We start from the raw sequence: 72,089 nt of genomic DNA on the forward strand, positions 1-72,089 counted from the left end.
GTGTTCCCACATGAGTACAATCCAGGTCTCTTTAAAGCAAGAGTAAATAGGTATCTCATAGGTAAGCGTGATCCACCGTAGACCGCATCATCACTTACCATCAGGTGTGATCGTGGTCAAACGTCTGCCTATTCATACAAAAAAAATAAAAAAATAAAAGTAGTTATGGACACCAGTATAATAAAGATTACTATCGTACAGTTTGGCCACTCCCGCTCCCCGCTGAAAGTGCCTCCCACCCCTTCTCGGTTACCGGTTGCACTGACCTAGAAAATGAACCACGATCCAGCCGGGCTATTTATGATACCGTATCTTATACCTGGGGGGCAAATAGAGCCTCCATATGGAGAAAGTAGTTATGGACACCAGTATAATAAAGAGTGCTATCGTAATGAAAAGAAATGAAATATTTATTTTCCAAGTAGGCATATTACAATGCGCTTATGAACGTCAAATAAAACTACGCCGGCTCTAACCCTACGCCTCAGCCTCGAGAAGATTTCAGTCCCCCCTCAGTTGGAGGAGGGTATCCACTATGGGACCGGCAAGAAACTCGGCGGGCCACTTCTTTTCAAAACATTACATCTTATAATTAACATGCTTAAAAAAAAACAAGATACAATTGAATAAGCAAAAGTATTCATAAAAAAAAATTATTAACACAAGAAATTATACAAAGTACAAAGCTATTATGATTATTAATAAGAGATGTTAGAGATGTATAGAGGCTCTAAGTGTCAAAGTACATCTAAAAAAAAAATTATACATGAAGAAAAAAAAACGAATAACTAAAATAACTTTAGAGTTGTAAAAGACTCTTGTTGTCTTAAGCAAAGGAAATATATATATATATATATATATATATATATATATATATATATATATATGCCGTGCCGTGTGGTGACGGGTTAAGAATTTCATCACCCCCTTTCTTCCCGTGGGTGTCGTAGAAGGCGACTGTGGGATATGGGTTAAATTGTGGCGTAGGCGAGAGGCTGGCAACCTGTCACTGCAATGTCACAATTTCGTTTTCATTCAACCCCTTATTTGCCAAAAGTGGCACTGGAACTTGAGTAGTTTCATGTGCTCTGCCTACCCCTTCATGGGATACAGGCGTGATTGTATGTATGTATATATATATATATATATATACTTAATCTACTTTTTTCCTTGGAGATGTATATGGTCTCCAAGAGTCAGAAAGAAAATAAACAAACAAGGACCGAACAGAGTGCCTCAACGTAATTTCATTCAAAATTAATGTTACATAGAATAACATAGCATAGCAGTACAGTTTGGCCACTCCCGCTCCCCGCTGAAAGTGCCTCCCATCCCCTCTCGGTTACCGTTTGCACTGACCTAGAAAATGAACCACGATCCAGGGCTATTTATGATGCAGTATTTTATAGCTGCAGGGGGTGGTGATCAATTAATGTATAAGCATAATCAAGAACGATTTATTACTGGACTGACAAAGTCCATACAATAAAGCGTACTCCCAAAATGCACTGAGAGAAAATACAACCAGTTTTCATGTTCGTTCAACTAGTTTTTTGGTTAAAATAGCGCCTACGTGCTCTTTGGTTCAAACAACAAGCTACTTGTCATTTGAATTGGCAATATATTTGAATCAACAAGTCGATTTTATAAAAACAACCTGACACATATTGTTTTAAACATACGTTTGGCTGATTCAAACGGATAAACCGCAACAAGTCGAACTTGTTAAATTCACAATGCAAATTTCTCTCAGTGTAGGCTTTTTATTAGGCTAGATGGCGCTGTTTCGCAGCCTGAAAACGGCCGGAATCATATTTTTCCCAAAAGATTTTTACTTGCAACGTCACATCACGATCCAGCCAGGCTATTTATGATACCTAGTAGACCAATTTATTATGTTGCGATATCGGAATGATGTAAAAGCGTGATTAAAGTCTATTTTACAGATTTTTTATTTTATAATTAATCGCAATCGATGTTGATTTTAATGAAAAACTTTAATTTAAAAAATTGTACATTGTGTATTGTTGTTAAGTGTAATTGTACAGAGCGGAAAGTGAAGGATTACGAACGAGAGGCCATTTGAAGCCCGACGCCGAAGGCGAAGGAACTTCGATTCTACGATTCACCAATTATAGATAAATTTATATTAACAATTAAAAGAAAAAAATACATACATACATACAATCACGCCTGTATTCCATAAAGGGGTAGGCAGAGCACATGAAACTACTAAAGCTTCAGGGCCTCTCTTTGGCAAATAAGGGGTTAAAAGAAAACGAAACTGTGGCATTGCAGTGACAGGTTGCCAGCCTCTCGCCTACACCACAGTTTAACCCATATCCCCTAGTCGCCTTCTACGACACCCACGGGAAGAAAGGGGGTGGTGAAATTCTTAACCCGTCACCACATAGGCAAGAAAAAAATAATAATATATAATTATTTCATAAAAGAGTTTTTAATCTTTCAGCCGCCCGTGATATAGGTACGCAATGTTTTCACTTGGCTTAGGAATTTTTATCACGTACCGTGGAGTCGCCATGTGAAAAATTTTCGAAGTCAAAGTCAAAATCCGACAGTATGACGTCATATTAAATATAAATATTTATACATACTGTCACATCGTTACTACAAATATTAGAACCACGGTATGCGATAAAAAGTCCTAAGCCTATTCATCATACTTCGCGAAGTAACAACTATAAACTATTTCAAACATTTCGAACATCCGTCCACTTGTAATTCTTAAGAGGTCGTGGAATGCCCCGTCCCCGCTCAGGTATTCATCACTTACCCTAGTAAAAAATATCACGACAAAAATTGGAGTAACAGTGTACATTTGAAATTTATATCACGGATGAAATCACGGCTCTATAATAGGTAAACAATAAACATTCCAATACCCTGTGGTCACCGCCAAGGTAAACAAGGCAAAATTTAATGTTACAATATCGAGGTTACGAGCCGTCCCGGATGGGTTAATCTGAAGAATTTACGATCTAACTTTATGTGCGTATAAACGATATAATAGGGGAAGGTTGCTAACATTGGACCACTTAACTTCGCTGCGTCAATAAAATTTTACTTGGACGCGTCACTCTTTTCCGGGAAGCGAGGCGCGCCTGAGGTTACGGGGTGGCCCAAGGTGAGGCCTAAGGTCACCTTGTACCTTACTGGATTTTGATTTTGAAATATTGAAGTGGTCCAATCAAAGCGCTGGTCCAATGATCGCAATCTTCCCCTACTAAGAACTACAACATCGTGAGGAAACCGGACTAATTCCAATAAGGCCGTTACCCTTCGGGTTGGAAGGTCAGATGGCAGTCGCTTTCGTAAAAACTAGTGTCTACGCCAAATCTTGGGATTAGTTGTCAAAGCGGACCTCAGGCTCCCATGAGCCGTGACAAATGCAGAGATAACGCAAGGAGTATGATGATGACTAAGAACCATCTAAGAACACAGTTCTGACTTAACGATTTTGTGTAGATTTGAAGTGATTTTGATATGAACTACCAGCATAAAGACTGTATCGTTAAGTATGAAGACAACTTTGAGTAGCCGTATTTAAATGCTATTTTTTTTTTCTTATAACAAGACATGGGCTTAATAAGGCACATAATAAGGTACACATTTTGTCCTAGAAACTCGACGTAAAGCATATGGTTTAGACAGTATTGACTTAATCCTCCCGAGTACCAATTACGATTCCGGACAAATGCTACTAGAAAATTCACAAAGTGCGTAAAAGACGATACGATTGTGAAAAAAAATTGTACGGTGCGAACCTCAACGACACATGATCCACAAAGCAGAATATCTGGACATAGTCTAGCCACTGTTATTTTAAAAATATAAAGTTCAGGATCTGTGTATGGCGGTCATTTAGAGAATGTGGCATGGTGCTTACTCTAACTCCGACTTTGATGTCGAATTTGACTATCATACACTGTTTATATCGATCTGGTTTAGGCACTGTTCAAACACCACGAATATCAATTAGACTTTGGCCTATGGCTAATTTTTTTATCTGTTTCTCTTATCCTGCTCTCATTAAAAATTTACGGCAATCCGGAACGTTGCTCAAAAATGCGTTTTTTTAAATTATATAAATTCACCGCATTCATTCTGCAAGTACCCAATTGAAAAACCACGAAGAGGACTCTTAAAGAATATATTTTAGCAGCATATTAACCTTTGTTTGTTGAAATCGTACAAAGAGTCATTGGAATATTCTCAAATTAAGCCAGATAGGGGTTGTCCGAAATTTATTTGCTAGACCTTAATGAAAGTACCATAAAGTCCCTAAAATAAAAAAAATATCAGACCTTCTTATATTAAATAGTGCTTACCAATACCTTCAGATCATACTCTCGGAACATAATAATACAAAATTATGCACATGTCAACATTTAGACGAGGTTTGTTTTGTCCTTATACTTAACGATACAGTCCTTAGGTGAAGTGACAATGGTTGACGCTAGGTGGCGATTGAAACGCAGTCTGGCTCTGCGCCACTACAGGGGCGCATTTCTGGAAAGATATTAGTCTAATAATTTTTATTTATTTATTGATTAAAAAAAAAACTTGTGGAAAAAACATGAAAACTGGTTGTTTTTTCTCTCACCTTATTGTGCAGACAACAAAGTTCTATATACATATTTTGGCACTTTGGCTGTATTCACAGCTGTATTGTTGACTGTACAATTATAATTAGCAGCACGAAAAAGCAAACAGCCTTTTCGCTGAATGGCATCGTCAACACAGAAAAGCTATGTTTTATGAAACGGTTCCGTAATGATGTATTATGCAACGCGGTTCAAAGAGGTAAGCTCCGTATGGCAAAGGTGGATGTGAATCCAAAGGTAACGTTAAAGCGTTTATAAACATACTAAGAACTTACTTAAACTTAGGTAGAGCGGGGCAAATGCCAACTGGGAGGCACTTATAACTGACTTACACTTATAACTGATCCATTTTTTTCCATTATTACTAGAGATGCGCCCAATATTCGGTTACTATTCGGTATCCGGCCTATTCGACCCTTGATTAAATATTCGGCAGGATACCGAATAGTGACGTACCATCAGGCCGAATACCGGATGCGCTATTTTTGATTGAATGATTTTGGGGTAAACAAATTAAATGTAAAAAAACAGTTATGGTTATAATACTTATAATCATAGATGTTTATTATTAAAAAAATAAACATTTAAACAAAAATTTAAATTTTTAAAATAACCCCGACCGCGACATACTTAGTAAGAAATTTCGTCGGGTACCACGGCGGGCGGGGTGGTCTACTGGTAAAGTCGTTAGCCGCGTAAGCTGAAGACCCGGGTTGGTTTCCCGGCTCGGCCACCAGTGGGCCTTGTCGTTTTTTCTGTCGTGTATGATATCTATTTCAATTTATAATGTATATTTATAGTAGTGTGACTACTTGAAAGAGAACAAATCAAAAAATATTCAATAAAATAAGTAAGTAAGTAAGTAAACACTTTATTGTACAGGAAAATAATACAGCACATAATATTTAAAATAAAAAGTTTCAGTACAAAGGCGAACTTATCCCTTTAAGGGATCTCTTCCAGTTAACCTTTGAGCATTTGAGGGAGAGTTTGAGACGGTAGACATCCACATAATACAAAAACTACAAAATAATAACAATACATTTTTCATTCCTTAGTCTAACACGCAGTATATATTAATAAATATATAAATAATCAATAAATATTTAATATATATTTAGTATATATATATATATAATTATATATACTACTTACAAAACCGCATACAATCCCTGTCTCAGTTTTCGTTCGATAGCCACAGTTTCTTTAGATTCACCTTCAGTGATGCGACCGATTGGCACTGTCGAAGAGGAGGTGGTAAAGTATTCCACAGTTTGACCGAAATAACTTGATTTGTTCCCTAGTAGTACCCATACTTTTGCCTCTGGGACGAAATAAAAACGTGTTATCATTTTAAGCACATGAAAATCTGCTTCACCTAGGTGGTAATACCTATTTCTAAGCTGTAACTAAACTAGAAACCTGTTTTCCTTAACCCCTGTCTAATTTTCTAAGTAAGTACAAGTTTTGTAACAACTTAGAAAAGCAAGAACATTTTCAGCTATACCAGTGTACGAGACATCTATTCGAATCTGCATTGTAAGTCAAAATGATATAATATTGACTTCATTATTTCTAGCACAAAAACACTGGCGGGCTAATAGCATAGCTTGCGTTGTCGCGCGCGAGTTCATAAATCTGGCGCGACTTGAAGTATGGTATCCTTTGGCTAGGTAGATATAAAAGTTCTGATCACAACTGGATGAAACTATCTCAGGACCGGGACAAATGGCGTACTGGAAAAGAAGCCTATGCTCAGCAGTGCCTAATTGACCGATCTGGTTTAGTCGGTAGTGACCCTGCCTGCTGAGCCGCGGTCCTGGGTTCTAATCCCGGTAAGGGCATTTATTTGTGTGATAAGCACAAATATTTTTTCCTGAGTCATGGATTTTTTCTATGTATATAAGTATGTATTTATCTATTTAAGTATGTATATCGTCGCCTAGTACCCATAGTACACGCTTTGCTTAGTTTGGGGCTAAGTTGATCTGTGTAAGGTGTCCCCCAATATGTATTTATTATTATTTATAATTAAGAACTTTTTCTGTCTTCCGGTAGTTTCCTTAAGTTTCTAATTTCAGGCCACTGCGCTAAACGAAGTTACCGCATCCCGGCTCCGTGGAACAGAAAAATAGTATGCCAGTAAATGAGACAGCCTCAGATCATAATTACGAGTATGTTTCTTGATTCGGCTACGCTTGCATGTTTGTTTGTAATCTACTACTTCGATGAACATGACTAACATGTACTACAAACTTGCACGAAAAAGCGAACGATAGCAATATATCATTTACACGTGAAAATGTTGGTTCAAATGGCACCCTGATTCAGCCACAGGTTAAAAGCATTCAGAATGTATGAGTTCCATACGCTTCGCAGCCTTTTCTGCAGTGCAATGCAATCTTGAGTACTGCAATTAGTGCCTTTTTATAGCTAGCATATTTAGCTTTAGATTCATAAATACACTCAGTATTCTCAAAAGAAGTTGTCCGAGCACTTTCAGTTTCAGTGAAAAAAAAAATGATTCTACGACACCCTCGGGAAGAAAAGAGTTACTGAAATTCTGACACCACACTATTATTACCCCGTGGAACGCCGATGTCAAAAAGTTGCTACTGAATCAATAACCTTATTAAATTTGCTAATTACAGTTTAAATTATCTGTGACGGATCTGGAACAAGGCGTTCAAGGGGTTAAGTTAAAAAAATTAAAACCCCTTTTCTGCACTCTATTTCGTAAAACTTCAAACACGTTGAAATTCCAACTTTTTCCGCGCGCTAATGGAATCAATTAAAATTCTGTTTGTAAGGATCTTCAGATCCGGAGTTCTGGACGAGTAAGAAGTTCCGAGGGAGATATTATTAATTTATCATTGGGGGGTGTTTGCGTTACACTTACAGCTCAATCAAAGGCGTCTGATTGGAGAATCGATCGGTGTAAGTATAACTATTGGTATGGTATGGTATGGTTTGATAGAGAAGCACTGTTGGCCAAGCTAAAATACAGCCTTACCACAAAACATATAATAACAAGTACAGAAGGCTCACTCCTTTGATATTCACAAAATTCAACCTTTCATAATTCTTACCTACATCACAGAATAATATACAAGTACAGAAGTCTCACTCCTTTGATGTTCACAAAACACCGCCATTCTAAATTTTTATCTACATTAACAAACGGACCACACGCGAGCCTTACATTGTGGTAGATCGAGCAAAGAACATTTAACCTAGAAGATGTTGAATCCCGGTACCTATTTGTGCTGTTAGGGTAAACTCGCCTCATTCGGTGACACGCCTAATTCGGTGATACAAGCTTTGAAGCACTATTCCGTAAGACGATTTTTGTTTGTTTCACCGAATTAGGCGTGTCACCGAATGAGGCGATATTATATAATCATGTCTGAACCATAACCAATGTGGTGGGGAGACATAGGAATTAATAACGAATATTCACAGCACATATTTACTAAATCTTCAGGGTCACTCTTGGCAAATAAGGGGTTAAAAGAAAACGAAACTGTGGCATTGCAGTTACAGGTTGCCACAGCCTCTCGCCTACACCACAATTTAACCCATATCCCATAGTCGCCTTCTACGACACCCACGGGAAGAAAGGGGGTGGTGAAATTCTTAACCCGTCACCACACAGGCAGGCTTATTTGCCAAGAGTGGCCCTGAAGCTTTAGTAGTTTCATGTGGTCTGCCTACCCCTTTATGGGATACAGGCGTGAGTGTATGTATGTATGTATACCTATTTATCTTTTATGGGTCTTAAAAAATAATTATGGTCTCTTTCTCAAAATATTTACTTAGTTACAAAATGTTTACAATATCATTATTCAATAATTAAACGAGTTAAAACCGATGATAACATAATTAATTCATTATATAAACCATGGAATTAAATAAACCCAGATGAGTGTCAGCCCCGGCAGGTTTGATTGAGACCACGCCAATGTTTACCAAACTGTGGGCGAGCAGGGGGGAGGAGAAAGGGAGGAGGGTCACTTGATGGACCGGTTCATTCTCGATTGAGAGAATGGATTAATGAAATTGTATAATTATAGTTTATATGAGTGCTTCATAATAAAAGGTATTAAAATGCGAATAGCTGCTTAGGAAACGAACGAGGTAAGTGGGTGGGCACTTTCAGAATTTGGGACCCCCCAATTAGCGTAAGTTGTTAACAAAAAATAACTCGCTGTCAGTTTTGTGACGACAATTAAGCATACAATCTGTCTAAAAATTCACTTTTTTGACATTCTGAATGTAGATTATCGCTAAACTGAACCACATTCTCAGAAATAAATGATTATGATTATGATTAATGTTTATGTAATTAACACAAAAACAATATTTTTATAGTTTCATGCTTAATTATCATCACAATCTGACAGTGAGTTAATTTTTGTTAACAACTACGCTACTTGGGGGGTCCCTAATTCTAAAAATGCCCAGGTATTCAAATAACCTGTCTCAGACTGCGGGCACAATTGTCAAAATCAAACATACCGCCTGGTTTTGATTTATTTTGAAAAAAAAAAATATGCCTATAAAATAATGAAACTATATCTTGTAATTTGTTTTAATTGCTCAAAAATTTACTGCCATTTACATCTTGTCAGTGAAAATTGTTTACAATTTACTAGTAATACAATTGACGACCGGTCTGGCGCAGTCGGTAGTGACCCTGCATTTTGCGCCGCGTTCCCGGGTTCGAATCCCGGTAAGGGCATTTATTTGTGTGATGAGCACAGATATTTGTTCCTGATTCATGGATGTTTTCTATTATATATAAGTATTTATATATAGAAGATGGAATTTTTATTTTCATTTAAAAGTATGTCCTATAATTAAATACAGCATAATATTACAAAATAAAAACTAAACTAAAATTACACTAAAAATAAACGACGTACAAACTAATATTAAAAACAAACAACTCAAAAATATAAACAATTTAAACTAAAAAACCGCTCCCAGCCGTTCCTGATGCAAAAGTGCCCAAAACGCTCACTGCATTCCCGCGTTGGATTACAATGGAAAGCTTTTATACAGGGTGGCCAGAAATAAAGTGCATTCCCGTCGCCAGTGAGTTTTTGGGGATCAGAATAGGCCCCCTGGGTGGTTTTTTTTTTTTTCGCTCCAACTTTTGGAACGGTTAAAAAAGTAATAATTGCGTTAGGTTCAATGACCGAGCGTAAAAGTTCATTCATGAACAGGTTTAGAGTGAAGTTGGCTGCGAGTGTTTTGACATGAAAAGATAACCTCATAATTTAATGTTCTAGCAGCTCGAAACCTTGAATTATTTGGAAGGAAGACATGCGGATTAAGTTGTTTGTGAGATTTAAACGTAGCACATTGATTTGCGTAGGAAAACTGTCGCAAATAAGATAATAAAAACTACTTACGTGTGTTTGCTTCGTCCGCACTTTATTCACTCATCACCTTTAACACGCACTATCGACCAATTAAACACTCACAACTTTGCGAAAACATCAATACACAGCACTTTTCACAAAATAAAACACACTTTGGAACAGTTTTTTCTTAAAAAGTTTGTGTAACGTAAACACTTCGACGCAAATAAGAAACAATTTTACAAACCATAGACAACTGGCTCGCACGTTCGGATACGCAGTATACGGAAATACAATGCCCATGGAATATGAAAATACAAGTTGTTTTTAATAAATCAATAATTACAATCAATTATTTGTAAAATAATTATTCATAGGTCATCCCATTACTATCCTGTAAGTGGGAGCGAGAAAGAGTTATTTTTTGCTCGTTGTCACTTACCGGTGCGGTGCGGTCGTGCGTTAGTTAGTTAACACACGGCCGCTCCGTGAATTTTTTCACGTAAGTAAGAGCGAGCGTTCTCACTTACAGCGTTAGAACTATTACGCGCGTTATGCGAGATTCAGAACCTAATTGGCAATCGGATTGTCCCGTCTGAACTGGACTGACGAAGTGATGTAGGTACCCAGTTGAACTGCATGAAATGTAGTAGGTACGAACAGTATGTACGAGGAATGGGTGAAATAATAAATGAATACTCCTCTGAAACTGGTTTTCTTTATTATTTTTTCTACTGCCTTGTTGTTATTCGTTATTTACAGTGTCGTGCATAGATCGTTAAAACTCTACATAAAAGATGCCCGCCCCCGCCCGGCGGCCCGTGCACCCACGCATACGATATAGCTCTTAAAGCATTGTTAGGTAGCCTTTAAGGGATAAAGCGGGCCGCGGGGCGCCCAAATACAGGAAACAGTGCGAATTTCACGAAAGTTATTTTAGAAAACTATTAAAAAGTAAGTGCATGGTCGTAGAAAAAGTATTGTATGCAACGGTGTTTAACTGAGTCAAAAAATACTTCGCCTCAAATTGTTACCCACGCCACTTGTCTTTTTTGACCTCCTTTAAACGCCTGTTGCATAAGAAAAACAAACGGATGATTTATTTTTTATTTTTCTGATAACTAGCTACGGATATAAGGAAGGAGGAGATAGGTGCATCGGAGTACTAGTCGGCCTAGTACAAGAGAGGAGGAAACATTATCTAGCCTGCGAAACAGCCGTCCCTTTTTGATAAATACTTACATTTTGCACCTCGCACTCGCAGGACTGAGATTTTGGGGAAAGGTAGAAAGCATTGCACTTCGCTGCTACCAGCACGATTGGGGATAACAGGGAAATGGAATAGCACAGGTGAGTTTTGGTAAGTAATATGCTAAAATTGATTACATTTACAAATGCTTATGTTACGTTTAGTTAACACAATCATCATAAATCGCCGCAGATGTTTACAATTTTATGGGTCTTAATTTATGGTAAATTTTATGTTTTTAACCTTTTGAACGCCAAATACAGCAAATGACGTCAACGGAAAACCGTGCCACTGACGCCACGGGGGTAAATTAAGGATGGGTAAAGAAATTATGCTAACATAAAAGTGGCGTCGTGGTCACGATTTTCCGTTTAAGTCTCTGGCGGCCAAAAGGTTAAACTGTCTCACAAATACTTTGTTTGGTGTTACTTTACCCTAAATAAGGGTCATTGGAAAAAGGCATGACAATCCATAACTTTTATGAACAGAATATTCTGACATTTGCGATATGCATTCGAAAAACTTTAATAAACGTTGTTGATATTGCCAAATTGCGGGAGCATGTGTGCACAATTTCAATTAAATTAATTACCTAATACAACTAACTAACTGATAACTTATTTGTCAATCAAAAATTCAGTAGTTACATGACAACACACGTTACATTACGTTACAAGTTACATACTAGAAAAAAATACATTAACAATAATATTATGCTTTTGCTTTCAAAGGAGCGTGAGTGTGCTGATAAAGCGCGTTCTTCTCCCTGAATCGGTCCAAGTATTTTAATATTAGAAGTCAAATCTCATAGAGCAAAACTCTTGTCCGGGCAAAGCTATGGTGGCGCCATCTAATGCACACTTGCATTCAAGTTGCCAGCTTCTTCTTCGTTCTACTGCATCTGGAAAAAGTAAATATTGTATCAACAATTTACATTATCGTTATTAAAATTGCATTCCACTATTACTTATTAATAATACGTTCGGGTATGGAACATATTTCTACGCCGTTAATGAAGATGAAGACAGACAGAGGGCGCTGGGTTACCAAATGCATTTTTAACGACTACTGTGTTTATTTCATATCTCCTACAGACTATGTAGTACGGGTGCCGATTTGGGTGATTGCCAAATCAGACTTCTGTTATATCAACTGAAGTAGATAAATTACATACCTAGCGACCCTAGCGACCGCTCGGCTGAGTTACTGCGATTCTTCCTCATTCCACGCCTCAGTATTGACCCTGCAAACAAACAGTGATTAATTTATTACTTAACTAACGCCCATGGACGGCGTTTCTACCTACCTACCTACCTACTTACTATGTTACGAGTACTGTGTTTATTTCATATCTCCTACAGACTACACTGCTGGTGCAGATTAGAAACATAATGATTCGCGTCAACGGTGACAGACGGTTTGACGCATCATAGTAAAATCTAGTAATGACAAGGGTGTATTTACGATACCATGCGACGGGTTCTGTTTAGTTGAGTTGCAGCCGGTAGGCGCCACCCACGCGTCGTACTCAGCTAAAGTAGATATCAGATTTTTAGTTTTATCCTACGACTAAAAGTAAAGTACCTTTCTAACATTTCACTTCATTAGCTACCTGTAGGCCTAGCACATGATGGCCGCGAGAGTATGTCGCCGCGAGATAGACTACCTGTCCTTATGTCATTAATACAGTTAGAAGAAGACGTGTCATCTATCTCGCGGCGACATACTCTCGCGGCCATCATGTGCTAGGCCTACTGATCTGTAAATAGCACTGACACATGTTGTTCCGGCTGAGTAGGCACTTTTTTTGTCTGATTGTTCCCCAAGTAAATAAGTTTATCACCAAATCAGACTTCTGTTATATCAACTGAAGTAGATAAATTATGATTTAGCAATAAAGCCTTTCTTACTTTATGTCGGAACCACCTGGCAGGTGTTATGAATGACAACTGTGACTAAATAATAAATCAATGAAAATTAAGACAGACAGGGGGCGGTAGGTTACCAAATGCATTTTTAATAGATTACATACCTAGCGACCCTAGCGACCGCTCAGCTTGAGTTACTGCGATTCTTCCTCATTCCACGCCTCAGTATTGACCCTGCAAACAAACAGTGATTAATTTATTACTTAACTAACGCCCATGGACGGCGTTTCTACCTACCTACCTACCTACTTACTATGTTACGAGTACTGTGTTTATTTCATATCTCCTACAGACTACAGTGCTGGTGCAGATTAGAAACAATGATTCGCGTCAACGGTTACAGACGGTTTGACGCATCATAGTAAAATCTAGTAATGACAAGGGTGTATTTACGATACCATGCGACGGGTTCTGTTTAGTTGAGTTGCAGCCGGTAGGCGCCACCCACGCGTCGTACTCAGCTCGGTTTAGCGCCTGCGCCTGTGTGAAATGCGTAAGTAGATATCAGATTTTTAGTTTTATCCTACGACTAAAAGTAAAGTACCTTTCTAACATTTCACTTCATTAGCTACCTGTAGGCCTAGCACATGATGGCCGCGAGAGTATGTCGCCGCGAGATAGACTACCTGTCCTTATGTCATTATATCAATACAGTTAGAAGAAGACGTGTCATCTATCTCGCGGCGACATACTCTCGCGGCCATCATGTGCTAGGCCTACTGATCTGTAAATAGCACTGACACATGTTGTTCCGGCTGAGTAGGCACTTTTTTTTGTCTGATTGTTCCCCAAGTAAATAAGTTTATCACCAAATCAGACTTCTGTTATATTAACTGAAGTAGATAAATTATGATTTAGCAATAAAGCCTTTCTTACTTTATGTCGGAACCACCTGGCAGGTGTTATGAATGACAACTGTGACTAAATAATAAATCAATGAAAATTAAGACAGACAGGGGGCGCTGGGTTACCAAATGCATTTTTAATAGATTACATACCTAGCGACCCTAGCGACCGCTCAGCTTGAGTTACTGCGATTCTTCCTCATTCCACGCCTCAGTATTGACCCTGCAAACAAACAGTGATTAATTTATTACTTAACTAACGCCCATGGACGGCGTTTCTACCTACCTTTCTAACATTTCACTTCGTTAGCTACCTGATCTGCTGTAAACAGCACTGACACATGTTGTTCCGGCTGAGTAGGCATGAACTTCTGTTATATCAGATTAACTAGCTAATAAATTATGATTTTTAGTAATAGTATATCTATTACTGTTAAAGGTTTTACCTTATGTTGGAATCACCTGGCAGAGTAGGTACTGCTTGAGCCACTACTGTTTGAGTAGTCGGTACTGTTTGAGTAAGTGCTGCTTGTTGCTTCATATTAACTATCTAGCTCCCTGTCAATGTAATCATGTAGTCCTAGTCCACCTTAGAAAAAAATAGTACCTGCTTTTTCGAATCCGATTTTCTCTCCATGTTACTAACTTAATGTTTGTTTATTCCAAAGGCAGCGATACACTCGATCCACTAAAACGTGGTTAAAATACACACTATTCATAGTACATATTATGAATAATCAAAATAAACACGGACATGTTGTCAATATTTTGCCGAAAACTGCAAAACATCGAAATGTCACTCCTCTATGATTTTCCGTTTCACGAAATAATTTCGGATTCTGAAAATTTTTCAAACTTAACTTTAGTTACAAGACAAAATAAACAATAATAGTAATGCAAAGATTCAATTAAATAAAATATCAATGTATTGTTGTTTTGTACTTGTCTTTACTTCTTCTAATAAAATTAAACAAATTAGTTGCGTCAAACAAATCGCTATTCAAAAATATTTTGCATGATCCCCAACGCACGAACGTTGCGCGAGCGATTCGTCTGAGACGGACGTGACGTATTCGTTGCGCCATATTTGAATGATCACTCAGTTTATTTACTAATACAAATACGTATTCTTTTTCTGTTTGATTTTGTAAGATTTATACTAATTTTGTACCTTAGGCATCTTTACAAGTACATTAAATTCCAAAAATCTAAGCAGGTAGAATGCACCGTCATTTCCTCATAAAATGTTGAAATTAGCGCCTTTTCATAGGACAAAATCGTTTGCCAATAGGAAATTTGTAGGTAATTACGGTATGTACGTATAAGAATCTTCTAGTATTTTGAATTTCTTTGATTAGTCGGTTTTGGTCGATGCTCTCGGTTGTTTCGTTTGTGAATTTAGGATCTCCTTGCATTGTGAAAATCGTTGTTTGTGTTGAGCGAAAGGTTTTTTGATTAGAAGATTTGTGATTGTGCTGTGTAAAAGTGTTCTGAGAGGTGATTTTGAACTGATTTGAAAGTGTAGTAGACTAGATTTAGAATAGGTTACTTATTATTTAGTAGGTAGTGTAGCATAGTTCTAGGTAGATTAGGTTAGGCTTAAAATAGTTCTAAAAATGCCGCGCTATACTAATGTCCAACGTGGAGCGATGGCCGCTATTTATTATGGTGCCGCTAACCAATGTACGGCGGAGGCGCGTCGGATTTACATGGAAAGGTTTTGCCAAAATAATGAGCCCGTCCCTAATGTGCGAACCATCCTACTTGCTGCATACGCCTTTCGTGCGGGACCGCGAAACGAACTACCCCCGGGACACCATCATGATAATGGTCGTCCTGAAAATTTGGAGGTAGCCGATCAGATAGTCGAGCACTTCTTAGAAAACCCCTCGGACAGCCAAAGAAAATACTCTGCGGAAAGTGGAATCCCGCGAAGCACTATTGGGGCCAAATTGCGGGAACACGGGTTCCACCCATACAAAATCAAGAAGGTACACGATATTCTTCAGCCGGATCGCGAAAAACGGCAGCAATTTTGTCAGTGGCTGTTGGAAAATAGAGAGCGCCGAATCTTGTGGACAGACGAGTCAACTTTTCAACGAAACGGGGCTTTTAATCATCATAATGAGCATCATTATGCTACTGAGAATCCGCATAAAACGAAAGTAACATACTTTCAGCACCGTTTTAGCAGGAATGTGTGGGCTGGCATTCTGCATGAGAAAATTTTGGGTCCTGTTTTCTTAGATAGGCTAAATGGACCAGCCTATTTGGACTTCCTGAGGGGCGATTTTGAGGCCCAACTAGTCGAGGCCGGCGAAACGGGCGAAGGCATAACATTTATGCATGACGGCGCTCCAGCTCATTTCTCACAAGCGGCACGTGCCCACCTGGACGAGAGATTCGGGCGCAACAATTGGATAGGGCGGGGCAGTGAACTCGTAGCATGGCCGCCAAGGTCCCCCGATTTGACACCGATGGACTTTTATCTGTGGGGCGACGTCAAAAGACTGGTGTACGAGAATCAACCGCCACCAGAAAATGTTGGCGAGTTAGAAGTTCGAATAAGGGCGGCATTTGAACAAATAAAGGCGAATCGGAACACTCTGCAGCGAGTCGCGCGACATGTCCGCAAGCGGGCTAGATTGTGTATTGAAGAAAGAGGCGGGCACATTGAACAATACCGATAATTAGTAAAGGTGAGTTGCAAAATACTTTATTTAAGGAAAACTACATTATTTAGGTACTATCTACATTCTGTAATTATGAAGCCTCCGCCACATATCGACGCCACACTTTTAAAAAAACTTGTATCTTTTTCTGTCAATGAAAAGATAATTGTAGTAAGTAAAGTATGTATGTAATGCACTAGCCTTAATGACTTTGAGAAGCAGTGTGATACTAGATTTTTTTATATGAGCGAGGTGCTATGCGAACGTGACACGCGCTTAAAGCTCGGCCACACATGCGCGTTTAGATAGCGTAGGCGGAGCGGTAGCGGAGCGTCAGCGGAGCGCAACGATAGCGTTGCGCCGGACGAACGTTTGGCGTTGCACCCAGCGGCCCGGCGTCCGCTGGGCGCAACGCCAGCGGGAACTTAAGAGCGCGGATTGCGAGCGGAATGCGCGGATTGCAAGCGGAACGCCGGCGCACCGCTATCATTGCGCTAACGCTACGCTATCAAAACGCTTCATGTGTGGCGGAGGCTTTAGGCATAAAATACACATAATAATACAAGCGACGCAAGTACATTTTGTATAGGAAAGACGTAAGACGCGTCTCTTAAGACGTAAGACGCGCCTTATGTCTTGCGTCTTACTTACGGACCGGCCACATCAGAGCGTCGCGTGTCTCGGGGCGCGCAACGGACGTCCGCGAAATGTACTGAGGAGACGTTTTTTGAATTACACTCAGGTGGCATGGCGCGGACGTCCGTTGCGCGCCCCGAGACACGCGACGCTTAAGTGGGAACGCTGGCTTACGCCTTTCCTATACAAAATGTACTGAGGAGACGTTTTTAGGGTTCCGTAACTTAAAAAGGAAAATGAAATGAAAATGAAATGAAAATAAAATATGACATTGATCTCATTATTGTTAGAATAATGAGATCAATGTTATCTTTATGAAATAAATAAATATTATTATTTGTATGTCTTACCATATCTCGGGACCATGGGGTCCCGGACTTTTGGGAGGCATGTGTGGGGCCGAAGCCAACAGCACAGAGGCCCTTTTAGACACTTTAATCTAAAGGCAAGGGATATACAAGGGATATTATTATTATTATTTTCATAATCGCTTATAAAATAATGTTAGTACTTAAAAACTAGATTCGATTTCACATTTAATATTATTTTGTTAAATACAGGACAGCACACATGATTTGCAATCATCTTTAGGATGAAAATGAAATGAAATGAAAATGAAATGAAATAAAAATGAAATACACAGGAGTTGATAAGAAATGAAGTTGATGCGGGCGGACCTAAGACAAATTAAGTGGTGTGATTTGCTGTGGCACTGGGCTCATTTTGCATATTGCCATTTGGACAGCGGATTCGTAGATCAATCTCATTGATAAGTGAAGGTGAGTTACGAACTGTTTTTGTATCCTACGTACCTACATACCTTTGAACTAGCTAATAATAAAATATGTGTAATTTTAGATACCTTATCAGTGTAAGTCGAGGCGACATACATCAATAAGCCAGTTGTTGCCAACCGTTGATGAGAAATGAAGGTGATGCGGGCGGACCTAAGACAAATTAAGTGATGTGATTTGCTGTGGCACTGGGCTCATTTTGCATATTGCCATTTGGACAGCGGATTCGTAGATCAATCTCATTGATAAGTGAAGGTGAGTTACGAACTGTTTTTGTATCCTACGTACCTACATACCTTTGAACTAGCTAATAATAAAATATGTGTAATTTTAGATACCTTATCAGTGTAAGTCGAGGCGACATACATCAATAAGCCAGTTGTTGCCAACCGTTGACGAGAAATAAAGTTGATGCGGGCGGACCTAAGACAAATTAAGTGGTGTGATTTGCTGTGGCACTGGGCTCATTTTGCATATTGCCATTTGGACAGCGGATTCGTAGATCAATCTCATTGATAAGTGAAGGTGAGTTACGAACTGTTTTTGTATCCTACGTACCTAATACCTTTGAACTAGCTAATAATAAAATATGTGTAATTTTAGATACCTTATCAGTGTAAGTCGAGGCGACATACATCAATAAGCCAGTTGTTGCCAACCGTTGACGAGAAATGAAGTTGATGTGGGCGGACCTAAGACAAATTAAGTGGTGTGATTTGCTGTGGCACTGGGCTCATTTTGCATATTGCCATTTGGACAGCGGATTCGTAGATCAATCTCATTGATAAGTGACGGTGAGTTACGAACTGTTTTTGTATCCTACGTACCTAATACCTTTGAACTAGCTAATAATAAAATATGTGTAATTTTAGATACCTTATCAGTGTAAGTCGAGGCGACATACATCAATAAGCCAGTTGTTGCCAACCGTTGACGAGAAATGAAGTTGATGTGGGCGGACCTAAGACAAATTAAGTGGTGTGATTTGCTGTGGCACTGGGCTCATTTTGCATATTGCCATTTGGACAGCGGATTCGTAGATCAATCTCATTGATAAGTGAAGGTGAGTTACGAACTGTTTTTGTATCCTACGTACCAACATACCTTTGAACTAGCTAATAATAAAATATGTGTAATTTTAGATACCTTATCAGTGTAAGTCGAGGCGACATACATCAATAAGCCAGTTGTTGCCAACCGTTGATGAGGGCGGATCTAAGACAAATTAAGTGGTGTGATTTGCTGTGGCACTGGGCTCATTTTGCATATTGCCATTTGGACAGCGGATTCGTAGATCAATCTCATTGATAAGTGAAGGTGAGTTACGAACTGTTTTTGTATCCTACGTACCTACATACCTTTGAACTAGCTAATAATAAAATATGTGTAATTTTAGATACCTTATCAGTGTAAGTCGAGGCGACATACATCAATAAGCCAGTTGTTGCCAACCGTTGATGAGAAATGAAGGTGATGCGGGCGGACCTAAGACAAATTAAGTGGTGTGATTTGCTGTGGCACTGGGCTCATTTTGCATATTGCCATTTGGACAGCGGATTCGTAGATCAATCTCATTGATAAGTGAAGGTGAGTTACGAACTGTTTTTGTATCCTACGTACCAACATACCTTTGAACTAGCTAATAATAAAATATGTGTAATTTTAGATACCTTATCAGTGTAAGTCGAGGCGACATACATCAATAAGCCAGTTGTTGCCAACCGTTGATGAGAAATGAAGGTGATGCGGGCGGACCTAAGACAAATTAAGTGATGTGATTTGCTGTGACACTCTGGGCTCATTTTGCATATTGCCATTTGGACAGCGGATTCGTAGATCAATCTCATTGATAAGTGAAGGTGAGTTACGAACTGTTTTTGTATCCTACGTACCTACATACCTTTGAACTAGCTAATAATAAAATATGTGTAATTTTAGATACCTTATCAGTGTAAGTCGAGGCGACATACATCAATAAGCCAGTTGTTGCCAACCGTTGATGAGGGCGGATCTAAGACAAATTAAGTGGTGTGATTTGCTGTGGCACTGGGCTCATTTTGCATATTGCCATTTGGACAGCGGATTCGTAGATCAATCTCATTGATAAGTGAAGGTGAGTTACGAACTGTTTTTGTATCCTACGTACCAACATACCTTTGAACTAGCTAATAATAAAATATGTGTAATTTTAGATACCTTATCAGTGTAAGTCGAGGCGACATACATCAATAAGCCAGTTGTTGCCAACCGTTGATGAGAAATGAAGGTGATGCGGGCGGACCTAAGACAAATTAAGTGGTGTGATTTGCTGTGGCACTGGGCTCATTTTGCATATTGCCATTTGGACAGCGGATTCGTAGATCAATCTCATTGATAAGTGAAGGTGAGTTACGAACTGTTTTTGTATCCTACGTACCAACATACCTTTGAACTAGCTAATAATAAAATATGTGTAATTTTAGATACCTTATCAGTGTAAGTCGAGGCGACATACATCAATAAGCCAGTTGTTGCCAACCGTTGATGAGAAATGAAGGTGATGCGGGCGGACCTAAGACAAATTAAGTGATGTGATTTGCTGTGGCACTGGGCTCATTTTGCATATTGCCATTTGGACAGCGGATTCGTAGATCAATTCATTGATAAGTGAAGGTGAGTTACGAACTGTTTTTGTATCCTACGTACCTACATACCTTTGAACTAGCTAATAATAAAATATGTGTAATTTTAGATACCTTATCAGTGTTAGTCGAGGCGACATACATCAATAAGCCAGTTGTTGCCAACCGTTGATGAGGGCGGATCTAAGACAAATTAAGTGGTGTGATTTGCTGTGGCACTGGGCTCATTTTGCATATTGCCATTTGGACAGCGGATTCGTAGATCAATCTCATTGATAAGTGAAGGTGAGTTACGAACTGTTTTTGTATCCTACGTACCAACATACCTTTGAACTAGCTAATAATAAAAATAAGCGCGTTACAAAACACGGAGAAACTAAAAAGCCAAAAATAATAAACCTTTCAATTCAGATTTCTTATCGTATTGCAATAAGCTAAACATCCAAATTATAAACAAATCAATTATTTTTGTAGTCGGTACCAGACCTGTTCGTCGCCTTGCTATTGCCTGTTTGCCCCACCCAACCATACACAGGCTGGTACCGACTCCAAAAATAATTGATTTGTTTATAATTTGGATGTTTAGCTTATTGCAATACGATAAGAAATCTGAATTGAAAGGTTTATTATTTTTGGCTTTTTAGTTTCTCCGTGTTTTGTAACGCGCTTATTTTTGAAGGCGGTTTTATTTTTTGTTAAAAAGTTTATTTATTTGTTGATTTTTAGTGGTTCCTAGTGATATTATATGTATCAGTCCGAATACATGTACAGTAGTGAAAGAATTATCCTTAAACTCCTAACCATTGAGGAGTTGACCTTCCATCATCAGCTCAGTTGATTTTTAGTGGTTCCTAGTGTTATTATATGTATCAGTCCGAATACATGTACAGTAGTGAAAGAATTATCCTTTAACTCCTAACCATTGAGGAGTTGACCTTCCATCATCAGCTCAGTTGATTTTTAGTGGTTCCTAGTGATATTATATGTATCAGTCCGAATACATATACAGTAGTGAAAGAATTATCCTTAAACTCCTAACCATTGAGGAGTTGACCTTCCATCATCAGCTCAGCCACATAAAATTATTACCATCAGACGTAAATACTGGTGTACCTTTGAAAAATAGACTAAAAACATTACATGTGCCTATAACATTTGAAGAGTTCCCTCGATTTCTCCAGGATTCCATCATCAGACCCTGACTTGGTGCCAATGGGACCATCTCGGGGTTATACCGGTTCGATCAAAAAAAAAATTTTGAAAATCGGTCCACGATTCTCGGAGATATCGAGTAACATACATACAAAAAAATAATAAAAAAAAAAAACATTCAGTCGAATTGAGAACCTCCTCCTTTTTTGAAGTCGGTTAAAAATATGTGTAATTTTAGATACCTTATCAGTGTAAGTCGAGGCGACATACATCAATAAGCCAGTTGTTGCCAACCGTTGATGAGAAATGAAGGTGATGCGGGCGGACCTAAGACAAATTAAGTGGTGTGATTTGCTGTGGCACTGGGCTCATTTTGCATATTGCCATTTGGACAGCGGATTCGTAGATCAATCTCATTGATAAGTGAAGGTGAGTTACGAACTGTTTTTGTATCCTACGTACCAACATACCTTTGAACTAGCTAATAATAAAATATGTGTAATTTTAGATACCTTATCAGTGTAAGTCGAGGCGACATACATCAATAAGCCAGTTGTTGCCAACCGTTGATGAGAAATGAAGGTGATGCGGGCGGACCTAAGACAAATTAAGTGATGTGATTTGCTGTGGCACTGGGCTCATTTTGCATATTGCCATTTGGACAGCGGATTCGTAGATCAATCTCATTGATAAGTGAAGGTGAGTTACGAACTGTTTTTGTATCCTACGTACCTACATACCTTTGAACTAGCTAATAATAAAATATGTGTAATTTTAGATACCTTATCAGTGTTAGTCGAGGCGACATACATCAATAAGCCAGTTGTTGCCAACCGTTGATGAGGGCGGATCTAAGACAAATTAAGTGGTGTGATTTGCTGTGGCACTGGGCTCATTTTGCATATTGCCATTTGGACAGCGGATTCGTAGATCAATCTCATTGATAAGTGAAGGTGAGTTACGAACTGTTTTTGTATCCTACGTACCAACATACCTTTGAACTAGCTAATAATAAAATATGTGTAATTTTAGATACCTTATCAGTGTAAGTCGAGGCGACATACATCAATAAGCCAGTTGTTGCCAACCGTTGATGAGAAATGAAGGTGATGCGGGCGGACCTAAGACAAATTAAGTGGTGTGATTTGCTGTGGCACTGGGCTCATTTTGCATATTGCCATTTGGACAGCGGATTCGTAGATCAATCTCATTGATAAGTGAAGGTGAGTTACGAACTGTTTTTGTATCCTACGTACCTACATACCTTTGAACTAGCTAATAATAAAATATGTGTAATTTTAGATACCTTATCAGTGTAAGTCGAGGCGACATACATCAATAAGCCAGTTGTTGCCAACCGTTGATGAGAAATGAAGGTGATGCGGGCGGACCTAAGACAAATTAAGTGATGTGATTTGCTGTGGCACTGGGCTCATTTTGCATATTGCCATTTGGACAGCGGATTCGTAGATCAATCTCATTGATAAGTGAAGGTGAGTTACGAACTGTTTTTGTATCCTACGTACCTACATACCTTTGAACTAGCTAATAATAAAATATGTGTAATTTTAGATACCTTATCAGTGTAAGTCGAGGCGACATACATCAATAAGCCAGTTGTTGCCAACCGTTGACGAGAAATGAAGTTGATGCGGGCGGACCTAAGACAAATTAAGTGGTGCGATTTGCTGTGGCACTGGGCTCATTTTGCATATTGCCATTTGGACAGCGGATTCGTAGATCAATCTCATTGATAAGTGAAGGTGAGTTACGAACTGTTTTTGTATCCTACGTACCTACATACCTTTGAACTAGCTAATAATAAAATATGTGTAATTTTAGATACCTTATCAGTGTAAGTCGAGGCGACATACATCAATAAGCCAGTTGTTGCCAACCGTTGATGAGAAATGAAGGTGATGCGGGCGGACCTAAGACAAATTAAGTGATGCGATTTGCTGTGGCACTGGGCTCATTTTGCATATTGCCATTTGGACAGCGGATTCGTAGATCAATCTTATTGATAAGTGAAGGTGAGTTACGAACTGTTTTTGTATCCTACGTACCTACATACCTTTGAACTAGCTAATAATAAAATATGTGTAATTTTAGATACCTTATCAGTGTAAGTCGAGGCGACATACATCAATAAGCCAGTTGTTGCCAACCGTTGATGAGAGCGGATCTAAGACAAATTAAGTGGTGTGATTTGCTGTGGCACTGGGCTCATTTTGCATATTGCCATTTGGACAGCGGATTCGTAGATCAATCTCATTGATAAGTGAAGGTGAGTTACGAACTGTTTTTGTATCCTACGTACCTACATACCTTTGAACTAGCTAATAATAAAATATGTGTAATTTTAGATACCTTATCAGTGTAAGTCGAGGCGACATACATCAATAAGCCAGTTGTTGCCAACCGTTGATGAGAAATGAAGGTGATGCGGGCGGACCTAAGACAAATTAAGTGATGTGATTTGCTGTGGCACTGGGCTCATTTTGCATATTGCCATTTGGACAGCGGATTCGTAGATCAATCTCATTGATAAGTGAAGGTGAGTTACGAACTGTTTTTGTATCCTACGTACCTACATACCTTTGAACTAGCTAATAATAAAATATGTGTAATTTTAGATACCTTATCAGTGTAAGTCGAGGCGACATACATCAATAAGCCAGTTGTTGCCAACCGTTGACGAGAAATGAAGTTGATGCGGGCGGACCTAAGACAAATTAAGTGGTGCGATTTGCTGTGGCACTGGGCTCATTTTGCATATTGCCATTTGGACAGCGGATTCGTAGATCAATCTCATTGATAAGTGAAGGTGAGTTACGAACTGTTTTTGTATCCTACGTACCTACATACCTTTGAACTAGCTAATAATAAAATATGTGTAATTTTAGATACCTTATCAGTGTAAGTCGAGGCGACATACATCAATAAGCCAGTTGTTGCCAACCGTTGATGAGAAATGAAGGTGATGCGGGCGGACCTAAGACAAATTAAGTGATGTGATTTGCTGTGGCACTGGGCTCATTTTGCATATTGCCATTTGGACAGCGGATTCGTAGATCAATCTGATTGATAAGTGAAGGTGAGTTACGAACTGTTTTTGTATCCTACGTACCAACATACCTTTGAACTAGCTAATAATAAAATATGTGTAATTTTAGATACCTTATCAGTGTAAGTCGAGGCGACATACATCAATAAGCCAGTTGTTGCCAACCGTTGATGAGGGCGGATCTAAGACAAATTAAGTGGTGTGATTTGCTGTGGCACTGGGCTCATTTTGCATATTGCCATTTGGACAGCGGATTCGTAGATCAATCTCATTGATAAGTGAAGGTGAGTTACGAACTGTTTTTGTATCCTACGTACCTACATACCTTTGAACTAGCTAATAATAAAATATGTGTAATTTTAGATACCTTATCAGTGTAAGTCGAGGCGACATACATCAATAAGCCAGTTGTTGCCAACCGTTGACGAGAAATGAAGTTGATGCGGGCGGACCTAAGACAAATTAAGTGGTGCGATTTGCTGTGGCACTGGGCTCATTTTGCATATTGCCATTTGGACAGCGGATTCGTAGATCAATCTCATTGATAAGTGAAGGTGAGTTACGAACTGTTTTTGTATCCTACGTACCTACATACCTTTGAACTAGCTAATAATAAAATATGTGTAATTTTAGATACCTTATCAGTGTAAGTCGAGGCGACATACATCAATAAGCCAGTTGTTGCCAACCGTTGATGAGAAATGAAGGTGATGCGGGCGGACCTAAGACAAATTAAGTGATGCGATTTGCTGTGGCACTGGGCTCATTTTGCATATTGCCATTTGGACAGCGGATTCGTAGATCAATCTTATTGATAAGTGAAGGTGAGTTACGAACTGTTTTTGTATCCTACGTACCTACATACCTTTGAACTAGCTAATAATAAAATATGTGTAATTTTAGATACCTTATCAGTGTAAGTCGAGGCGACATACATCAATAAGCCAGTTGTTGCCAACCGTTGATGAGAGCGGATCTAAGACAAATTAAGTGGTGTGATTTGCTGTGGCACTGGACTCATTTTGCATATTGCCATTTGGACAGCGGATTCGTAGATCAATCTCATTGATAAGTGAAGGTGAGTTACGAACTGTTTTTGTATCCTACGTACCTACATACCTTTGAACTAGCTAATAATAAAATATGTGTAATTTTAGATACCTTATCAGTGTAAGTCGAGGCGACATACATCAATAAGCCAGTTGTTGCCAACCGTTGATGAGAAATGAAGGTGATGCGGGCGGACCTAAGACAAATTAAGTGATGCGATTTGCTGTGGCACTGGGCTCATTTTGCATATTGCCATTTGGACAGCGGATTCGTAGATCAATCTCATTGATAAGTGAAGGTGAGTTACGAACTGTTTTTGTATCCTACGTACCTACATACCTTTGAACTAGCTAATAATAAAATATGTGTAATTTTAGATACCTTATCAGTGTAAGTCGAGGCGACATACATCAATAAGCCAGTTGTTGCCAACCGTTGATGAGAAATGAAGGTGATGCGGGCGGACCTAAGACAAATTAAGTGATGCGATTTGCTGTGGCACTGGGCTCATTTTGCATATTGCCATTTGGACAGCGGATTCGTAGATCAATCTCATTGATAAGTGAAGGTGAGTTACGAACTGTTTTTGTATCCTACGTACCATCATACCTTTGAACTAGCTAATAATAAAATATGTGTAATTTTAGATACCTTATCAATGTAAGTCGAGGCGACATACATCAATAAGCCAGTTGTTTCCAACCGTTGATGAGGGCGGATCTAAGACAAATTAAGTGGTGTGATTTGCTGTGGCACTGGGCTCATTTTGCATATTGCCATTTGGACAGCGGATTCGTAGATCAATCTCATTGATAAGTGAAGGTGAGTTACGAACTGTTTTTGTATCCTACGTACCTACATACCTTTGAACTAGCTAATAATAAAATATGTGTAATTTTAGATACCTTATCAGTGTAAGTCGAGGCGACATACATCAATAAGCCAGTTGTTGCCAACCGTTGATGAGAAATGAAGGTGATGCGGGCGGACCTAAGACAAATTAAGTGGTGTGATTTGCTGTGGCACTGGGCTCATTTTGCATATTGCCATTTGGACAGCGGATTCGTAGATCAATCTCATTGATAAGTGAAGGTGAGTTACGAACTGTTTTTGTATCCTACGTACCAACATACCTTTGAACTAGCTAATAATAAAATATGTGTAATTTTAGATACCTTATCAGTGTAAGTCGAGGCGACATACATCAATAAGCCAGTTGTTGCCAACCGTTGATGAGAAATGAAGGTGATGCGGGCGGACCTAAGACAAATTAAGTGATGCGATTTGCTGTGGCACTGGGCTCATTTTGCATATTGCCATTTGGACAGCGGATTCGTAGATCAATCTCATTGATAAGTGAAGGTGAGTTACGAACTGTTTTTGTATCCTACGTACCATCATACCTTTGAACTAGCTAATAATAAAATATGTGTAATTTTAGATACCTTATCAGTGTAAGTCGAGGCGACATACATCAATAAGCCAGTTGTTGCCAACCGTTGATGAGGGCGGATCTAAGACAAATTAAGTGGTGTGATTTGCTGTGGCACTGGGCTCATTTTGCATATTGCCATTTGGACAGCGGATTCGTAGATCAATCTCATTGATAAGTGAAGGTGAGTTACGAACTGTTTTTGTATCCTACGTACCTACATACCTTTGAACTAGCTAATAATAAAATATGTGTAATTTTAGATACCTTATCAGTGTAAGTCGAGGCGACATACATCAATAAGCCAGTTGTTGCCAACCGTTGACGAGAAATGAAGTTGATGCGGGCGGACCTAAGACAAATTAAGTGGTGCGATTTGCTGTGGCACTGGGCTCATTTTGCATATTGCCATTTGGACAGCGGATTCGTAGATCAATCTCATTGATAAGTGAAGGTGAGTTACGAACTGTTTTTGTATCCTACGTACCTACATACCTTTGAACTAGCTAATAATAAAATATGTGTAATTTTAGATACCTTATCAGTGTAAGTCGAGGCGACATACATCAATAAGCCAGTTGTTGCCAACCGTTGATGAGAAATGAAGGTGACGCGGGCGGACCTAAGACAAATTATGTGGTGTGGTTTGCTGTGGCACTGGGCTCATTTTGCATATTGCCATTTGGACAGCGGATTCGTAGATCAATCTCATTGATAAGTGAAGGTGAGTTACGAACTGTTTTTGTATCCTACTATCAGACCGTTGCGTGTCTCGGGGCGCGCAAAGGGCGTCCGCGCCACGCCACCTGAGTGTAATTCAAAAAGCGTCTCCTCAGTACATTTTGTATAGGAAGGACGTAAGGCGCGCCGCCAAGCGGCGCGGCGCGCGCCCCGCCGCCGCCACGCCACCTGGGGCGCGTCTTACGTCTTTCGTATACAAAATGTACTGAGGAGACGTTTTTTGAATTACACTGAAGCGGCGTGGCGCGGACGCCCGTTGCGCGCCCCGAGACACGCGACGGTCTGGTGTGGTCGGTCACTTAGGTGTTCAATAATTACATACGTCACACCTTTTGTGTTTTTGGAATGTTTTTCCAACCAGGCCCCATAGCCGAATGGCATTTCGGCGACGCGAAACGCCCTCGAAACGCCCCCGCGCGTCGTAAGCCTCCGCCACACATAAAGCGTTTTGATAGCTTAGCGTTAGCGGAGCACAATGATAACGTTCCGCTCGCAATCCGCGCCCGTTACGCCGTGTCTTGCGTGACCGTCGCGTCTCATACTTCCATATCGATAAGGTTTGATTTCGTATGCGTCGCATCGCCGTCGCGCGACCATCGCGCGACCGCCGCCGTCGCGTCTCATATTTCCATAACGATAAGGTTTGCTTTCGTATGCGTCGCGTCGCTGTCGCGCGACCATCGCGCGATCGTCGCCCACGCAAGCCACGGCGTTAGTTCCCGCCGGCGTTCGTCCGACGCACCGCTATCGTTGCGCTCCTCTTTTATTGTTTACTTTTCTCTTCTTTTCCTAATTCATTATTTTATGTTGGTAGAATCTTCTAATTCGCACTGGTAAAGTAGTTTGCCGTTTTAATAATGACATTGAATCGTAAATGTTTACTTAATTGACGAATTTGATTTATTTTAATGTTTTCCAGTTAAAATTTTCCTCGTGTTGGTGTGGTGAATTTTTTTATGTTTCACGCTGTGGAAAAAATTGTTTAACGTACGAGCTTTGACACCCTCGCAACGCTCAAGATTCCACATGTTGAACCAAGAAAGTGCTTTACAGAAAAGTGGTATACCACTTTTTTGGCTGACTGTACCATAAACGGCTCCTTTTTATTAGTTTGGTTAAAAATAAAATATGTCCTTTTAATTCAATCAATTGAATCAATTCAGCTTAGGTACCTACTGATATCGACACGTACTAGTAGGTACTGCTAAATTGCATAATAATATCACAGCGCATGGCGAAAAATAAAATGGCGGTTCCTTTAGCGCCCGCGGTGAGCAAGCGTCAGAAGTCGGCATTTGTCAAAGGCTTTGTGATTCGCCGATCAAAATTATCGCTAATTCAAAGGAAAGTCATTCCAGTTTAGGCCCTCTGTCTTTGTAATAAGGTGCATGTAATAAGTATGAACATGTGTTCAGCGACAATGACGCGTTAAACCTCTTCATACTTGCACAGGCATAATAATTAATAAAACACATCCATTGGTCACATATTTCAAATAGCGCGGGAAAACTGCGAACGACCGGGCCGCGCGACCTTCACGACACGCCGGCACTCAGTCTTTTTTAACCACTAGTTGCGTCTCAAAAGGGCACGCGGCACTCGGCGCGTTGTGTAAAAATATGATTTAACTGTGTAAATGTGCTAAAAAAACAGTCTTGTGTCAACTTATGTTCTTTAATTGAGTGAAGATATCAAGTGGAAATATGAATTCACTCTACTTCTCGATCTCAAGGCCGTAACCGAAAGAAACAACGGTTTGCAAGGCAAGTACTGTGTCATTGTTTATGTGTCCAATACGATATTTACGCCTGAACATGGGAATTTATCAATACTAACTAGTGATTTTTGGTCGGCTAATAGAGCAAATTCCGCGTCGATCGGTTTGGGGCATCTTGCTCATAACATAATTATGTGACTTTATTTTTAACTTCACTTTAATTAATGTTGATGCTAGTTACTCATGAAAATGATTTGGCATATGACAAACACCGCTCAGCTTTGTTCTTCGACAATTCCCTTGAGGGCTTCGTCACTCCAGTCCAGCGTTAGGTACCTACTCGAGATGAGACACCCGGGCAGAGTTCTCGAAATCTGCGAAACTACTTCATCTCGTTCAGCAGTTCAATATCAAACGCGCCCTTCTCTGCTAGTTGCATACAACTACTAGACTCATATCGAATTTGGCACAATAAATGATTGTCTTCTGTAGTATTTTACATAAAAACCCATATTTATTAGATTTTGGGTATTAGAACTGTATTATGTATACGTGTTTTCTATTAAAATGTGTGTATTTTTTTGGCCACCAAAAACGGTGTCAGCGGTGTAGTGACGTCATCGAATGTGAACTTACTTCATGTCAAAACAATCACTGACATGATGAACTTTATGCCTGTTATTTTCGACTCGTACCAATAAGTTTTTCGGAACTTATGTGCGAAATGTCATTTGATATTTCGCACATAAGTTAGCTTAGTTAGTTAGTCGCACATAAGCACGAGCAACTTGGTCGCCCATGGGCGCGCACCCTTACACATACTTTAAAAATCATTCATTCGTTCATTCAAACCGGCCAAGAGCGTGTCGGGCCACGCTCAGTGTTAGGGTTCCGTAGTTTTCCGTATTTTTCTCAAAAACTACTGAACCTATCAATTTCCAAACAATTTTCCTAGAAAGTATTTAAAGTTCCACTTTTGTGATTTTTTTTCATATTTTTTAAACATATGGTTCAAAAGTCAGAGGGAGGGGGGGGACGCACTTCTTTTTCCTTTAGGAGCGATTATTTCCGAAAATATTAATATTATCAAATTTTTGAAATATGAGCCAAAAACCAAAATATTTACCTTTTTAAATACAAATAAACATCACAATGATATGGAAATGGATAGAAAAATATCCTGTACAATGTACATGGAAAAAGTTTTGGGCCCTTAAAGAGGTTATGAAAGGCAATTTACCACTAAAACTAAAGCAAAAGGTTATGGATACATGCCTCTTACCATGACACTGTTTGCGTTGCATGCGTTCATAGGTTACGGTGACCGCTTTCCATCAGGCGGACCGTATGCTTGTTTGCCACCGACGTAGTATTATTAAATTATTATTAATGCCTTACATATGCATGCTAAACATGAAAATTCACTGATCGGGCAAAAATCAAAATAAATACATGTCAGCGGCGTATGTAGAGGAGCATATTTTAAGTATAGCCTATTAACATAGCTGGGCACCGTTAATCAAATAGTTAACTTCGATAATCGTTAATCCGTTACTATAAAATTTAACTTCGTTAATCGTTAAAGCGATACATTTCAATAAAATTAACGGAAGACGGATTAACTTTAAATCGATAATCCGTTAATCGTGATAAAAAAACATTTTACTGTAGCTAGTTGCATCAGTTATTAACTATTAAGTTTTTGGGTACGTTTATTATGTTACTGTAAAAGACCGAAGATCGCCAAAATCTCTTGAAAAATCCCAGCTGCACGATCCACGGTAACTTGATAGATAGCGCGGTCCGCCGAACTCTGGCTTGATGCGTCGGTTGCGCGATTTATGTGCCATGCGTCGTGCCTGATGGTTTACATTCTGTTTCGCGGTTAGTGATGGGTGCAGTAGGACTAATAAACTTTAGCAGGTCTCGAACAAGTGATCCAAAGGCACCAATTGATATGTAGACTGTGAATTTTCGGGAAAATCCTAGGTTTCGCCGTACTCCGGCCTTTTACAGTAGCGGTCAGAGCAAGTTTTACTCGGCGCGTGCGGAACTAGATTAACGATTAACGGACTCGAAGAAATTTAACGGAAGTTAACTAATCCGTTAACATTTTTTAAAGTTAACTTAAAAGTTAATCCGTTAACCAAAATGTTAACTTCGTTAATTAACGATTAACGGATTAACGAGTTAATGCCCAGCTATGGAGGTTACTGCCATTCACCTATAACTTTCGCAACGACGGAGTTAAATTACCTGGGTACTTATTTTCTTTCCAGGACCATCGTCGAAAAATATGCGTACATTCTCACCAGTACGTACCGAGCGAGCGAGTAGCGAGCAGGCGGGTGTGTCGTCCACGCCACTGTCTTTACGATCATTTACAGTTTTCTAAGTATGAAAGGGTTTTGTTTTTGTTAGGAAGGGATTTGTGTGAAAGGTGTTTGGTGAATGGGTGCAGTGACTGTTGCAGTGAGAACGAAGTTAAAAAAATACGACAGGTGATTTTGACATGTTCATGAAAGTTATAATTTTAGGTTTAGTGTAGAATAGGCAAATTAGGTTTAGCGTAGATTATGTAGTAGGTAGAGTAGAGGTTTAGCTTAGATTTAGGTACGTAGGCTATGTTAGGTTATTTTCAAGAGAGCATAAAAGCGCTGCAAACTTGTATCCCTACTGGCTGCTTGGCGTTATCATCGCGGTGTCTGTCCATCGGCCCGCCGCCCGCCGCTCGCTATCACCGCGGTGCCCTCAGTCCATCGGCCCGCCGCCCGCCGCCCGCCGCCTGCCGCCCGCCGCTCGCTATCACCGCGGTATCATCTGTCCACCGCCGCGCCGCTCGCCGCTCGCAATCACCGCTCGCTACTCGCTATCACCGCGGTGCCCTCAGTCCATTGGCCCGCCGCCCGCCGCCCGCCGCTCACTATAACCGCGGTATCATCTGTCCACCGCCGCGCCGCTCGCCCCTCGCAATCACCGCTCGCTACTCGCTATCACCGCGGTGCCCTCAGTCCATTGGCCCGCCGCCCGCCGCCCGCCGCTCGCTATCACCGCGGTATCATCTGTCCACCGCCGCGCCGCTCGCCCTCGCAATCACCGCTCGCTACTCGCTATCACCGCGGTGCCCTCAGTCCATTGGCCCGCCGCCCGCCGCCCGCCGCTCGCTATCACCGCGGTATCATCTGTCCACCGCCGCGCCGCTCGCCCTCGCAATCACCGCTCGCTACTCGCTATCACCGCGGTGCCCTCAGTCCATTGGCCCGCCGCCCGCCGCCCGCCGCTCGCTATCACCGCGGTATCATCTGTCCACCGCCGCGCCGCTCGCCGCTCGCAATCACCGCTCGCTACTCGCTATCACCGCGGTGCCCTCAGTCCATTGGCCCGCCGCCCGCCGCCCGCCGCTCACTATAACCGCGGTATCATCTGTCCACCGCCGCGCCGCTCGCCCCTCGCAATCACCGCTCGCTACTCGCTATCACCGCGGTGCCCTCAGTCCATTGGCCCGCCGCCCGCCGCTCGCTATCACCGCGGTGCCATCTGTCCATCGTTCCGCCGATTGCTATCACCACGGTGTCATCTGACCGTTTGTGGTGACTTCAACAGAAAGGTAAATAAACTTACTTAATAAGTAATCTAGATGCATAAAAAGCTGGATCCACATAAAGCGAGTCACATCCAGACTCGATTTCCTCACGGGTCGAACGTGCTATGTAGACATGCCTCCACCGATGCAGTGCCTGCGTTCTGCTCGGCCGAGACAAGTCTACATTTAAATTTCGCCGCGCGACGTGCCTCGCTGTGACTAAATATCGAATTATAACATAGGTAAATAACTATTTTATTACCTACTTATGTTTTCATTTATTTACACTAACTTTCGTTGTAGTGAGAAGTCCAGCGCTGCCTCTACCCGTATCCCCGTTACAAGTGTTCCGGTGTACATTAAGAAGTCTCAGATTTAAAGGCTACAAATGCCTAGGATAACATGTGAGTTAATAAGTTATTAACTTTTTGTTGTAGGTCTTTATTAATGAAATGTTGACATTTTTTTAATTATTAATAATTTTGCTTGGGATTACTCGAAAATAAGTTAAAGTCGTATAATTTATTTACTTGATGTTAAAAACAAATTACAAAATTCGACATAAGACCATAAATAGAGATTTTGTAACATTCAAGTTTTATTTTTAGGGTTCCGTACCAAAAAGGTACAACAGGAACCCTTATGGTGCGACTCTGTCCGTCTGTCTGTCCGTCTGTCACATTGTTAAATATCTCGAGAACTACTTATGCTATCGATATGAAATTTGGAATTGTTATAAACATTGTGAACCTCTACAAGTTGAAAGTTTTTTTTTTTAATTAATTAATATAACGATAGAAAATGGCCAAAATGAAGGGGGGGCAAACTGAAAATTTCAAGTAACTAGGTCAAGTGGGGTATCGTTAGAAAGAGCTCAAATTGTACATATCAAAACTATTTTTTAAATTTTTTGGTTGTGGAAAAAAAATGTTTTTTGAAAGAAAATGTAAAAAAAAATACCGTTCCCCCCCTTATCTCCGAAGTTTACCAACATAAATATGAAATTTTCACCAAACATGGCTATTATAATGAATATTACAGAAAAAATGAAATCGTACACGTATCTTGAAAACTATTTTATTTATTTATAAAAGTGAGAAGTGAACATATTATTTACATTATGAGCCTCTTAAAGTTTGACACGAAAGTCGTGAAGGTTTAACACACGCCGTTTCGCTTTACAGAAACTTATACGTCGAACTTCTATCACATAATGAAGACTGACGATTCTATAACATTACATTTGCTCGTTCCTTCAATGAATCGTTTGTCTCAGGTCTAGAGAAACGGTGAACGGATGCCAGGAATCTGCTGACCGTATTCGCCGGCGACACGTCTCGGCCCGCGTAGCTGCTGCGAGGACACAAGCTCTAAACTACAATTAACCTTCTACCAAAGACTTATGTAACTCCGTATAGACCGATAAAGTCTAAGAAAAAAACGTACTCAAAACCATACAGAAAAAGGTACGGTGAGCTAGATGGCGATACACCTTTGGGGTACACTCGGCTAGATGGCGCTAATATTCATATTTGACTTTTAAACACATATCAAGCTAAGTATATGGGCAAAATTGTCAAAACGGAGGTTCAAAAGTTTTAAGCCTATGTCGAGAGATGGCTGTCTATGCACTGTGATAATCCAAATCCTCCCTCGTTTTTCATTTTTCATTACTTCTGCTCACCATGATTGATACATGACGTGATATTGTGCAGGTGGGAGGGAAGCAAAGGTAAAATTTCAGCCTGACTGGTAGTTACCCAACCAACTATTAGTTAGGCTGGCTGCAAATTTAAACATAGCTATTTTAACGGCCACCTACATAGCTTTGCTGAGTCGAATGGAGCCAAGCTTGTCCGAAAGGACCAGTGTCGCGACACTGCCCTAACATAGCGTGAAGTAATGCCTAGTCTATCGTATGTTCTTGAGTTAACTATCTTATATTCTGTAGAAGATATGAAATAAATACAGTAGTCGTAACATAGTAAGTACACCATCCATCGGCGTTAGTGAAGTAATAAATTAACCAGTGCTTGTTTGCAGGGTCAATACTGCTGCGTGGAATGCGGAGGATCGCAGTAACTCAAGCTGCCCGGCCGCCAGGTACCTAGGTATGTAATCTATTAGCGACGCAGGGACGTTAGAATAAGTTTCAAATTTGTAATCTTGTAACAATAACTTAGTTATGTAATTCTGAAAAATAAAGAGTCCAATAAGACTCTAATTAGAATAAAATAAAATAAATAATTAGGAATAAGAATTAAAACCACTGTATTAGAAATAAAGTTTTTTACGAATAAAGACGAGTATCCAAAGGGCTAGGGAGAGCATATGCGCGCGCAGCCCTGGGTGTGCGAGGGGCATACACGCGGGGGCGCGATCGGCCGCGCTCCGATCGCGCTCCGGCGTCAGTTATGTTCGGGGTTGGATAACGGCCGGTAGCGGTAGGGCTAGTAATCACCGGATAGCCCTTCGTCCCCAAAACGACGACGACAGACCGCCCCACAAGGATGGGGCGCGACCCCGACGTCCGGTACCGACGCTACGGGTTACTACACCGGCACGGGAACCACGGCGGACATAGAAGCAACGACGGAATCAAGAGCAGCCACGGAAGAAACAAGCTCAGTCCAAGAGGAGGCCGCGCCCGTGGACGCCGCCGTCGCTGCCGCGCCCGCCGATACCTCCGGTATCAGAGCCACGCCCGCCACCAGCACCGTACAGCACCGTAGCTACGATCGTCGAGAAACAGCTGATGCCCCCTCCGCTCAGCATGAAGAGGTGCGCTAAGCCCGCTCGGTCACACCGATCCAAGGCCTCCAGCAAGAGGCTCCTCGCGGAGCTAGAGACCAAGGAGAAGTTAGCCGAGCTGAAGCTCAAGCGCATCGAAGCCCAAGCTACGCTAGCGAAGATCAGACAAGAAAGAAGAGACCTCTCATCGTCGGTGATGACTCCGATAACGAAAAAGACCTCGGCCCCCAGAGATTAGCCGATTGGTTCGACCGCCCGATTCAAGACGCGGTCGAACACCACGCCGCGCGGCCCCCTGCGCACCGCGCGCGACACCACAAGCAGACAATGGACGTGACGTCACTCGCAGCAGCCCTGACTGACGCCCGACAAGCGAGCAAATCAAACAAGAAGTACCTGCAAGACCTGCCGTCGTTCAGCGGACAGTGCACCGAGTGGCTACAGTTCAAAGCCGCTTACAACGAGTCGGTGCCGAGTTTCTCAAGCAGTGAGAACGTCGCTCGCATACGGAAGAGCCTCAAGGGCGCCGCCCTAGAAGCCGTCAGTGCGCTCCTCATCAGCCAGCCGCGTCCAGACGACGTCATCAAGGCCCTGGAACGCCGCTACGGGAGACCCGACGCGCTACTCCTGAACGAGATGGAGATAATAAAGGCCCTGCCACGACTAGCCGAGAGCCCGCGCGACCTGTGCACGTTCGCCGGGCGCATCGCCAACGTCGTGACAACGATCGAGATATTGAAGAAACCTCAGTACCTCCACAGCCCGGAGCTACTGAGAAACATAGTGGAGAAGTTAACGCCCATATTAAAGCAAGTGGTACGACTACGCCGTAGGGGATGAAGATACGTCGGATCTAAAGAAGATCGCTGACTTTCTCAACTACGAGGCCGACAAGTGCACGCCCTACGCCCCGCCCGGGACCATAGCGGAGCCCAAGGAAGCGCGAGCCACGAAGAAGAAGCTTGAGCGTACCTACGTAGCCGTCGCCGAAGTGAAGAAAACAAAAGAAGAAAAGTTACCCTGTCCGATGTGCGACCAGTCAGCCCATCACCTGCCGACGTGCCCGCAATTCACTAAACTGGGCACGAACGAGCGGTGGGAGACAGCGAAGAAGCACATGTGCTACCGGTGCCTCGTCAGCAAGCATCGCCGCTTCGTCTGCCGAGCCAAGCCCTGCGGCCATCAAGGCTGCGCTATGCGACACCACAAGCTGCTTCACCACGAGAAGCCCCCGACAGACACCGTCGCCGCCGCAGCCCCGCAAGTCCGACGAAGTCGTGGCCACAGCCGTCAAGCAAGCCGCCAGCGCCGCGCCCCGGGCGAGCCGCGCCTACCTCAAGATGGCGCCAGTACCGCTACGGGGGCCGCACGCAGAGGTAGCCACGTTCGCGCTCCTAGACGAAGGCAGGACGGTGACCATCATCGACTCCGCAATCGCCGCCGCCCTCGACCTCAACGGGCCCACCGAACCTATGTGGGTCCAAGGCGTAGGCGGGAACGAGATGGCGTACGAGAAGAGCAAGAAGGTGGAGGTCCGCATATGCAACAAACACGGCGGGGACGAGTAGCTAGTGACAAGCGCACACACGGCCGGGCGCCTCGACTTCACCACTCAGACGATCAGCGAACGGGAGATAGACGACTGCGAGCATCTGCGTAAGACTAAGCACCTGTTGACATATGAAGACGCTACGCTGGTAATACTGCTCGGACAAGATAATTGGGAGATCATCGTGTCGCGCAAGCTAAGAAAAGGACGGCGCGACCAGCCGGTAGCATCTAAAACGCTATTAGGCTGGGTACTACACGGTTGTCGCCACTCACGAGCGACACCCGTGGCCTACTGCTGCGCACATCTTACGCGCATACAGCCCGGCGGGAACATCGAGAACGAGATGCAGAACTCTCGCACTCGAATCATTCTCGATCGAGCCGAGGAAGCCCCGCAGTGATCCAGAACAGCAAGCCTTAAGAATACTAGAAGAGAAATGTCGACGCCTCCTCGACGGACGCTTCTAGACCGGCCCTGAAGAAGCAGTACACCATCCAGCGGGAGAGCCTGGTACCTGCCCCACTTCGCGGTCTGCAACCCGGAGAAGCCGAAGATAAGGCTAGTCCATGACGCCGCGGCCACCTCACACGGCCGCAGCCTTAACGAGATGCTTCTCGCGGGCCCCGATCTGCTGCAGTCGCTGCCCGGCGTCATCATGCGTTTCCGTCAACACGGAGTGGCTAGGGTTGCAAAAAAACGGTTTTTTTTCTGGCTTGAAAAAAAACATGAAAAAAAACCGTGAAAAAAACAGTTTTTTTTCTGGAGTATGTTTTTTTTCTAAAGTACGAAATCTGAAAATTTGCAAAGTAGTTAATACTTTTATAAGGTTTTTTAGACTTAATGTTAACTATTAAACGAATTTAATCAAATAACTTTAATTTCTGGTCTTATAAAAGTAAGTTTTACGAAATTTGTAGTTGGTAGTTATCACTATTTACTGTTGGCAACACCACGGCCTCTCCACGCTACACGCAGCATAGGGGATTCCCCAATAAACCTTTTTATACTGAATGTTCATTGAGTTAAAATGTACGTTTTTGTTATTGAAACATGTTACAACTCACGAAAAACCGTTATTGTCATATTATTTGTTCATCTGAAAAAAAACCATATTTAGAAAAAAAACCATGGTGCTCGGTTTTTTTTCATGTTTTTTTTCACAATTCTGAAAAAAAACATTTGGTTTTTTTTCTATTTACAACCCTAGGAGTGGCAGTATCGGCAGATGTAAAGGAAATGTTCATGCAGATAAAGATAAGAGAAGAGGACCGCGACGCACTGCGATTCCTGTGGCGAGGCGATCGACGCGAAGGTGACCCGGCAGAATATCATCTGACATCGGTCATCATCCGAGAAATTGGCTGCAGCATCTGCGCGACCTCGGTGACCTATCGATACCTAGATGCTACGAGACTGCACCCGTGTGTCCAAGTACGAGCTGCACACCTTCCTCGACGCGAGTGAAGAAGCCTACGCCGCCGCTGTATACTGGCGTATGACCGAACACGACTTCGAGATCGACAAGAAAACATACTGGAGTGACACGCGCGCAGCCCTGGCATGGATACGCTCTGAGCCACGCACATACAAGTCATTAGTCGCACACCGCCTAGCAGAAATCGAAGATTACACGAAGAAAGACGAATGGCGATGGGTACGGCTAGTCCATGACGCCGCGGCCACCTCACACGGCCGCGCCTTAACGAGATGCTTCTCGCGGGCCCCGATCTGCTGCAGTCGCTGCCCGGCGTCATCATGCGTTTCCGTCAACACGGCGTGACAGTATCGGCAGATGTAAAGGAAATGTTCATGCAGATAAAGATAAGAGAATAGGACCGCGACGCACTGCGATTCCTGTGGCGAGGCGATCGACGCGAAGGCGACCCGGCAGAAGAGAGTGTCAAGCGAAGTAAACCACGTACATAAGAAGACTTGCTTCCAGCTACGCGGCTGGGCGACGAACGACCCCGTAGTCATCGGCAAGGAAGACCGAGAGGGCGTCACCGTCTTTATCGGCGGGAGCGAGATAGAAAAAACGCTCGGCCAGCTATGGGACACGCGAGAGGACAACATTCGTTTCAAACTCAATACGAGACGAGAGCCGCCAGAAGTGATCAAAGGTCAACGCCCCCCGACGAAGAGAGAAGCCTTCAGCATTATCATGTCAATATTCAACCCGCTGGGCCTGATCTCGCCAGTAACGACGCCCACGAAGAGGGTCATGCAAGTGACGTGGCGCTGAATGCTGGGGAAATTGGCTGCAGCATCTGCGCGACCTCGGTGACCTATCGATACCTAGATGCTACGAGACCGAACCCGTGTGTCCAAGTACGAGCTGCACACCTGCCTCGATGCGAGTGAAGAAGCCTACGCCGCCGCTGTATACTGGCGTGTGACCCGAGCCGACGGTACAACAAAATTCGCTCTGGCCGGCGCCTAAAGCCGAGTCACGCCCACACGCCTGGTCTCGATGCCTAGACTGGAACTTGAAGCGGCCGTCCTAGGCGTGCGATTCGCCGCGGACGTCGGGAGCGAACACGACTTCGAGATCGACAAGAAAACATACTGGAGTGACGCGCGCGCAGCCCTGGCATGGATACGCTCTGAGCCACGCACATGCAAGTCATTAGTCGCACACCGCCTAGCAGAAATCGAAGATTACACGAAGAAAGACGAATGGCGATGGGTACGGCTAGTCCATGACGCCGCGGCCACCTCACACGGCCGCAGCCTTAACGAGATGCTTCTCGCGGGCCCCGATCTGCTGCAGTCGCTGCCCGGCGTCATCATGCGTTTCCGTCAACACGGCGTGGCAGTATCGGCAGATGTAAAGGAAATGTTCATGCAGATAAAGATAAGAGACTAACTTTCGCATTTCACACAGGTGCAGGCGCTAATTAATCACTGTTTGTTTGCAGGGTCAATACTGAGGCGTGGAATGAGGAAGAATCGCAGTAACTCAAGCTGAGCGGTCGCTAGGGTCGCTAGGTATGTAATCTATTAAAAATGCATTTGGTAACCTACCGCCCCCTGTCTGTCTCCATTTTCATTGAGACATCCAAAAGTATTATTTAGTCACAGTTGTCATTCATAACACCTGCCAGGTGGTTCCGACATAAAGTAAGAAAGGCTTTCACAAACGAAACAACCGAGAGCATCGACCAAAACCGACAAATCAAAGAAATTCAAAATACTAGATTCTTATACGCACATACCGTAATTACCTACAAATACGGTACGGCTAGTCCATGACGCCGCGGCCACCTCACACGGCCGCAGCCTTAACGAGATGCTTCTCGCGGGCCCCGATCTGCTGCAGTCGCTGCCCGGCGTCATCATGCGTTTCCGTCAACACGGCGTGGCAGTATCGGCAGATGTAAAGGAAATGTTCATGCAGATAAAGATAAGAGACTAACTTTCGCATTTCACACAGGTGCAGGCGCTAATTAATCACTGTTTGTTTGCAGGGTCAATACTGAGGCGTGGAATGAGGAAGAATCGCAGTAACTCAAGCTGAGCGGTCGCTAGGTATGTAATCTATTAAAAATGCATTTAGTAACCCACCGCCCCCTGTCTGTCTCCATTTTCATTGAGACATCCAAAAGTATTATTTAGTCACAGTTGTCATTCATAACACCTGCCAGGTGGTTCCGACATAAAGTAAGAAAGGCTTTCACAAACGAAACAACCGAGAGCATCGACCAAAACCGACAAATCAAAGAAATTCAAAATACTAGATTCTTATACGCACATACCGTAATTACCTACAAATACGGTACGGCTAGTCCATGACGCCGCGGCCACCTCACACGGCCGCAGCCTTAACGAGATGCTTCTCGCGGGCCCCGATCTGCTGCAGTCGCTGCCCGGCGTCATCATGCGTTTCCGTCAACACGGCGTGGCAGTATCGGCAGATGTAAAGGAAATGTTCATGCAGATAAAGATAAGAGACTAACTTTCGCATTTCACACAGGTGCAGGCGCTAATTAATCACTGTTTGTTTGCAGGGTCAATACTAAGGCGTGGAATGAGGAAGAATCGCAGTAACTCAAGCTGAGCGGTCGCTAGGGTCGCTAGGTATGTAATCTATTAAAAATGCATTTGGTAACCTACCGCCCCCTGTCTGTCTCCATTTTCATTGAGACATCCAAAAGTATTATTTAGTCACAGTTGTCATTCATAACACCTGCCAGGTGGTTCCGACATAAAGTAAGAAAGGCTTTCACAAACGAAACAACCGAGAGCATCGACCAAAACCGACAAATCAAAGAAATTCAAAATACTAGATTCTTATACGCACATACCGTAATTACCTACAAATACGGTACGGCTAGTCCATGACGCCGCGGCCACCTCACACGGCCGCAGCCTTAACGAGATGCTTCTCGCGGGCCCCGATCTGCTGCAGTCGCTGCCCGGCGTCATCATGCGTTTCCGTCAACACGGCGTGGCAGTATCGGCAGATGTAAAGGAAATGTTCATGCAGATAAAGATAAGAGACTAACTTTCGCATTTCACACAGGTGCAGGCGCTAATTAATCACTGTTTGTTTGCAGGGTCAATACTGAGGCGTGGAATGAGGAAGAATCGCAGTAACTCAAGCTGAGCGGTCGCTAGGGTCGCTAGGTATGTAATCTATTAAAAATGCATTTGGTAACCCAGCGCCCCCTGTCTGTCTTAATTTTCATTGATTTATTATTTAGTCACAGTTGTCATTCATAACACCTGCCAGGTGGTTCCGACATAAAGTAAGAAAGGCTTTATTGCTAAATCATAATTTATCTACTTCAGTTGATATAACAGAAGTCTGATTTGGTGATAAACTTATTTACTTGGGGAACAATCAGACAAAAAAAGTGCCTACTCAGCCGGAACAACATGTGTCAGTGCTATTTACGGATCAGTAGGCCTAGCACATGATGACCGCGAGAGTATGTCGCCGCGAGATAGATGACACGTCTTCTTCTAACTGTATTAATGACATAAGGACAGGTAGTCTATCTCGCGGCGACATACTCTCGCGGCCATCATGTGCTAGGCCTACAGGTAGCTAATGAAGTGAAATGTTAGAAAGGTACTTTACTTTTAGTCGTAGGATAAAACTAAAAATCTGATATCTACTTTCGCATTTCACACAGGCGCAGGCGCTAAACCGAGCTGAGTACGACGCGTGGGTGGCGCCTACCGGCTGCAACTCAACTAAACAGAACCCGTCGCATGGTATCGTAAATACACCCTTGTCATTACTAGATTTTACTATGATGCGTCAAACCGTCTGTCACCGTTGACGCGAATCATTATGTTTCTAATCTGCACCAGCAGTGTAGTCTGTAGGAGATATGAAATAAACACAGTACTCGTAACATAGTAAGTAGGTAGGTAGGTAGGTAGAAACGCCGTCCATGGGCGTTAGTTGAGTAATAAATTAATCACTGTTTGTTTGCAGGGTCAATACTGAGGCGTGGAATGAGGAAGAATCGCAGTAACTCAAGCTGAGCGGTCGGTAGGGTCGCTAGGTATGTAATCTATTAAAAATGCATTTGGTAACCCAGCGCCCCCTGTCTGTCTTAATTTTCATTGATTTATTATTTAGTCACAGTTGTCATTCATAACACCTGCCAGGTGGTTCCGACATAAAGTAAGAAAGGCTTTATTGCTAAATCATAATTTATCTACTTCAGTTGATATAACAGAAGTCTGATTTGGTGATAAACTTATTTACTTGGGGAACAATCAGACAAAAAAAGTGCCTACTCAGCCGGAACAACATGTGTCAGTGCTATTTACGGATCAGTAGGCCTAGCACATGATGACCGCGAGAGTATGTCGCCGCGAGATAGATGACACGTCTTCTTCTAACTGTATTAATGACATAAGGACAGGTAGTCTATCTCGCGGCGACATACTCTCGCGGCCATCATGTGCTAGGCCTACAGGTAGCTAATGAAGTGAAATGTTAGAAAGGTACTTTACTTTTAGTCGTAGGATAAAACTAAAAATCTGATATCTACTTTCGCATTTCACACAGGCGCAGGCGCTAAACCGAGCTGAGTACGACGCGTGGGTGGCGCCTACCGGCTGCAACTCAACTAAACAGAACCCGTCGCATGGTATCGTAAATACACCCTTGTCATTACTAGATTTTACTATGATGCGTCAAACCGTCTGTCACCGTTGACGCGAATCATTATGTTTCTAATCTGCACCAGCAGTGTAGTCTGTAGGAGATATGAAATAAACACAGTACTCGTAACATAGTAAGTAGGTAGGTAGGTAGGTAGAAACGCCGTCCATGGGCGTTAGTTGAGTAATAAATTAATCACTGTTTGTTTGCAGGGTCAATACTGAGGCGTGGAATGAGGAAGAATCGCAGTAACTCAAGCTGAGCGGTCGGTAGGGTCGCTAGGTATGTAATCTATTAAAAATGCATTTGGTAACCCAGCGCCCCCTGTCTGTCTTAATTTTCATTGATTTATTATTTAGTCACAGTTGTCATTCATAACACCTGCCAGGTGGTTCCGACATAAAGTAAGAAAGGCTTTATTGCTAAATCATAATTTATCTACTTCAGTTGATATAACAGAAGTACTTGGGGAACAATCAGACAAAAAAAAGTGCCTACTCAGCCGGAACAACATGTGTCAGTGCTATTTACGGATCAGTAGGCCTAGCACATGATGACCGCGAGAGTATGTCGCCGCGAGATAGATGACACGTCTTCTTCTAACTGTATTAATGACATAAGGACAGGTAGTCTATCTCGCGGCGACATACTCTCGCGGCCATCATGTGCTAGGCCTACAGGTAGCTAATGAAGTGAAATGTTAGAAAGGTACTTTACTTTTAGTCGTAGGATAAAACTAAAAATCTGATATCTACTTTCGCATTTCACACAGGCGCAGGCGCTAAACCGAGCTGAGTACGACGCGTGGGTAGCGCCTACCGGCTGCAACTCAACTAAACAGAACCCGTCGCATGGTATCGTAAATACACCCTTGTCATTACTAGATTTTACTAGGATGCGTCAAACCGTCTGTCACCGTTGACGCGAATCATTATGTTTCTAATCTGCACCAGCAGTGTAGTCTGTAGGAGATATGAAATAAACACAGTACTCGTAACATAGTAAGTAGGTAGGTAGGTAGGTAGAAACGCCGTCCATGGGCGTTAGTTGAGTAATAAATTAATCACTGTTTGTTTGCAGGGTCAATACTGAGGCGTGGAATGAGGAAGAATCGCAGTAACTCAAGCTGAGCGGTCGCTAGGGTCGCTAGGTATGTAATCTATTAAAAATGCATTTGGTAACCCAGCGCCCCCTGTCTGTCTTAATTTTCATTGATTTATTATTTAGTCACAGTTGTCATTCATAACACCTGCCAGGTGGTTCCGACATAAAGTAAGAAAGGCTTTATTGCTAAATCATAATTTATCTACTTCAGTTGATATAACAGAAGTCTGATTTGGTGATAAACTTATTTACTTGGGGAACAATCAGACAAAAAAAAGTGCCTACTCAGCCGGAACAACATGTGTCAGTGCTATTTACGGATGGTAGCTAATGAAGTGAAATGTTAGAAAGGTACTTTACTTTTAGTCGTAGGATAAAACTAAAAATCTGATATCTACTTTAGCTGAGTACGACGCGTGGGTGGCGCCTACCGGCTGCAACTCAACTAAACAGAACCCGTCGCATGGTATCGTAAATACACCCTTGTCATTACTAGATTTTACTATGATGCGTCAAACCGTCTGTCACCGTTGACGCGAATCATTATGTTTCTAATCTGCACCAGCAGTGTAGTCTGTAGGAGATATGAAATAAACACAGTACTCGTAACATAGTAAGTAGGTAGGTAGGTAGGTAGAAACGCCGTCCATGGGCGTTAGTTAAGTAATAAATTAATCACTGTTTGTTTGCAGGGTCAATACTGAGGCGTGGAATGAGGAAGAATCGCAGTAACTCAGCCGAGCGGTCGCTAGGGTCGCTAGGTATGTAATTTATCTACTTCAGTTGATATAACAGAAGTCTGATTTGGCAATCACCCAAATCGGCACCCGTACTACATAGTCTGTAGGAGATATGAAATAAACACAGTAGTCGTTAAAAATGCATTTGGTAACCCAGCGCCCTCTGTCTGTCTTCATCTTCATTAACGGCGTAGAAATATGTTCCATACCCGAACGTATTATTAATAAGTAATAGTGGAATGCAATTTTAATAACGATAATGTAAATTGTTGATACAATATTTACTTTTTCCAGATGCAGTAGAACGAAGAAGAAGCTGGCAACTTGAATGCAAGTGTGCATTAGATGGCGCCACCATAGCTTTGCCCGGACAAGAGTTTTGCTCTATGAGATTTGACTTCTAATATTAAAATACTTGGACCGATTCAGGGAGAAGAACGCGCTTTATCAGCACACTCACGCTCCTTTGAAAGCAAAAGCATAATATTATTGTTAATGTATTTTTTTTTCTAGTATGTAACTTGTAACGTAATGTAACGTGTGTTGTCATGTAACTACTGAATTTTTGATTGACAAATAAGTTATCAGTTAGTTAGTTGTATTAGGTAATTAATTTAATTGAAATTGTGCACACATGCTCCCGCAATTTGGCAATATCAACAACGTTTATTAAAGTTTTTCGAATGCATATCGCAAATGTCAGAATATTCTGTTCATAAAAGTTATGGATTGTCATGCCTTTTTCCAATGACCCTTATTTAGGGTAAAGTAACACCAAACAAAGTATTTGTGAGACAGTTTAACCTTTTGGCCGCCAGAGACTTAAACGGAAAATCGTGACCACGACGCCACTTTTATGTTAGCATAATTTCTTTACCCATCCTTAATTTACCCCCGTGGCGTCAGTGGCACGGTTTTCCGTTGACGTCATTTGCTGTATTTGGCGTTCAAAAGGTTAAAAACATAAAATTTACCATAAATTAAGACCCATAAAATTGTAAACATCTGCGGCGATTTATGATGATTGTGTTAACTAAACGTAACATAAGCATTTGTAAATGTAATCAATTTTAGCATATTACTTACCAAAACTCACCTGTGCTATTCCATTTCCCTGTTATCCCCAATCGTGCTGGTAGCAGCGAAGTGCAATGCTTTCTACCTTTCCCCAAAATCTCAGTCCTGCGAGTGCGAGGTGCAAAATGTAAGTATTTATCAAAAAGGGACGGCTGTTTCGCAGGCTAGATAATGTTTCCTCCTCTCTTGTACTAGGCCGACTAGTACTCCGATGCGCCTATCTCCTCCTTCCTTATATCCGTAGCTAGTTATCAGAAAAATAAAAAATAAATCATCCGTTTGTTTTTCTTATGCAACAGGCGTTTAAAGGAGGTCAAAAAAGACAAGTGGCGTGGGTAACAATTTGAGGCGAAGTATTTTTTGACTCAGTTAAACACCGTTGCATACAATACTTTTTCTACGACCATGCACTTACTTTTTAATAGTTTTCTAAAATAACTTTCGTGAAATTCGCACTGTTTCCTGTATTTGGGCGCCCCGCGGCCCGCTTTATCCCTTAAAGGCTACCTAACAATGCTTTAAGAGCTATATCGTATGCGTGGGTGCACGGGCCGCCGGGCGGGGGCGGGCATCTTTTATGTAGAGTTTTAACGATCTATGCACGACACTGTAAATAACGAATAACAACAAGGCAGTAGAAAAAATAATAAAGAAAACCAGTTTCAGAGGAGTATTCATTTATTATTTCACCCATTCCTCGTACATACTGTTCGTACCTACTACATTTCATGCAGTTCAACTGGGTACCTACATCACTTCGTCAGTCCAGTTCAGACGGGACAATCCGATTGCCAATTAGGTTCTGAATCTCGCATAACGCGCGTAATAGTTCTAACGCTGTAAGTGAGAACGCTCGCTCTTACTTACGTGAAAAAATTCACGGAGCGGCCGTGTGTTAACTAACTAACGCACGACCGCACCGCACCGGTAAGTGACAACGAGCAAAAAATAACTCTTTCTCGCTCCCACTTACAGGATAGTAATGGGATGACCTATGAATAATTATTTTACAAATAATTGATTGTAATTATTGATTTATTAAAAACAACTTGTATTTTCATATTCCATGGGCATTGTATTTCCGTATACTGCGTATCCGAACGTGCGAGCCAGTTGTCTATGGTTTGTAAAATTGTTTCTTATTTGCGTCGAAGTGTTTACGTTACACAAACTTTTTAAGAAAAAACTGTTCCAAAGTGTGTTTTATTTTGTGAAAAGTGCTGTGTATTGATGTTTTCGCAAAGTTGTGAGTGTTTAATTGGTCGATAGTGCGTGTTAAAGGTGATGAGTGAATAAAGTGCGGACGAAGCAAACACACGTAAGTAGTTTTTATTATCTTATTTGCGACAGTTTTCCTACGCAAATCAATGTGCTACGTTTAAATCTCACAAACAACTTAATCCGCATGTCTTCCTTCCAAATAATTCAAGGTTTCGAGCTGCTAGAACATTAAATTATGAGGTTATCTTTTCATGTCAAAACACTCGCAGCCAACTTCACTCTAAACCTGTTCATGAATGAACTTTTACGCTCGGTCATTGAACCTAACGCAATTATTACTTTTTTAACCGTTCCAAAAGTTGGAGCGAAAAAAAAAAAAACCACCCAGGGGGCCTATTCTGATCCCCAAAAACTCACTGGCGACGGGAATGCACTTTATTTCTGGCCACCCTGTATATTATATATATCGTTGTCTGAGTACCCACAATACAAGCCTTCTTGAGCTTACGGTGGGCCTCAGTCAAACTGTGTAAGAATGTTCTATATTTAATATTTATTTATTTATAATTACTCAGAGCGACCGGACTGCTATGACAATCCGATTCAATTAAGATTATAATTGATGTCTCTGAATGAAACCCTGGATTGTTATTCTTGAAATGATAAACTTTCCGATGAGTGGGAGTGTTGCCGTGAATATTTAACCAGCTGGACTAAAATAATCATTGTATTCGTTGGACTTCGTATAATTTGGGTTTGTGAATGATTTATAGTTAGGTAATTACCTAAACAAAAAGTTTGTATTTTTAGTCGCTCGCGTAAAACGTTTTCGACAACATAGGCCACCATTTTTCCTGTAATGCTGACCGGCATTTTTTTGATTTATTGAAAAAATAACAGTCTTTTAAAACATGTTAATAAGTAAATATGTACAGTACAACAGTAAATGAAAATGAAAATGAAATGAAATGAAAATGAAAATGAAAATGAAATATTTATTTTTCAAGTAGGCATATTACAATGCGCATATGAACGTCAAATAAAGCTACACCGGCTCTAACCCAACGCCTCAACCTCGAGAAGATTTCAGTCCCCCCTCAGTTGGAAGGAGGGTATCCACTATGGGACCGGCAAGAAACTCGGCGGGCAACATCTTTTCAAAACATTACATCTTATAATTAACATGCATTAAATAACAAGATACAATTTAACATGCAAAAGTATTCATCAAAGAATATGAACAGCACCACCCATGGAAATTAATTTCACTAAATTATATTATTGCTTAATAATACGTCGTTCTTCTTCAGAGAAAACATATCAAATTGTCACAGAAGAAAAAGATAATATGAATCTCAATTTCATTAATTATGTCATTTACACAACATAAAATATAAAATATTTGATGTGCTTTCTTATCTGAACTGTGTCCTCTATACATAATACAATTATTTTAATTGCTATTCATTTTTTGTAGTTTCTGGTTCGGGCCATGCATGTTTGTCTGTCAAATAGTCCTCGACTCTGTAATAAGCCTTTAACATCAATGATTTTTTTAGGTAGTTCTTAAGGAGGGGTAATCTCAAAGCAGTGTCAGGTAACTTATTATAAAAATGAATGCATTGCCCAACAAATGACTTCTGTACTTTACGGACACGAAACTTCTTTATGGCAAGCTTATTTTTGTTTCTAGTGTTTCTAGTGTTTCTAGTATTTTAATAAAGTTATGTAGACCCGGCAGACCACACGATGGCGGGATAACCTGGACTCATTTTTGATTGGCTGGCCAGAAGTAGCACTAGACAGAGAAGATTGGAAAAAGAGGGGCGAGGCCTTTGCCCAGCAGTGGGACACAGTAGGCTCTGAATAATAATAATAATTATGAAATGCTATCTGACAACTTTACAAACTATCAAACAAAAAAACAATAAAATTTATTCAAATAAACGTTGAGTTGCAGGAGTCCATAGGTTATGTTTACCGCTTTCTATCAGGTGGACCGTATGATTATTTGCCACCGACGTACTACAAAAAAATGAAAAAAATGTAATAACTCATTGTTCCATAAAGAAAATATTATCTAACAACAACTAAAATTTAACGTCTCCACCGAACAGAGACCTCAGTATTTTTATGACCGCAATTCGGCAATAACGTGCCCTCAGATACGAGCGGTATTTTTATATCCGGCCTTAATATTAATACCCTCATTCTTTCTTTTTGCTGCCTCATCCTTACAGAGAAAGGCTCATCCCAGAGGCTTATTCTGATTGTTAAAATTACGAATGTGATCTAGACTTGTAATCACGTATAGAGGAAGGAAGGAGATCTGCTATAAGGTTGATTATCTTTCAGATCATATTATATTTTTTATATATTCAAAATTAAATCAGAATGGATTTACCCAAGTTTGAAGTTAAGCGACGCATTTAATATTTATCGTTGTAAAAACGACACATTATTAGTTTAAAATCATGTAATATACATTGTATCATAATTAAAAACTAATTTACAATCGGAATATGATATTTCGTGAGTGAGGTTTCATTTGTAAAGGGTTTAGTAAAATATGATGAGTAATTTACAGCTGTACCTTTAGAGTTTGTTTTAATTAAATGTATTGGCAAAGAGGATCGAGTATTATAGAGAATTACTGTCGAAGTAAAATGTGTAATCACAGTGTATAGACTGCTATCTCTTAGACACAGGTTTAAAACTTTTGAACCTCAGTTTTGACAATTTAGCCCATATTCTTAGCTTGATATGTTTTAAAATGTCAAATATTAATACTAGCGCCATCTCGCTGAGCGTACCCCAAAGGTGTAATGCCATCTAGGCCACCGTACCTTTTTGTGTATGGTACTGAGGTACGTTTTTTTCTTAGACTTTATCAGTCTATACGGAGTTATATAAATGTCTTTGCTGTTGAAGTACAATGTGGCACAGTGCACTGCCAGTTCTCATTAACACTTTTGAACCTCCGTTTTGACAATTTGGTATTTTAACTTGATATCAAATATATGATGTTATTATTAGCGCCATCTAGCCGAGAACCAACGAAAGTTGTAGCGCCATCTAGATTCCGTACACTTTTTTATGGTTCCCAGGAGCGTTTTTTTTCTAAAACTTTAATTTAGCTAAGGGATCATCCACATATTACGTCACACCAAATTTCAGGTTTTTGGACCCCTCCCCCCTCCTATGTCACGCTTTTTTGTATCCCTTTAACTGGGATTGTCACATTTAGTATGACACCCCCCCCCCCTTACACTGTGACGTAATATATGGATGACGCCTAAGAAATTATTTATGTCTCTGGTATTGGTAATAACCTTCATTTTGTATTTGGATTTTGCACAGCGCCATTTGACAATATTTAGGAACCAGTTGCCTAAACAAATTTATTATAAAACAAAATTTAATCCAAACAAATACGTCCACAAGAATCCAAACAAATACGTCCAATATGACTTTGATGGTTTCAGATAAACAATCAAATCAAAATATGTCCAATAAATAAAATATTCTAACAAGCCCTAAATTCATTAAAAATAACCTAACCACAAAATTGAAATTTTGAAAAAACCCCCGACTGCGACATAGTAGACCGATTTTCATGAAACAGGGCTAAGAACACTCCCGACTAACTCAGCTTTCAGACAAAACAAACTAAATCTAAATCGGTTCATCCGTTCGGGAGCTACGATGCCACAAATAGACACACACAGACAGACAGACAAACAGACAGACAGACAGACAGACAAACAGACACGTCAAACTTATAACACCCCGTCGTTTTTGCGTCGGGGGTTAAAAAACGCTTAGAATTTACATAACTTTGACAATAAAGTACATTTCGTTATAAGTGCGAGAAGTATGTCATTACTTCACGAGTCCCGAGACATTTTGCCACGAGCGGCACGCGAGTGGCAAATCTCGGGACGAGTGAAGAATGACATTCTCGCACGTGTGACGAACGACGTTTTTTAATACAGTTGCGAAAAAACACTACTACGAAATAAAACAATCCGCACCATCAATTTCCCCATGGACATTGACGATGACGGATTATTTGACAATTCAAAGGCGTATTTTTGAAGCTTTTAAACTTGCGTGCATATTTTCGAGTTTGGTATTCATCTAACATAATTTATTTCATTGGGTGCCATAAAAACATTAAACATTTACGATTTGGGACGATTATTTAATGTACAACTACATTTTAATTTAATCGATCCATTTATGCCCCGACATATTGAAAATAACGTAAAATAATAATGACAAATCGCGTAACATATTGAAGTTTTTGAACGTGCATTAAGTTAAAACAGCCAAAAAACGGGCACTTTTTGAGCAACTGTATTAAAAAAGATATATCCGTTCATATTTCCTTTCCCCTTTACAAATTAATCATAACATAATTCAGATATTTAATCAGAAATATTTCGAATCGCAGAAAATTACCGCTGTAACTGCTTACTTACTGGTGTTCAAAATGGCCGCTCCCTTTCTCAACATTATTTATATTAAAGACCTCTTTATTTCAATTTGCATTTCAAAACAAGGAAATTGCTTCCAATATTGGTAAAGCTTCGGCCTTGTGAGATGCCGAAGAGGTTCAATGATGGTCTAGAAAAGAGGAATGAAAAGAGGTTACTTTGTTTTAAGACGATACGGTAGGGGTCGATTCTCCATACAAACACTCTCAACACAGATTGTTATTATTTTTATCTGTGTCGGACCATTTTGATTTTTTTGATATTCTGCTTTTTAAAGACTCTAGAGCCAATCAAAAATTTCCAAAAACGGACTTTTTCATTGTGGAGTAAAAAAAGGTTTGACTGAGTTGTTCTTAATGGACATTTTTTTTTCGATAAATCTAGTTAATAACACTTGTATATATGTATAACTAAAATTCCCAAGTCGAAAGGGGGGCTCCTTTCCATTTTAGCATTTTCGCTACTGTATCCTCTTAAGTTTACCATTCAACATATTAGGTACATACATTACATACAGGGTGTTTGGTAACCGGATGCAAAGCCGAAAGTATGAGATAGTCTAGGTCATGTAGAACATTTTTAGCCATACTTGTCTTAGACAAATGTTAAATTAAAAAATTTTTTTTATCGTACTTTGAAATCACTTAAGTCATTTACATTTTCATGTAACTAAAATTTTAAATCGCTGTCAACTTGTTTTCTTTAGACAAAGATGTTTGAAATCACTTTTCTAGTGTTTGATAGACATTGCACAATACGAAATAAAACAAAAAAAATCTACCTGCAGTAAAAAAAGTACTAATTATCGATTTAGTCTGAAGTTTTGCAGTTTTCTCCGACAAATCTTAAAATTTAAATTAAAAAAAAACTAATAACATTTGTCTAAGACAAGTATGGCTAAAAATGTTCTACATGGCCTAGACTATCTCCTACTTTCGGCTTTGCATCCGGTTTCCAAACACCCTGTATATACACACATGAGAAAGAAATAAAACATATTCTCTGGATCCCAAGGTCAGCTCAAGGAAAGCTTGTGATGAAGTATTCAGACAACAATAATATCATCATCACCCCCCTTGCGTTACCCCGGCCTTTACCACGGCTCATGGGATCCTGGGGTCCGCTTTGACAACTAATCCAAGATTTGGCGTAGGCACTAGTTTTTACGAAAGCGACTGCCATCTGACCTTCCAACCCGAAGGGTAACTAGGCCTTATTGGAATTAGTCCGGTTTCCTCACGATGTTTTCCTTCACCGAAAAGCGACTGGCAAATATCAAATTACATTTCGTATCCTATAAGTTCAGAAAAACTCATTGGTATGAGCCGGGTTCGAACCCACGACCTCCGGATCGAAAGTCGCAAGCTCTTACCGCTAGGCCATCCAACGCTCTACGTACGTTTTTAACCGCCGACGCAAAAACGACGTACGTATGTCTGTCTGTCTGTATGTCTGTTTGTCTGTTTGTCTGTCTATCTGTGATTTAGATTTAGTTTGTTTTTGTCTGAAATCTGAGTTATATTTCATGAAAATCGGTCTACTCTGTCGCTGTCGGGGTATTTTCAAAATTTTAATTTGTGGTTGGTTACTTAATTTTTCACACCACATCGGACTTGAAACACGAACAAACCTAGTTACTGTTGTAAATGGTCCAAATGTCACTCCTCGTTGAATTATAAATTGGCCGAGCAAGCGAGTGAAGGGGGGATATGGGGGGAGACGGGTTGTTTGCACAGATAATTGTCTAGAGTCCCCTGGAGATCAGAGTGACACGTCATTTGTGAAATGGTTCAATCTTTTATAAGCATAGATTGCAGGAAACTATAGATAACAAATAAAGGGTATAGTAATCATGGCACCACTTTTCCAATACGACAATTTTTGATAGCCAGTCAAAAATTCATTATTTTTTTAATTGAAGAGAAAGAGCGGTCTCAGGGTACTGATTGAAGATCTAATTATGACATAATTAGACATGTCTCACGTCATCGGCAGCTCACCCCCGCCGACCTTTGCTCATCACATAAATGCCCGTACTAGGATTCGAACTCAGGACCGCGGCTTAGCAGGCAGTTTAGTTAGATCCTGGCAGGGAAACATGGTCGCGCGATTAATGATAAAACATTAAGCCGTCTCTATGGCACTATTTGTCAGTGGGCCATTTTTTCAAAGTTGTCCATGTCCACCACACTTTTTTTGTAACATGGGTATTTTTTACGCGATTCATACTCAGAATCGAGAGCTCTTTCGATCCTGATAGGAGAAAAAAAATGTCCCAAGATTTCCATACATTTTTTCGAACCTTCCATTCCGTTACCGCCATACAAAATTGTATGAAAAAGTGATAACGGAATGGGAAAAAAACCTTGGGACACTTTTTTTATCCTATTAGGACTGAAAGAGCTCGCGATTCTGAGTGGAAAACACATAAAAAATTCCAAATCCAAAAAAAAGTGGGGTGGACATTGGACAACTTTGAAAAAAAATGGCCCAAGTGCGTCCCTGTCGGACGGCCAGGGGGCTTACCATGACGTACTAAAGACGTTCAGTTTAGGTTGAGAGAAAGGGACACAGCTATCGGAGTTACATAGCTCCGTCCCTCTCTCTCAACCTAAACTGAACGGCTTTAGCACGTCATGGTAACCCCCCTGATGTTTTATTATTTATCGCGCGACCATGCTTATACGCCTGCTTAATAACTTCGCTCTATATGTATTTCTATGTCTATGCTTCAATCCTTTAAAGTGGTAAAATTGATTTGGTTGTCGAAGGTCGGGCTTAGTGACTTCGAATTTGTCTGACATCAAAAGATGAAAGTCGGCCATATTAGTTCAGAGCCTTTATATTGGATAGCTGGGGTTTCTAATTGAATTTTGTCATGTACAGTCAGCAGCAAAGATATGAATACAGTTATAAGTGCCAAAAAGATGTATACGCAACATAGATGTACAGGCGATAAAGTTCAGTTTAGATGTTGTTCACACTTTAGCTGTATTAATAAAATTTATTTAATGTTATAGGACATCTTACACAGATTGACTGAGTCCCACGGTAAGCTCAAGAAGGCTTGTGTTGCAGGTACTCAGACAACTATATATATAATACACAAAAAATTATATACATAGAAAACATCCATGACTCAGGAACAAATATCTGCTCATCACACAAATAAATGCCCTTACCGGGATTCGAACCCGGGACCGCGGCGTAGCAGGCAGGCTCACTACGCGCTAGGCCAGACCGGTCGTAATATATTTTTCCCCTCACTAGCTCGGAAACACGTGTTTTGTCCTTTAATACCAGCGGGTAAAAACGCATTTTATCCACTAGTGGGTAAAGTAATTTGACCTTGAATAAAGTCAAATTAACTGCTTTAAAGTTATTTTAACTATAAAACTCCCGTGAGACTCATACATATTTAAAAATATTTTAAGCGGGTTACTCACGTATTAAGTCGCTACTCTTGAGAAAGGCTCTCGAAATTGAGCCGAAACATGTCGAATGCTTTAAAGTTGATAAAAGTAGGTGAATCTAGTAATAAACATGATTTACCACCTGTGGAACTACTGGCAGCAGTGATAAACGCATTTTTTGTGTTGTAGTTTCCTCGCTATAGTGAGGGGAAAAGTTTTGTGTTACACTCGGGTGCAAATGTATTTTACTTCTCGTGTGTTAAAAAACTCGCAAGTTCAGGATTCTATTCTCGAACCACTCGCTTCGCTCGTGGTTCAACTATAGAATCCTTTCACTTGCTCGTTTTTCAATTCCACACTCGGCGTTAAAATACAACTTTGCCCCCTTGTATAACAAATAACTATTTTGGTGATTGTACAATGTACGTTGATAACAAATATTTGAAAATATATTTCTGATTAATTTGATAAGTTCTAAAGGTTTATTTAAATATAGTCTGAACTATGAAATTATCAGAGTTCAATATTTGGAAAGATGATTGAGGGCAAATATGAATTTATCGAAATTGTCCTTTGAGACCTTTTGCCTCAACCACAGTATAATAAAGTGTACTATCGTACAGTATGGCCACTTCCGCTCCCCGCTGAAAGTGCCGCCCAGGGTTCTCTCGGTTACCTCACAGTTACCGCCTGTCAAAAACACGAACAGTCGACCTGTCATATTTCACTCATACAAGTACGCGTACGTACATAGTACGCGTTCACCTACACGAGCAGCTAAGACTGTGTGCTAGGAATGCGCCTCTTTCAATATATTTGATCGCCAGTGTCCGAGGTGTGCCTCAACTACCTACGAGAATCAAACAAAATTGTAGCGCGATCTATGTAAACGACCGTAATTTTTCTTGATGGTGCCAAAATACTTTTTTTTCTTAGACTTTATCTGTCTATACGGAGTTATATACATATGTCTTTGCGGTTATGAGTAGGTACTGAGTCAACAACCGTCAAGGTGAAAAAAATAATATATTCTTATTTAAATTCTACAACTGGTACCTACATACATTGCTATAAAATGATGTATAGTAGTATGAGAGAACCTTTACAAATCTGCATACTCTAAGAACATTCAGTTCAACCTCAGCCGTACAGCCGTCCCTTGAGAAAACCCCTGGATGTACACAGCGCACCAAATAAGCAATAACCGCATTATGAGTTAGTTCACAATCTCGCAATCAGCCCGCGTTGATAAAAGCACTCATTACTGCACGAAAGTTGGCGCACGGTGGCGTGATTTGGCGCACCGTGGCGTTATTTGGCGCTGCATGGCGCTCCGTGGCGCCGCTTGTTGGCATAACTACGAAAAGGACGAGCGACATGGAATCGGCTTTAAAAAGGTGCTCCTTATTTTCCTGTATGATTTTTTCTTTCTTACATTATCCTGGCATTTTGCTATGTTGCATGAAAATTAATTGAATTTGGTGTAATCACTATAGGTTACAAAAGCGACTGTCATGTATCCTTTCAACTAAGAGGGTAAACTAATTTTTATTGGAGTTGATACTCCTAATCTTTGCCATGTTATCAGCATTATTGAAAAGTGTATAGGCTGTTACTGAACCAGTGAGCTCCAACCTCGGCCTTGTAATCAATTTCCATCAGGTGCGACTAAGGTCAATCACTGGCCAGTTTATAATAAAAAAAACATATACCTACTGGAGTATTTTAAATCTACATGAGTTGTGAATTTCTTCTTCAGCACATTCAGTTCAATTCAAGATCGTATGGCATTTGCAGCTTCGAACTGACAATAAATGCCATACTTTGCTAACTAGTACGGTAAATAACACCATATTTACTGAATAAATATTTTCCATAATGTTAATTTGTAGATAGACAAAATAAGGACTACATTTGTATGGAGAATCGATCGTCCCCTTACCTCTCACGTTGCACGCGGATTAATTAAAACTTCATACCTGTATTCCTCAAAACTGCCCATTCAGAGTATTTCAAACTCTAATATTACTACTATAAGGCGATACCAACTGAAATCATAAAGTACTCACTTGTCTTTACCACACAAACGAATGTGGACGTTCAGTTCTATGTATTAAGACTAGTAAGGCTTTTATGCTTGGGAATTTTGATTCTAGTTGTAGCTACTCGTACTTGAAATTGAGTTGTGTTTTATTTATTCTAAAAATTATAACAAAAAAATGCTACTTTATTCGTTTACATGAAAGTTGAAATTCCATTGAAACCGAATGTACATCTGAATGCACATTGGGCGGTAAGAGGTTAATGTCTAGTTGCACAATGCGTGTAACCGGTGTAACTCGTGTATCTGTCGGAACTCGGAAGTTGGACAGTCCCGACTTCCCCGGACGTGTGGACATGTAAACAAGTTTTTAAAACCTGCACTGGGAAGTAAATAAAACTAATAAAAGCGTGTTAAAAAAGGTTAGTTCAAGCAACCTTTTAATTGTATTTGGCACGTGGTTTTGGTTGATGAAGCGGAATTCGGTGTCAACAATCAAAGAATTTTTATGATTATGTTTAACTGAATGTAACTGAATGAACTGCACGGGAAGCATGGTCGCGCGATAGATGATAAAATAGCAGGCCGTCCTTATCGCACTATTTTATCGTCTATCGCACGACCATGCTTCCCGTGCTGGGTTTCTAAACATATCTACGCGGAATCTGCATTCGAACAAAAGTCGCTCGTTAGAATGAACGCGTACGGGTGCGTCCAGCGGCGAGGGTCACTATCAAATTTACCTTATCGCTAAAAGACTATATAGCTGACATGTCTGGATTGTGTTATGTCTTTGTGGCTACGTAGACATGAATGCTAAATGCGTCTTTAGCAAAACGTCTGGATCTTAAAATGTAACAATTTAAAATGATCTAACTGCAAAACATCTTCATCTTCGAATGTCTGTATTACAAAACAGACATGAACGCTAAACAGTCGAGGAGCAAAAAGTCTGGATTGTTTAATGTTTTTATTGCTAAAAAGAATAAACGCCGAACGACTCGTTAGCAAAACGTCTGGTTTTAAAATGCTTAAGTGCCTTGAGAATTCAAGCCTTCTCGCACTGTTAATAAGAACTGTTACATCCATCCATACTCCATACTAATATTATAAATGCGAAAGTAACTCTGTCTGTCTGTCTGTCTGTCTGTCTGTCTGTCTGTCTGTCTGTCTGTCTGTCTGTCTGTCTGTCTGTTACGCTTTCCCGCTTAAACCACGCAACCGATTTTGATGAAATTTAGAACAGACAATCTTTAGACCCTGAGACAGAACATAGGCTACTTTTTATTTCGAAAAAAAGGGATGAAGGGGTTGAAAAAGAGGTTGAAAGTTTGTATGGGATTTCTTAATTTTAAATGATAAAACCATGAAACTTTATATTTTAGCACTTGATAAGAAATCATTAAACATATATTTAAAGTCACATACAGGTCGAACGCGATTAATTAACATTATTTTTACCTTTAAAATAAACATGGTGGGAAATAAACATTAACTAAAAGCGGGTAGATTATATTTATTTGTCTACCCCGAACATTTATATAAATTAATATCGGGTAGTTTTGTGTTGTTTACATCTCCGGTGACATTTTGCTGGGACGTCAGTCTTCCGCGACCACGGCCAGTGCAACCTGGCCGAAACGTTGGGAAAAAAGGTAAAAATAATGTTAAATTAATCGCGTTCGACCTGTATGTGACTTTAAATATATGTACAAAGCGCGAGAACTTAAAGTGTTATATCATTAAACATCTTGATAAGGGATAGGGATAGGGATAGCGATAGCGATAGGGAAAGCGATAGGGATAGCGATAGGGATAGCGATAGGGATAGCGATAGGGATAGCGATAGCGATAGCGATAGCGTTAGCGATAGCGATACGGATACGGATACGGATAATATGGGTATCGTTAGCGGGATACGGATAATCGGTCGGCGGTCTCTTACAATCAATGTGCTCTAAGACGATCGTTGTTTGCTTGCTTGAAGATTACGTTTGCGATAAGTATAAGCAAAATGTAAAAAATTGTAAGGGATAATAGAAAAAAGTACTTTTTTCCCACCGATCATAGTGTCGAAATACGGGCTATGTGGGATGTTTATAAAGGTTTCCCCAGCGTATATAGAATTACCTACGCTGTGGTCGATGTGTAATATTTCTACAATCATTGCAAGCAAAAGTATTATGTGCAATCGAAATAATCGCAGATAAATATACCTACAGAGAAACCTACGGTCCCTACGGATCCAAATGAAAATATTAATGAATACTTTTATTACGCGGACGAAGCCGCGGGTAAAAGCTAGTATTTATTATAAACCATGACGTCCATGACACATTATATTTCCGGACGTTTTGCTACTGTATCGTTATGTGTTGACATCAATTAACTAACTTCACTTTTGACTTTTTAGATATGCTAATCATACGGACTATGTATATTTCCAGACGTTTGGCTACTCATTCATTCTAAGATTTCTAAGTCTTAGCCATCCAGTTAAATTAACTTTTTGCTGATTGAGTATTCTATTTTCAAGTCATCCCAGCTGAATTGACTTTATGCTGACTGTATATTTACATTTTCTGACATCTAGCCGAAATAGTCATTTAGCGATAAGATAAACTTGATAGTGACCCGTTTGGAGAAACTCTTCAGTAGGTATACCCATCACTAACGCCCAAAGCTTTTAAAGCAGTTTTAAATGTGGCCTAAGATGCGGGCTTCTAGATTATAATGAGTACTTAAATTGATTAAAATAAAACTCATCACCTTTATAACTCCTTAGGGGAAGGCATGCATCACCCCCATGCTGCAAGTAGGTACCTATACCTATACTATGTATATTGGAATAATTTGTTCAGGGACCTTGAGACTTAAGCTCAATAAGGCCATTCAGCCCTTGAGAGCTATTGTTTTAACCGATGGAGACAAAAGTCCTTTATTGGTAATAAAGTACGTGACGTCCCTGTGTAAACTGGGCTTGCCAACCCTTTCGGATATTTTGATGAGAGGTGTGCGAATCCAATTTCGTGTAATTCGATTTGATATAAGTGTTGATTTGTGAAGAAAGAAGCGCTGGTGGCCTAGCGGTATGAGCATGCGACTTTCATTCAGTAGGTCGTGGATCCGATTCTTGGCTCATGCTAATTAGTTTTTCGGAACTTATAGTTAAATATAAAATTAGGTTAAAATCAAATTAAAAAAAAAAAAAAATTAAAATTATTTATTGTTACACATTACACAGTAATACATTAAATGGTTTCTCTGGCGGATCCCAAACTAGGCTGAGCCTGTATCTTGGGACCCTGGAGTGCAGTACGTCTTTATACAATCTAGAGTTAACAGTGAGATAATAAACAGATATTGCAGTATGAACAACTTAGCTAGTTAATACCTAATATACAGAGAGAAAAGAAAAGAAAAGTGCATCCTGCGAGTAAGTGTAAGTGTGTGTGTGTGTGTGTGTGTGTGTGTGTGTGTGTGTGTGTGTGTGTGTGTGTGTGTGTGTGTGTGTGTGTGTGTGTGTGTGTGTGTGTGTGTGTGTGTGTGTGTGTGTGTGTGTGTGTGTGTGTGTGTGTGTGTGTGTGTGTGAAATTAATATAATGTTTACAAAACCTGAATCAGCCTGCAGAAGGTTCGATAAATTGAGTGAAAACATCTTAATATTTACTCTAGTTAAAGATTTTTTTCTCGTTATATTTAAAACTCCGAGAAAAAAGATATTTATCTTCATGTTATTAATAACGTTTTAACATTTTTCTGTTCTCCTTTATAGGTACGTTTTTTATACCGAATTTTCTCTGGTTTATGGGTTGAAATAATGATTTTTAATTTAAGCAGAAAAATTGCTCATTGGGGTATTTTTTTTTCTGAAGTGATTGTTTTCATTAATTATACAATTCATAACGAAAGAAACCTTGATGTTAAAATATTCTTTTTAATACTACAGAGAGGCCAAGGTAGGCCAAAAATGAGATGGCGGAAAAACCAGGCAGGCAAGTCCAAATATCGGCAGGGTCGCCATGTGAGTTTGTCCAGAAAAATGCTGCTGCAAAATATTGAATTGTAAAAAAAACAATTATAAAGAAACTTTTTATAGATTTACAGCAGCATTGTAGTTCCTAACAAGTCTATCCTTCTCTGTTCATGTCTCATGTGAATTTAATTTACTTACCTAAATATGTAGATAACGTTCCTTACTCAGTTGATAACCATCTAAATATATAAAAGAAGAAGCTGACTGACTGACTGACTGACTGACTGACTGACTGACTGACTGACTGACTGACTGACATATCAACGCACAGCCGAAACCGCTGGTCCTAGAGATTTCAAATTTGGCACGTAGGTTCCTTATATAGTGTAGAGGAGCACTAAGAAAGGATTTTCCAAAATTCATCTCCTAAGGGGGTCAAATGGGGGTTCAAAGTTTGTATGGGGAAACAAGATTAGTTTGACTATTTTATTCGAAACTTCACAAGAAGATTCCTTAAGACATATGACTGAATACGTGTTTCAGGTTTTTTGAAAATTTAACCCCTAAAAGGGTGAAAAGGGGGTGATAAAGTCAAAAAATCAATATGGGTATCGTTTTTATGGTTTATCGGGTCGCTGATCACGATAAATACAACGTTTTTAAAATCTAACGAGGCGGAAGTGAAATACCTTCTCCCCTGTTGTGGTGCAATGGGGTTTAAATATCAAAAAAATATATAAAAGAAGATATTGACTGACTGACTGACATATCAACACACAGCCGAAACCGCTGGTCCTAGAGATTTCAAATTTGGCACGTAGGTTCCTTATATAGTGTAGAGGAGCACTAAGAAAGGATTTTCCAAAATTCACCTCCTAAGGAGGTCAAATGGGGTTCAAAGTTTGTATGGGGAAACAAGATTAGTTTGACTATTTTATTCGAAACTTCACAGAAAGATTCCTTAAGACATATGACTGAATACGTGTTTCAGGTTTTTTGAAAATTTAACCCCTAAAAGGGTGAAAAGGGGGTGATAAAGTCAAAAAATCAATATGGGTATCGTTTTTATGGTTTATCGGGTCGCTGATCACGATAAATACAACGTTTTTTAAAATCTAACGAGGCGGAAGTGAAATACCTTCTCCCCTGTTGTGGTGCAACGGGGTTTAAATATATAAAAGAAGATATTGACTGACTGATTGACATATCAACACACAGCCGAAACCGCTGGTCCTAGAGATTTCAAATTTGGCACATAGGTTCCTTATATGGCGTAGAGGAGCACTAAGAAAGGATTTTTCAAATTTTCTCCTCTTAAAAGGGTGAAATGGGGGTTTAAAGTTTGTATGGGGAAACAAGATTAGTTTGACTATTTTATTCGAAACTTCACAGAAGGATTCCTAAAGACATATGACTAAATACATGTTTCAGGTTTTTTGAAAATTTGACCCCTAAAGGGGTGCAAAGGGGGTAAAGTCAAAAACACAATATGGGTATCGTTTTTATGGTTTATCGGGTCGCTGATCACGATAAATACAACGATTTTTAAATCTAATGAGGTGGAAAAGAAATTTTCTCCCCTGTTATTGTGCAATGGGGTTAAAATATCCAAAATAGCCATAAGTATAGCTTTAGTTTTTATCTTTACTTCTGGTTCAAGAGATTTCAAATTGACACGGAAGTTCCTTAGAGGAGCACTAAGAAAGGATTTTTCAAAGTTCACCTTCTAGCATGATAATTTGACAGGGGCAAGGACAGGGACAGGGCCAGGGACAGGGACAGGGACAGGGACAGGGACAGGGACAGAGACAGGGACAGGGTCAGGGACAGGGACAGGAACGGGATAGGGTTAGGGATAGGGATAGGGATTGGGATTGGGATTGGGATTGGGATAGGGATAGGGATAGGGATAGGGATATGGATATGGATAGGGATAGGGATAGGCATAGGCATTGGGATTGGGATTGGGATTGGGATAGGGATAGGAATAGGGATAGGGTTAGGGATAGGGATAGGGATAGGGATAGGGATTGGAATTGGGATTGGGATTGGGATAGGGATAGGGATATGGATAGGGATAGGGTTAGGGATAGGTATTGGGATTGGGATTGGGATTGGGATAGGGATAGGGATAGGGATAGGGATAGGGATAGGGATAGGGATAGGGATAGGGATAGGGATTGGGATTGGGATAGGGATAGGGATAGGGATATGGATAGGGATAGGGATAGGGATAGGGATAGGGATAGGGATAGGGATAGGGATAGGGATAGGGATAGGGATAGGGATAGGGATAGGGATAGGGATAGGGATAGGGATAGGGATAGGGATAGGGATAGGGATAGGGATAGGGATAGGGATAGGGATAGGGATAGGGATAGGGATAGGGATAGGGATAGGGATAGGGATAGGGATAGGGATAGGGATAGGGATAGGGATAGGGATAGGGATTGGGATTGGGATTGGGATTGGGATTGGGATAGGGATAGGGATAGGGATAGGGATAGGGATTGGGATTGGGATAAGGATAGGGGTAGGGGTAGGGGTGGGATAGGGATCGGGATCGGGATCGGGATCGGGATCGGGATAGGGATAGGGATAGAAATAGGGATAAAAATAGGGGACGGGGACGGGGATAGGGATAGGGGAGGGACGGGGACAGGGACGGAACGGGGACGGGGACAAAGATAGAGATAGGGACGGGGATAAGAATAGGGATTGGGGTCGGAATAATCGGTCGGCAATCGATATTTAGGCAGTGTAAAATGCAGGTGGCCCAGTGGGAAGGTAAGTAGGCATCGGCGAGTATCCTGCATCCGTAAACTATTACATTCAATGTGCTGTAAGAAGATCGTTGTTTGCTTGCCTTTTATATGTTTACGTTTGCAATAAGTATAAGCAAAATGGAAAAAATTGTAAGCGATGATGCAAGGAAGTACTTTTTACCCTACCGACCATAGCGTCGAGATACTGGCTATGTGGGTTGTATGAAGTTTCCCCAGTATAAATATTTATATAGGTAAAATACATACATATTCGCACCTACGCTGTGGTCGCTGTGTAACAATTCTACAATCATTGCAAGAATTTCTTTTAAAACAATATTAATATGTGTAAGGTACAGTCAGCCAAAACCGGACCGTACAGCAAATAGATCAGTTACAATGGCCCTCCAGTCGAGAATTGCCCCGCTTTACCTTAATCGAAATAATCGCGGACAGATGTACCTACAAAGAAACCTACGGATCCAAATGAAAATCTTATTTTTTGTAAACGTTTCAATAAGAATACTTTTATTACGCGGGCGAAGCCGCGGGTAAAAGCTAGTTAAAACATATAAAAACACTTAAATTAAAATCTTACAAATAAAATAAAACTAAATTATAACTAAATCACTACTTAAAAATAAGCTTATAATAAATAATACTAAAGAAATAATTAGAAAATAATAATAAAAATAAAAGAACCCAATTATAAAAAGAAAAAGTCTATTGAGTTCATTTTAATCAAGTTTGTATAACCTTCCTAGGTTTGTATAACCTCTCATTTCATAAGATCAAATTCTAACAGTATTAGAAACTTAGGTCTTTTATCTTCTGAGCTGACGCCCTGATCTAAAATGCACGTGGCCAGGTTGACTGGCATGTTTGGCGTAAACATGTGCATCGGGGACCGGAAGGCACAGACCGTATTGAACTACATGTAGACTCCGCAAGTGATCTTCATTAAAGCCAAACTCAAGCCTCTGGATCTGTCAGATGGATCGTTAATGATTATTGATTACGTTCAATGCTTAGAGAGCCAGTTGTGATCTGAAACTCAGTGATCTTAAACACACCAAAACTAACCGTTACCAAACAAAGAGCAACCGGCCGCCCGTATTTCTAGCGAGGACCGATTGACTCCCAACAAACCGGCAACCTTCAAATCAAGGGTGAACAGGCATCTTCTGGGCGAGCTCACTCCATCGTAGGCCACGTCTTTGCCTTTGGCTAGTCTGTTGTCAAGAGTAAGCTCATTCATAATTTTTAAAAAATACTAAAACAGGAAAAAAATTGTCATTAACATTTACCTGCCCTTACCCCAGTCATTTGAGGTCAGCGCAGCATGTCCTTCTCTTCCATACCTCTCTATCACCCTCTCCTATCATCATTCACTTGTTTCCGTTTCATATCATCTTTCATACAGTCCATCCACCTTTTCCTCTATTTTCCTCTCCCGTTACTTCCTTCGACATTCATTCGTAATACCTTTCTCGTCTCATGACTTTCATGCCTTCGCATCATGTATAAGATCAATTTGTTAGTAATATCTTATGATGCGCCTAGATTATAATAATTTTCTATCAATTAAGTAATCTAAATTGAGTGTGTTTACCTCATATACACCGTGTTTTTTTTTGTTTTCCGTTAAATTCGACATGTCGTTATGACAATCGTCGAAATAACAGAATGTATTTAATTATGTAAGCCAGTCAAACTTTTGACAAAGAAGAAAACAACAAAAAAACTAAGAAATTTTTTTTTTTTTTTTTTATTACAAAGGAGCTCACTTTTGGCCACAGACTGGCCAAAGGATAAGACGTGGCCTATGATGGAGTGAGCTCGCCCAGAAGATGCCTGTTCGGAAATTAGAGTTTTCCTGTTAATAAATGCCGCGGTCCCGGGTTCGAGTCCCGGTAAGGCCATTTATTTGTGTGATGAGCACAGATGAGTTCCTGAGTCACGGATATTTTCTAGAATAGAATAGAATAGAATTTATATCGTTGTCTGAGTACCCACAATAGAAGCCTTCTTGAGCATACCGTGGGACTCGGTCAATTTGTGTAAGAATGTCCTAATAATATTTATGTATTTAATAAAAAAATCCATGCTACAGTAGACGCAAAACCATCGTGCCGGCCGGGCCATAAAATGAGCTGTCAGCAATGATGCGACTGAAGTCGATATTTCTTATCGATGAATCGCGCTTGCTCTATAAAACAGTACTATGCTATAGATAGCGCCATCGATAATGTGCGAAGGTTGTGGCACGCATCCCTATAAGCAGGTAGAAAAGGGGGTGTTATAGATATTTGTGGTGTCTAGACGGGTTAGTGATCTATAGATAATAGCCCAGTTAAAACGTGCGCCTGTCACGGTCAGTCGTCTATCTAGGCTATTTGAAATGCAGTTTCAGCGAGGACTTGTGCTTGTTTGTTTACTTGATGGCCGGCAATCTGAAATGGCATTGGAATCAAGGCTTAGTTTCGATTGTTGATGCCGTATTTGTAACGTACATATACAAATATTAAGCTGAAATAATAAATCTTGAGTTGTTGAGGTCTTTGCTGTTGAGGCTGACAGCATTTGCTTGCTAGTACAACCTGTATAGTACAAACAGCAGAATAAGCAACCAAACCCTAAAAAAAATAAAAAAATAAAAAGTCACCTACCACCTAAGACGCTAATATATGTACCAGGTACCTACATATTCTTTGCAAATAAACTTACTTAGGTACTTACTTACTTTGATCATCAGGGAGCGTACTTTTCGTGCCGATGACATCAATTTGACGTCACGCTCCATATAGGGTGATCACAAATTGTTTTATTGTTAATTATTAATCATTAGTCATCAATCATTTTAAGTTATGAATTTCTTTGCATGGTAATGAATGCAAGAAGGATGGTGTGCTTTACGTTAGAGAGAAATTCTCTTTTCTACGTATTTCTTGTAATGTGTTGTTAACAATAATACTATTTAATTAAATTTATTTATAAAAACAAATCAAATAATTTTATTCACGTTTCACATTTCAAGTAGGTATTATATTATGCCACATGTAAATGGACTACTGTATTTGAAGTAATTTGTATACGATTAAAATGATTGACGACTAATGATTAATAATTTACAATAAAACTATTTGTGATCATCCTATACAGATCGTGACGTCAGATTAATGTCATCGGCATGAAAAGTACGCTCCCTGTTGATCATTATATTGCAATTGTGCAAAGAAGCCGCCAGTTTTTTGGATACCAGACCTAGAGCTTCAACTAGTGTTGTGAATTTAAGCTTTGAGGCGTAAACTACAAAACTCGAGTCGCGACTTCTGAGTCTTAAAGCCTCGAACCTTTAAGCCTCGACCATATAAGCCTCAACCTTATAAGTTTGCGTTGCTGCTTACGAGCACAGAATCCTCGAGTCTTTAGTCCTCAAGCTTTAAAGACTCCTAAGCTTTGAAGGTTTAAGTCTATAAGGTTTGTAGCATTTAAGTCTTAAGAGCTTTTAATAAACTAGATCCTAAGGTCAACAGAAGTAAAAAAAACAGGCCAAGTGCGAGTCAGACTCGCCCACTGAGAACTCCGTACTTTTTAGTATCCTGAGATACATGAGATACAGCGTGGTGACTTGTTCGGGCGGACGGATATCTGAGTCTTAGTAATAGACTTACGTTTTTACCCATTGTGTACGGAACCCTAAAATCTACCAAACCGACACGTCAAATTAAGGGTTAAAAATAAATAATATCTGCCTATAAAGCTCGTTGTTTGAGCTCTTAAAGCTTGACACAGGCCTTCGAGGTTTAGGGGGCTTGAGCTCTCATGAAGCCCGAGTCTTAAAGACTCACTCTTAAGAGCTCATAAAAAGCTTGAGTCGTTAAGGTTCTGAACCGTTTCTGAGCTAAAACCTTTAACGCTTGAGTCTTTAAAGCGTGAACCTTTAGGGTTTGCAAGTCTTTAAGGTTTAAAAGTCTTCAAGACTAGTCTTATAACAACACTAGCTTCAACGCGAATTAAATAACAATCATATTTCTAACTTTTAACAATAATTAAGCAATAAAATTGTAGGTAATTTGACGTCTAAAATTTATCACTGTCTTCATTGTAGGTATTTGTAAGTTCAAGGTATTTATTAAGTACCTACCTAGCAGAATGTCTAATACCAAAGACAAAATATTCCTGAGAATAAAAAATCTGAAGAAACACGCATAAACACAATAATCAAAACACTTATATTTTATTTCCGAGACAACTTGGCAAGCACTTGACGTAAACAAGATAATGTGTGGCGTAAAACAAAGTTATTCCATCGTGAAGTTTCGAGCTACTCAAGTTAAGAAGTGTCATTGAATCATAGAATACTTATATTTTACTATTTTGACTTTTATATTCTTACAAAAATAATAATAAAAAAATATTACCTATTAGTCTATTTTCCAAGGCAAATCTTGACTGGGGCAAATGTAACTTGTCCATTTTTTCCATGTTTTACAATGTTTGCATTATTACAGAGTATCCACCGGTTATATGGTAAGCGTTCAGTGGATACATGTAAAACTCAACATCATAGTGTAATAATGGAAAAAATGGATAAGTTACAATTGCCCCCCAGTCGAGATTTGCCCCGCTGTACCTTACTTAAAAGCCTCCTGTCACTTTATTATCTCAAACCGTGGTAAGTCTCTAGAAGACAACTAATGTGTGAATGTCACGCCCTCGCCAGACAAAGAATGAAGAACTTTGGAGCAGGCTACCTGGTACCAAAGGACTTCAGAGAGCTACCCATGAGCCTCATCATCTGATACGTGGAGATGGTCGAGAAGCTCCTGAATATCTGAAGGATCTTAGGATCGTAGGGGGTAATTGCACAAAAGATCCCGATGGGTTGAAATGTATCCGGAAGGGCCCCCGCAGATTTAAGATAAGATAAGATATTAATCTCAAACCTGATGAGACTGCACAAACGACAATAACAATATTACAATACCTAAGAAAATTATCTAGGTGTAAATAGGCTAGTTTCCTATAAGTACTTAAAATAAAATATTTTATGCAGTGCACGAAATAAAGCACCACATAATTCGATGAAAAATAAGGACAGTTGTTGAATGTTCGTTGGTGTAGGCATTAGTTTGCTGTCAGTGTGTTTTTACTAGGGAGTTGCTATGAGATTGCTGTCAGGCTAATGGTGAATGGTGACGTTCAGATTTGAGCATTTCTTTTTTTTTGCCAATAAATAAATTTTGATTGTTTTAGGAAATTTTAGGTCAATAGTACTCAGAATCAAGAGTATTTTCAATCTCACTGGGAGAAAAAAAGTGTCCCAGAATTTCCATACATTTTTGTTACTTTCCTTTTTTGTTACCCCATACAACATGTACGGAAAATGGTAACAAAATAAGAAAAAATCGTATGGGACAATTTTTTTAACTACTAGGATTGAGAAAACTAGTAATTCTGAAGAAATAGCATACTTTTTTTCAAAAATATCACACTTCATAAATCTGAACGTCACCATTCACCATTAGCCTTACAGCAATCTCATAGCAACTCCCTAGTAAAAACACACTGACAGCAAACTAATGCCTACACCAACGAACATTCAACAACCTAACCACAAAATTAAAATTTGGAAAAAACCCCCGACCGCGACATAGTGGACCGATTTTTATGAAACATGGCTAAGAACACTCCCGACTAACTCAGCTTTCAGACAAAAAAAACTAAATCGAAATCGGTTCATCCGTTCGGGAGCTACGATGCCACAGACAGACACAGACACAGTCAGTCAGACAGACAGACAGACACGTCAAACTTATAACACCCCGTCGTTTTTGCGTCGGGGGTTAAAAACACAGCGTTAAAAAGAATACAATTTATAATGTCCCGACAGAGTCGTAAATATGCACACTAACTGCCAAAATATTCATAGCGCTCGTGATTGTATGTCCAATGCGGTGCATGAAAGCGATTCGAACTTACGTTATAACATCTAAATGATGCCAGTAACCGGAGCACCTCACCACAGTATAATAAAGAGTACTATCGTACAGTCTGACCCACAGAACTTAATTTAGATAGAAGAAACAAATTCATATATTTGTATAGGGGCCGAGCGTGTCAAATTTTGTACTGAAGTTGATTCTTGCCTGTAATTTTAAATATGTCTCAGGCTCTTAATTGTTCATAATTTTTGTGTTGTTGCAATTGAATATCACGTAACGAGGCATTTTTTATGTTTTGGTTGACTTCAACTTACAAAAATTGACGCCCGAAAGCTGCAAGCTGCGAGTAAAGACGGACAACTCAGTGGATTTCACTGAGTTCATTTGACACGCTAAGTAGATATGTTTGCTTGATCTATGGTATATATGACATCTGTGGTCTGACCACTCTCTGCCCTTGCTAAAGAGCCGCTCACCCGCTCTCTGTGACCTTAGTTACAGTCACCGGCTGTCAAAGACGCAAAACAGCCAGTCTTAGGAAACATCTATATAAAAAAAAATATGTCAAACTCGTCATATAGGCAACCTAACAAAATAAGTAATGCAATGTCAATAGGCTAGTTTCCTATACTTAAAATAAAATATTTTATGCTGTGCTCGAAATAAAGCACCACATAATTAGAAGAAAAGTATGGACAGCAGTTATTTTTAAAAATAGGGTGCCCTCTATTTCGCCTATCATTAATTCGCATAATTTGAATTCGCATAACAGATTTGGCATAACATAATTGTTCATAACATTGAATAAGCATAATATTAAAAATGCATAATTCTTATTTCGCATAACAATGAACCTGCATAATTGAAATTTGCATACTACTATTACGTATAACTTTAATTATCCTAAAATGAATTGCCATACTTACTAACTGTATGGAGCAAGCGATTGGATCAATCAGGGGCTGATTTTCCAATTTCGAGCGCTCGATTTTGAGTGTTTAATTTTATACTGTCTCGCTTACTAAGTATGAAAAAAATAGGGGCAAGTAAGGTACAGCGGGACAAATCTCGAGTGGGGGGCAGATGTAACTGGTCCATTTCTCCCATGTTTTACAATGTTTGCATTATTAAATAGAGTGTCCACCGGTTATATATGGTAGGCGTGTTCAGTGGATACATGTAATAATGGAATAATGGAAATAGTGTAATAATGGAAAAATGGATTAGTTACAATTGCCTCCCAGTCTAGATTTGCCCCGCTGTACCTTACTAAAGAAATTGAAAATGGATAGTATTTAAATAATATTATTTCATCGTTCAGATTTTCGAGCGACGAAATCGAGGACTCGAAATTTTAATATTTGGTCACAGGGGTAAATTAACAGGCCAGTAGCCTCACT

At 40.4% G+C, this 72,089-nt stretch overlaps 3 long non-coding RNA genes across 3 annotated transcripts; 2 read left to right on the forward strand and 1 right to left on the reverse strand.

Moving 5' to 3' along the window:
• Window positions 1-10,982: 10,982 nt before the first annotated feature.
• LOC125231856 lies at window positions 10,983-15,522 on the reverse strand. The gene is made up of 6 exons (XR_007177676.1): window positions 14,621-15,522; window positions 14,167-14,236; window positions 13,567-13,648; window positions 13,273-13,342; window positions 12,415-12,483; window positions 10,983-12,141 (listed from the first exon to the last, which is right to left on the reverse strand). It is a non-coding gene; the product is annotated as an uncharacterized LOC125231856 (long non-coding RNA).
• A 7,801-nt stretch (window positions 15,523-23,323) lies between these two features.
• LOC125231926 lies at window positions 23,324-25,617 on the forward strand. The gene is made up of 5 exons (XR_007177685.1): window positions 23,324-23,381; window positions 23,461-23,651; window positions 24,525-24,715; window positions 25,319-25,509; window positions 25,589-25,617. It is a non-coding gene; the product is annotated as an uncharacterized LOC125231926 (long non-coding RNA).
• A 15,132-nt stretch (window positions 25,618-40,749) lies between these two features.
• LOC125232088 lies at window positions 40,750-47,203 on the forward strand. Its single transcript, XR_007177702.1, has 10 exons — window positions 40,750-40,769; window positions 42,338-42,407; window positions 42,920-43,001; window positions 43,228-43,297; window positions 43,810-43,891; window positions 44,118-44,187; window positions 44,678-44,759; window positions 44,986-45,055; window positions 45,702-45,770; window positions 46,044-47,203. It is a non-coding gene; the product is annotated as an uncharacterized LOC125232088 (long non-coding RNA).
• Window positions 47,204-72,089: the final 24,886 nt, after the last annotated feature.

Source organism: Leguminivora glycinivorella, chromosome 12 (genome assembly GCF_023078275.1).
Source record: "Leguminivora glycinivorella isolate SPB_JAAS2020 chromosome 12, LegGlyc_1.1, whole genome shotgun sequence".
NCBI classification, from domain to species: Eukaryota; Metazoa; Arthropoda; class Insecta; order Lepidoptera; family Tortricidae; genus Leguminivora; species Leguminivora glycinivorella.